This window comes from Callorhinus ursinus, unplaced genomic scaffold, assembly GCF_003265705.2.
Source record: "Callorhinus ursinus isolate GAN/ISIS: 27379988/994484 unplaced genomic scaffold, GSC_fseal_2.0 scaffold1, whole genome shotgun sequence".
NCBI lineage: Eukaryota > Metazoa > Chordata > Mammalia > Carnivora > Otariidae > Callorhinus > Callorhinus ursinus.
The window spans coordinates 63,948,483-64,019,048 of NW_027397063.1; the positions used below are offsets into that span (position 1 = coordinate 63,948,483).

The 70,566-nt window shown below is 49.8% G+C and overlaps 1 protein-coding gene across 16 annotated transcripts; it reads left to right on the forward strand.

The window, feature by feature from the left end:
• Positions 1–6,179: 6,179 nt before the first annotated feature.
• Positions 6,180–40,200, forward strand: TMEM44 (transmembrane protein 44). Of its 16 annotated transcripts, XM_073895303.1 has the most exons (13): positions 6,182–6,395; positions 8,818–8,944; positions 11,116–11,209; positions 12,034–12,200; positions 12,393–12,479; positions 16,360–16,530; positions 18,046–18,255; positions 19,882–19,986; positions 24,944–25,102; positions 33,990–34,022; positions 36,563–36,625; positions 39,470–39,529; positions 40,103–40,200. In XM_073895303.1, exons 1-13 carry the CDS (start codon positions 6,247–6,249, stop codon positions 40,109–40,111), a joined length of 1,434 nt encoding a protein of 477 aa, XP_073751404.1. In that variant the 5' UTR covers positions 6,182–6,246; the 3' UTR covers positions 40,112–40,200. The 16 variants fall into 16 exon arrangements, 14 of the variants coding, with proteins under 14 accessions (XP_073751444.1, XP_073751404.1, XP_073751393.1 ...); XM_073895292.1 differs by lacking the exon at positions 40,103–40,200 and having other exon boundaries at positions 39,470–39,806; XR_012379013.1 differs by lacking the exon at positions 40,103–40,200 and having other exon boundaries at positions 6,183–6,395; positions 18,046–18,259; positions 39,470–39,551.
• The last annotated feature ends 30,366 nt before the right edge of the window (positions 40,201–70,566 follow it).

Sequence of the window (70,566 nt, forward strand, 5' to 3'; positions counted from 1 at the left end):
GTCCCGCGTCAGGCTCCCTGCTCCGCCGGGAGCCTGCTTCTCCCTCTCTCACGCCCCCTGCTTGTGTTCCCTCTCTCACTGCGTCTCTCTCTGTCAAATAAATAAAATCTTTAGGAAAATAAATAAATAAAAGGTGAGTAACCCGGGGCCCCTGGCTGGCTCAGTCAGTAGAGCATGCGACTTGATTCTCAGTGTGTGAGTTTGAGCCCTACACTGAGGGTAGAGATTACTTAAAAAATTTCCTTAATGTAATGTTTCAACATCTATGAGTTCCATTAGCCCTTGCCTAGCTTCTGAGCATCGTGAAGTAAGTGACTTTCAGCAATAGGGTGTTACTAATGAAGAACTTGAGGGGGAACCAAAAGTAGAATTTTCACAAGACCAAACAGTGACTTGATGGTGGAGGTTAAAGAAGAACCCAGGACCCCGACAGTTCTACCACCTGCTTCTTTCATGACAGTCCAGCATGTCCACAGTGGGCCTGATTCAGATTCGGAAATGCCATTATTTCAAAATGCATCCTCTGAGAATTGATTTCTATATTGCTAGCAGGTAAATCCAACTGGCAGAGAGCCTTTTTTAATGTTGCTGTTTGAGTAGTAGCCACAAGCCCTTCCCCTAAATAAAACATCCTACAGGGACACTGGCAGGGGGCAGCATGTCCTCAGAAGGGAAGCAGCTGAGCTGCCGGCCTGTCCCCCCCAAGGAGACTGGCACTTCCAGCCGCGCTGGCCGCCGGCTCCTGCAGGACAGTCCCGGCTGCCGCAGCCCTTCCTTGTCCAGGACAAAGCCTGTGGGCTCGGTGCCCTTACCAACGGGAAATGCCACAGAGGGAGGACCTGTGTGACGGTCCTCTTGTTAGCTTTTCTTTTCGGCAAACTCTGGACCGTGGCCAAAGGAACATTAGCTTTAGCTTCTGGGTGCGGCAGCTGCCAGGCCTCCAGGAGCCTGGTGAAGGAACTGATTCACTTCCTGAGGGCCGACTGTGTGAAAGGCCCTTTGGAAGGTCCTGGCAGAATTTGGGAGGGGTCCTCCCAGCAGGGAGGGTGTAGGTTCACCTATATAACCCTGTGTTCCCGACCGGATGAAGTCCTGCTTCCCTGATGACTGGGTGGCCTGGCCGCTCTCCTGCCTGTCTCCTCCCTTGCTGCAGGACCTCTCCTGCAGGGCTTCAGCTTTTGCTCGTGCCACACTTAATGCCAAAAGCAAGCTTACCCTCCCAAGCCCTGCTTGTGGGTTTCTTAAAAGCCCTTCCAACACACCCGCATGCACGATGGTGGGGGCACCGGAGCATCGTAAACATGCTCTTACTACAGTACATATCATGTCAGTTCGGGGCGCCTGGGTGGCTCAGTCAGTCAAGCGTCTGCCTTGGGCTCAGGTCATGATCCCAGGGTCCTGGGATCGAGTCCCGCATCGGGCTCCCTGCTCGGCAGGAAGTCTGCTGCTCCCTCTCCTGCTGCTGCTCCCCCTACCCTACTTGTGCTCTCTCTCCCTTTCTCTTGCTCTGTCAAATAAAATCTTTAATAAATACCAACTGACTGGATGGTGCAGTCAGTTGAGCATCCAACTCTTGGTTTCAGCTCAGGTCATGATCTTAGGGTCCTGGGATTGAGCCCCAAACTGGGCTATGCACTCATTGGGGAGTCTGCTTGAGATGCTCCCTCTCTCTCTGCCCCTCTCACTCGTGTTTCTCTCTCTCTAAAAAGATAAATCTTTTTTTAAAAAAATCAATTCGGGCACCTGGGTGGCTCAGTCGTTGGGCGTCTGCCTTCGGCTCCGGTCATGATCTCAGGGTCCTGGGATCGAGTCCCACATCGGGCTCCCTGCTATGCGGGAGGCCTGCTTCTCCCTCTCCCACTCCCCCTGCTTGTGTTCCTGCTCTCGCTATCTCTGTCTCTGTCAAATAAATAAATACAATCTTCAAAAAATAAAAAAATTAAAAAAATCCATTCATGGGGCGCCTGAGTGGCTCAGTCGGTTAAGCGCCTGCCTTTGGCTCAGGTCATGATCCCAGGGTCCTGGGATCGAGCCCTGCATCGGGCTCCCTGCTCGGCGGAGAGCCTGCTTCTCCCTCTGCCTGCCACTCTGCCTATTGTGCTATCTCTCCGTCAAATAAATAAATAAAATCTTTAAAAAAAAAATCCATTCGTTCAGTAACTATTTTCCTTATTATGGGCTAGGCACTGAATCAGGTGTTGGGGATACAGATATGAACTAGAAAGCCCTGGCTGAAGATGTTCCCAAGCCCGGCAGAAAGACAGCACTCATCCCACTCTGAGGGGTGCGCTAGCTGAGGAGGAGTATAGGCCCAGGGGCTTGTGCCCCTCCAGGACCAGGACACAGAGCAGCCTGGGCGGGGGGACTGCTTCAGGAGGCTCCAAAGCCCACATTCTTCCCATTGCATTTTCCTGTGAGCCAACATGTCCAGGGACTGGCAAGAGCTCCCCACTGAGGGCCTGTCCACCCCCCTGTCCACCCCCCACTGAGGGCCATCTCCATAAGTCCGCATTTCTCATAAGAATCTCACAGGAAGCTTGTGGGAAGGCAGTGTCGTAGGTTGACTAATGGCCCCCCAAAATACCAGGTCATAATCCCTGGAACCTTATATGGGAAACGAGTCCACTGATGTGATTCAGTTAAGGATCTTGAGATGGGGGGTGTAACGTGGATGATGTGAGCAGGTCACAAATGCAATCTTTATAGGAAAGAGACGGAGATCTGACACAAGACGAGGCCAATGCGAGCGCAGAGGCAGAGACAGAGTTAAGTGATGAGGCCTCAAGCAAGGAGCCCTGGCAGCCACCAGACACAGGATGAAGCGAGACAATGAATGGATTCCCCTTCTAGAGTCCCCTTGATTGTGGTCCAGGGAACTTGCTTTCAGAACTGGGAGGGAATATATTTCTGTTATTTTAAGCCACTAAGTTTATGCTCATCTGTTAGAGCAGCCACAGGAAATGATGAATCGGTGCAGATTCCAAGCACACGTGCCCAGAGAGCCGGATTCAGCAGGGGTGTTTTCTGACAGGCCGGCTGAGTGATCCCCACACCTCCATCTATGCACCACACCGCCCCCAGGGCTTTGGGAGGGGACTCAGGGCTTAACCCCTTAAATGAGGGGGTTTTACTTTTTTTTTTTAAGATTTTATTTATTTGGGATAGAGCGAGAGTAGAGAGAGAGAGCACAAGCAGGGGGAAGCAGGCTTTCCACTGAGCAGGGAGTCCAATACCTGATCCCAGGACCCTAGGATCATGACCTGAGCCGAAGGCAGATGCTTAACCGAATGAGCCACCCAGGTGCCCCTGAAATGAGGGGTTTTTAGTCTGGGGTCTTGTCTTCCACAAAATCTATAGTTGCATTTCAGGACTTCCAGAAATTCCTTAAGATTATATGAACAACTGTGTGGGTGTGGACACATGTTCCTATTTTTTAGGATGGAGGTTTTCTCCAAATTCTCAAAGAGTTCACTGAAAATCAGGCTGAGAACTAACCACTCTAAGGAAAAACTGCTGAGGTGTGTAAACCTGGTCTAGGGTGGGGTGGGGAGGAATGAAGCAATTTGTTCAACTGGGCCCAGCCTCCAAGGGCTTATACTGAGCCTGAGGGACAGGGAAGTTCTAATAAGAAGCAAATCAAATTAAATTCTGGCGTCCTCAAGCCTCAACAAAGCAGAGCATAAGGTAGCTGTGCCCTACGGGAACCTTGTGAGAGGACACAGGCAGGGTCTGTCCTCGTTTTAGCGACATAGTTCATGGAATGGATTCTCTTTTGGGAACAGTAGGTAGGCCATGTCACCAGCGTAACCCAGGATCCAAGCAATCACAGGTCAGTATCCACAGGTGCGCCCGAAGAACCCACAAAGAACCAGCAGGCAGGGCCATCAGACTGTGGGTATTTGTTTATAGTCTCTGAGAAACTTGGCTACTATATTTTTTCCTTTTATTTTATTTTTTTAAGATTTTATGTATTTAAGAAAAAGCGAGAGAGATTTTTTTCCTTTTAATTTAACCTTTTAATCTTGCCTTAGTTGGTATTCATTTTATATCACTTAATCATTTCCATATTTTAATTTTGGCCCCTTCTTTTGAATAACATATTATCATTTTACTTTTGCTTGTTCTATTGCTTGCTTGATGTCTCTCTCTCTCCTACTGGACTGTAAGCTCCATGAATGTAGAGACTTGTCTGTTTTTCTCAAAAACATGTCCTCAGAGGCACCTGGGTGGCCAGTTAATTAAGCACCTGCCTTCGGCACAGGTCATGATCTCAGTGTCCTGGGACGGAGCCTGGTGTCGGCTCCCTGCTCAGGGGGGAGTCTGCTTCTCCCTCTGGCCCTCCCCACTACCCCCCTCACCCCGCTCATGCCCTCTCTCGCACTCTTTCTCTCTAAAATAAATAAAGTAAAATCTTTTAAAACAACAACAAAAAAAAACCCGTCCTCAGCTCCTAGCCTGACAATATCTGACAAACAGTGTTTTCATTTCTCCTGTGAGTGGTCATAACTTTAAATATAAATGAATCTGTAAAATAATGTAGCCACTTTGGAAAACAGTCTGGCAGTTCCTCAAAACCTCAAACACAGTTACCAGGAGCCCCAGCAATTCCACTCCTAGGGACATGCCCAAGAGAACTGAAAACCTCTGTCCACACAAAACCTTTTACACAAATGTTCACAGCAGCACTATTCATAAGAACCAAAACGTGCAAACAACCCAAGTGTCCGCCAACTGATGAATGGATAAATAAAATGTGATATATCCACACAATGGAATATTATTCAGCCATAAAAAGAAAGGAAGTTCTGACACACTCTAAAGCATGGATGAACCTTAAAAACACTATGCTGAGTGAAAGAAGTCACAAAAAGCGCACTTATTGGATGGGACTGCCTTTAGATAGAATTTCCAGAACAGCAATGCCTGGGTGGCTCAGTTGGTTAAGCGTCTGCCTTCCACTCAGGTCACGATCCCAGACTCCTGGGATCGAGCCCCGCATGGGGCTCCCTGCTCAGCAGGGAGCCTGCTTCTCCCTCTGCCTGCCCCTCCCCCGGCTTGTGTGCTCTCTCGCTCACAAATAAATAAATAAAATCTTTAAATAAATAAATAATAGAATTTCCAGAACAGACAAACCCGTAGAGGCAGCAGGTAGATTTGAGGTTGCCTAAGGCTGCCAGTGTGGAGGGGAAAGTAATTGCTGATGAGTACCGCTTTACCGGCTTCCTGGCAAGTGAAGAAAACGTTGTTAAATGAGATAGTGGCGGTGGTTGCACAACTATGTGGATACATTAACAACCACTGAATTGTACACTTTAGCCGGTGAATTTTATGGTATAGGAATGAGATCTCCATAAAGCTGCTATTTTTAAAAAAGAAAAAACCAAAGTGATACGGTCACCTCTTCTTTATGCAAACTTACTAAAATCAACAAGGAAATTTTAAAATGATAATAGCTTGTTTTCAAGAGGAGCTCTGTGTACCAGCCTTGTGTGGCAATGTGGCAGGATGGGACAGCAGGATGGCCAAGACCACCGGCCTCCTCGGCTCGCTGGGCACCTTCTAGAGTGACTTCTGGAAGTCTGGCTTGGGCGACTGCGTGGGGGGGGGGGGGGGGGGGGCGGTCGCTGACGGCTTTCCGACAATGGAGTGAGACGAGATGCGGGGGTGCGGGGGGGTTGTGTCCTCCTGCCCGGCCTCCCACCGCACCCTTTCTTTTGTACCCTCAGAAGGCTCAGACCGCCCGCTCATCCCCGGGATCCCCGGCACCCAAGAGCTGCGCCAGGCGCGAAGTATTGCTCGGTTCAGAAAATGGGGTGCATTAATGAGCGAAGTGCCTTGTACCGTACCCCCCCGGTTCACGGTATTCGGCTCTGGCCGCCAGGTCGCGGGGTGGGGGACCGCAAGGGGTCCGGGAGCGGCGCCGCCGCGGCAGTCGGGGGGCGGGGGCCGCAGCCTTTGTGCGGAGGCCGCTGCCCGCTCCCGCCGCTGGGGGGCGGCCTCCGGCCCGCCGACCCCCGACAATAGCGCGCCGGGTGGGGAGCCGCGCGGTGCCGGAAACTTTTCTCTCGCGCCGCCGCCGCTGCCAGCGCCCATCTCCGGGCCGCGGCCGTGCGCTCTGCCGGGGCCGCCGCCGCCGCGGGGCAACCGGGCCGGGCGAAGGGGGCGCGGGGCGGCAGCGCGGGCGGGCGGCGCCCGGGCCCCGCCACGCGGGAGGCTGGGGCCCGGGCCGGGCGGAGCCGGAGAGCCATGGGGGAGGCTGCCAGCCCCGCGCCCGCGCCCGCGCCCGCGCTCTGGGACTGGGACTACCTGGACCGCTGCTTCGCCCGCCACCGCGTCTGCATCTCCTTCGGCCTGTGGATCTGCGCCTCCTCCTGCTGGATCGCCGCCCACACGCTGTAATGGGGTCGGGACCGGGCGGCGCGGGGGTGGGGGCCGGATCGGCCGCGGGGGGCGGGGGGCGCGGGGCGCTAACCCCACATCCCCGCCGCCAAATCCCTCCTAGAAACCTGGGAGGAAGGGGGCAGAGAGGGAGGAGGCAGGAGGCAGGAGGCAGCTCAGCTCCGGGATCGAAAGGAGCCTTCGGCTGCGGACTGAAGTCGGGACTTCTTTCCGGATTCCGCGCACGGGAGGCTGGCTGGGGGCGGCAGGAGGAGGCCGGGTGGGGCAGTGCGTGGGGCCGGGGACGGCAGCAGCAAGTCCTGCCTGGGTTCTATTGTCAGCCTTTCCCCGCCGACTGGCGGTGTGAGCTGGGCAAGCTTAAAACCTCTGAGCCTCATTTTCCTCACCTAGATGGGGATGGAAACACATGGCAAGATTAAATGAGTTAGTCCCTGTAAAGCTCTTAGTATGTGCTCATTAAACATCCTTATCATTGTTCCCGCGCTGCTACCAACCTTTGGCAGAGGGCGAGGACCTAGGACAAGGCTCTCGGTGTTTCTGGTCTCCCTTTACCCAAGGCCCTCTGATCAGCCATGGGGACTGGCAATGATCTGACTCTGGCCACAGTGGTCACCGTCACCTGGGTCCTAAGCTGGCTGAAGTCTGATTAAAGATGGCCTCCAGGTCTTCGGCCACCCTGTCCCAAGCTGGTGCAACGCAAGTATTCCCCGGCAGAGGAGAAAGGACCAGCAACCCAGAGGGGGCTGGCACCGGCTCATCGTAGGCACCTCGTGGACATTGCCCTCCCTCGTGTGATATCGCTGCAGAGATTTGGCAGCCCCTGTACTCAGTCACTGGAATGCAAATAAAAAGACCCTTAGAACATTTACTGTGGGCCCAGTGTTGCATTTATTAACTCATTTCATCCCTGCCACAGCCCCATGAGGGAGGGACTGTTATTACTCCCATGTACTCATGAGGAAGCTGGAGATTCTGACAGGTTAACTAACTTGCCTGAGTGAATGGAAAGAACTGAACCCCCAGACCCGTATAGAAAGGGGCAGACTTGTGAGGATTAAATTGTCCAGTGGACACTAACGAGGCCCTCTATGTGCATTATTAGGCATTTCCTGACCTGGAAACTCGAGTTGGGAGAGGTTAGGTAAGTCCCCCGAGAATGCCCAGCAGGTCACTCTGAGGGCAGAGGCTCTGCTTTTTCAGCCCACCTCAGGTCTGCTCACCCATTGTTTTCAGGACTTCCCCCTCCCTGAGCCACCCCCCGCTTCAGGCAATGTATGTCTTCCAAGCTGTGTGTGGCCTGGGGTAAGGTCAGCCCAGGATTCCCCTCCCCTGAGAGCTGGGGAGCAAAGCCTCCACATGCAAAGCCAGAGGGTCTGCCGTGAACTCACCTAGTCACCATAGGCCTCACTTTTCCCGGCTCTCCAGTGTGAGGGTTGAAATCAACTATTTCTAATCTGAGTCCAGAGAGTCTCTAGAGTCTTCGCTCTTAGGCTTTGAATTGGTGTCAGGAGCCCAGGGTCCAAATGAAAGGTTTCTGTTCTCACTGTGAGCTTGGGGCTTCATCTGGCAGATCAGGAAATGTGGGAACCCAGCAGCCTTCCCTCCTCCTCCATTGTGCCCCAGGGCGGGCCCTCAGAACCAGCCAAACAGTCCTAAAGACGTGGAGTGAGTACCACCTTGTGGTTGAAGAAAATGAAACAAGAGCTGCAATGGTGCCTCAGTTTCTCCATAAAATGTAGCACGGAAACATCTAGAACAAAGTGTTTCTAAGAGATCTCTGAGCCCTTCCAGGCTGTTGGGCCTTTCTGTGCTTGTTCCAGGGGAGTGGGGCAGGGCAGGAAAAGGGGAATGAGGGAGGGAAGTCAGGCCCCTCCCTAGGGGCCTGTAGGGAGAGGTCAGCCCAAAGTGCCCTGGCATCTTTGAGAGGTCTTGCTCGCTGTATGTGTGTAAAGAACATGCTTGATCTGGGCAAGGGCTGGTAGAAGCCAGGCCACCCCCCTTGCACGTACGGCTTTGCAGGATTTCACGCGAATTTGAAAGAATCAAGTTCCCTTTTTCATTTAGGCAATTTTTTTTATAACCCACATGTTTCTTTCAATAATCAAACCTAACAGCTAGTTTGTCAGCACTGAGTAGTAGGTCATGAACTTGAGTTGGCCTGATTTGTGGGAGGAAAGAAATTCCTCTTCATTAGAGAGGCAGGTCTGGCTCGTGCCGTCGGCTCGTGCTGCAGTCTTTGATCCTTGATTTTCCCATCTGTAAACCAAGTTCAAAAATACCCGTCGAATCCCTGGGGGAGAGAGTGCTTCACAGGGACACAAAGTCACAATTGCCCTTTTCAGACCACCTGCTTTGGGAACCCACTCATGGCTCTGGTGTTCCGTCCATACCCACCCACACCCCTGTCTGTCACCACAGGCTTCTCTATCTGAGATGTGCAAAGAGATCCAGACAGGACCAGTCAGCGCTGTGTGCTGCGTGCTGCCTCCTGACCAGCCTGTGTGACACCATCGGGGCCATTCTGGCCAGACAGCTCACGATCCAGGTGCGTCAGGCCTACAGGTGACAGTGGCTTCTGTCTGGTTCCATCACCATCAAGGTGCGGTTTCGCCTCATGCCTGTGCCCTTCTTGGTGTTTCCGCCCCCGTCCAGTGCTCCTGCCCTGAGAGCCACATGGCTCACTGCTCATCTCCTTCAAGGCTTTGCTCAGAGGTCAGCTTCTTGGTGAGGCCTCCCCTGAGCACTCCCGTGAAGCCGTGCCCTACCTCTACAGCAGGGGCTCCAGACCCCTTCACCCTGCTCTGTTTTTTGCCATAGCTGACCGCCCCCCATACACCGTCTGTTTTCCTTACTTCTTATTGCTTATTGCTTCTGGTCTGTTAACCCCTACCAGAGGGTCAGCTCCCCAGGGGCAAGAATTTGTATTCACTGCCTTATCCCCATGACTTCAAACAGCAGCTGGGACAGAGTAGATGCTCAGTAAATAGTGATGGTTGTGGTGATTGTTTTTAGAGCCTGGAGCCCAGCCCCAGCTCAACAGGGCTGGCTGAATGCTTTCCCAAGTGGTGATGCAGGCTCTGGGGCAAGTGAGAAACAGTGTCAAGCTTTCCCAAGGTCTAGGCCCTCAAACCTGTGGAGAAGGGGCCTATCCCAAGGGCATATGCACTGCAGAGGCCCCTCATGGGCTGGTGCCCACCCAGGTAGATGTGACAGAAGGCAGCCTCGTGTCTGCAACACACACTGGGAGAGTTCGAGACCCTGCTTTGAATAATACTGTCTCACAAACAAACCGCCTTTCATTTTGGGTGCCCATTCTCATTAGCTGGTGGAATATAGTGACACCCAGCTCCATCCCGGTAATAATAGCTGATGTTTAGTAAATACTTCACTATGGGGGTGCCTGGGTGGCTCAGTCGTTAAGCATCTGCCTTCCGCTCAGGTCATGATCTCAGGGTCCTGGGACTGAGCCCTGCTCAGGCTCCCTGCTCAGTGGGGAGTCTGCTTCTCTCTCTGCCCCTCCCCCCAACTCATGTGCACCCTCTCTCTCAAATAAATAAATAAAAAATATTTTAAAAATAAATAAATACTTCACTATGTACTTGGCACTGAGGGCTTGTCTCATATGAGTTCATTTAATACTCGAATTATCTTATGACCTAGGCTCTCTCTTTATCCTTGTTTTACACATGTGGACACTCGGGCTTAGAGGTTGAGTAACTTTTTTTTTTTTTTTAAAGATTTCATTTATTTATTTATTTCACAAAGAGAGAGAGAGAGCACAAGCAGGGGGAGCATCAGGCAGAGGGAGAGGGAGAATAGGCTCCCTGCTGAGCAGGGAGCCCGATGCGAGACTCAATCCCAGGACCCTGGGATCATGACCTGAGCCGAAGGCAGACGCTTAACCAACTGAGCCACTGAGGCGCCTGAGGTTGAATAACTTTTATAAGGTCCAGTAAGCAGCAGTGCCAAGTATCAAACTGCTCTTTTTTTTTTTTTTTAAATTTTATTTATTTTGAGAGAGAACACGCTCATGAGCTGGCGGGGAGGGGGGGGGGAGGGGGGGGGGGGGGGGGGGACATGTGGGCAGGGCAAAGGGAGAGAAAGAGGGAAAGAATCCCAAGCAGACTCCACGCTGAGCATGGAGCCCCACTCAGGACTCGATCTCATGACCCTGAGATCAGGACCTGAGCCGAAATCGAGTCGGACACTTAACCGACTGAGCCACCCAGGTGCCCCTCCAGAGACTGCTGTTAGCCAGTGACTCGACTGGCATAGTGGCTGGTACCTTGGTAGGTAGGAGCCTTGTCCGTTCCTCCAGGTGCTGGTCTGAGCACTTTCCATGTATTGGTTCATGCAATCTGCTTAGCATGGAGGGAGGCACTGTTACCATCCCTGTTTTACAGAGGAGGAAAGTGAAGCCCAGAAAAGGTCAGTGGTTGGGCCAAAGTCACACAGAAGAGGCTGGCCGTGCGCTGGGAAGAGTGCGGAGTGAGAAGCGGAGGGCCGGTTCTGCTGGTGGGCCTCTGCCTAAGGGATCGGTTATTCACGCGCCCCGCCTCTTCGTCAGTCAAATAGAGTTGATAACCAGCCTTTCCTGGGGCCAGTAGGCGTCTTTGCCGGGAGCACCATATCAGTGGGAGAGGAGGCCCAGGATGAGAGGTGCTGTGGTCACTGGAGAACGTTCGAACACCAAGACTGTACCTCCTTTGCTCCCAGGTATTCACAGGTGCCTACCTAGCAGCTGTTGACTTGGTGAACTTTGTCTTCATCCTTTTCCCCATCTGTGGCTGCAGACTGAAGTCTCACCTGGGTGAGTGTGTGGCCTTCTGTTCCTGTGTGCAGCACCCACTGTTTCGTAGGCGTGCTCAGTGCCTCCTCCTTGTCGCGTCTGAGCTGGGCCCCTGCCGGGTGCAAACAAAGGAATGAGCTCCCTGACCCCAGCCAGAGAAGAGAGGCAGGGCCCTAAAGAGTCATCGGTTCTGCTAGTGAAGCGGTGCACGCACGCCATGCGCAACCGGAGGGAAGGATGTGACCGTGGAACGGGGACCGCAGGGAAGGGTACTCCAGGTGAAAAGAACAGTATGAGCAAAGGCCAGGAGGTGGGGTGGTACAGGCTGTGGGAAGGAACAGTGATATCTCAGTGTGCGAGCCCAGGATGGCCAAACAAAGCCCCGTAACTTCTGGAAATGGGTGCCAGAAGTGGGTGTGGGCCACCTCGGGCAGAGAGTCACTGAGCTGGGATGGGTCACCCTGACTCTGTGGGACTGGGCCTTCCTGAGAAGGGGCAGCAGTGTGCCCAGACCCTTGTCCAGAAAGGGAGTGCTTGCATCAGTGGGGTAAGGTAAGGTGCCCCCAGCTGCTCAGCACTGCCCAGAGGAGCCATGTTCTTACTAGAATTTTCAGAGGACTATCTGTCTTGTATTTCAAGGAGACTTCCAAGACCGTGCTCCTTTTTCGCTCACAGTTTCAGGCCCCAGCACAAACACATGGATGCATTCCCCAAGGTTGTGCCGGCTCTGCTCTGTGCCAGGCTCTGCGGAGCTTACAGAAGCTGGGTTGACAGCTGGTTTTCACAGGCTGCAGTCCGTCGAGTTCTAGATCCTAGAGCCTGTGGCATTGTGGTGTTTGTTGCAGGTCGGGGCTCCCGGGAGAGGAAGAGGGGGCGGCGGCTCAGGGCCAGTGTATTTGCTCTGGCCCTGCCGCTGAGCCTGGGGCCAGGCTGGGCGCTCTGGGCCGCCGTCCCAAAGGCTTCAGGCCCCATCCGAGGGCCCCAGCGGAGGCTGCTGGAAAGCCTGCTGCAGGTGAGGCTGAGCCCAGGAGGACGTGGGGGTGTGCGTGTCCCTTCCCTCCTCACGGTCCCAGCAAATGCCCTGGGTAGGGATAGGGTTTGGGCTTGCCGTGGTTGGGAGGAAACTACTAAAATTGGGAAAGGATGGGTCTGGGATGCCTGGGCTGTCTCCTCAGGGCACTGAGCGTGTCGCCTACTCCTGCAGGACAATACTGAGATCCTCGGCTACCTGCTGGGTGGCATCGCTGCCTTTGGCTCCTGGGCTTCCCGGATCCCCCCGCTCTCCAGAATCGTGAGGCTGGGTCGGGGCTGGGACTGTGGGTCACCATGGCAGGTCTTAGGGCACCTGGGAGCATCTTCCAAGCTCCAGGTCCTGGGGTGGAGGGTTGTGTCACATGTGTATCACGTGTGTGTGTGTGTGTGTGTGTGTGTGCGCGCGCGTGTGCGCGCGTGCAGGGGCTGGGCAGCCAATCACGGGAGCTCATGGGGCCTGCTAGAGCCTTTCCCGGGACAGCCCGTTGTGTTCCCTCCATAGCAAAGAAAAGCAGGCTCTCAGGAAAAAGGCCCTGGGGTTCGGTAAACGAACATCCCATTAGGAAGTGAGACGGTTTCAGAGGAGAGCATCACACGGCTGCCGGGCTTCTGTGTATTCGGGAGCACCTCCCCCCAGAAACTGCCCGGGCATCCAGGCTGAGGGAAGCCCTGTGTTGGCCGGTTCCGGAGGGGACGCAGCCGTGACTTGAGATGCTGTGCTTGCCCTTGGGAAACTCACAGTCTCCTGGAAAGACGCAGAAATGCAAAGCAGGATATTTTAATGCTCTGACAAGGATGGAATCAGATGTTTGGGGTTTCGGAGGAGGGAGAAGAGGCTCTCACGCTATTCAAATGAGTGAGGGTGAGATGGTCACACCGCCAGGCGCGGGGGAGGCCGCCTCAGCTTGGCCCCAAAGGGAGGGTGGGCCTGGAGGAGGCAGAGGTGAGGGGAAGCGGGGAGCCCCCGGGAAAAGCCACCGAGGCCAGAGAGCTGCTGCGGAGGAGCAGGATATCGTGGGTGTGCAAACCTGCTCTGCTGTGCCTGGCGGGCCTCACTGACAGGAATAACGGCCAGACCTAACACTGGAAACGTAACGGGCTCCTCGCTGGGGCTAAAAAAAAAAACATCACTTGCCCCAGAGCATCATTTCATAGCAGTTCCAGGAGAACAGGAATCGGGGGTGGCAGTGCTTCGTTGGTCATTTGTGGGAAGCGGAAGCCTGTGTCGCGCTGGCCGGGAACCCCCCGGGGCATGCCGCCCCCAGATCGAGGGAGGGGAGCGTGGGGAGCCCCTGGGACGTGGGGCTCGAAGACCTTCAGAGGGACTGGTGCGTGCCTGGCTGTATTAGTTCCCTGGGGCTGCCGTAAGAAAGGTTCACAAACTTGGGACAACAGAAACGGATTGTCTCAAAGTACTAGAGGCCGGCAGACCAGTACCAAGGTGTCAGCAGGGCCATGCTCCCCGTGAAGGCGCTAGGGAAGGAGCTCTTTCAGGCCTCTTTCCAAGTTCCTGGAAGATCCTTGGCCGATGGCTACGTAACTCCAGGGTCCACACGGCATTCCTTCTCCCGCTGTGTGTCCTCATGTGGCCATCCTTCTGTACGTGTCCAGGCCTAACTTTCCCTTTTATAAAGACACGGTCATATTGGGTGAGGGTCCACCCTAATGACCTCATCTTAACGAGGTCATTTGGAAGGACCCTGTTTCCAGAGAAGGCCACGTTCACAGGCTCTGGAGGCTGGGACCTCAGCATCTTTTGTGAGAGGGGAAAACAAGTCAGCCCCTAACGCCACGCACCTAACATAGCCCCACGACTGTGTCCTTCCTTCCGCTTCGTTTTATTCACAGTGTTTGTCACAGGCTGAAACTAGCTCCTTCAGTTATTGACCAAGTTGTTGGTCCCCAGTAGAACGTGAGCGCCCTGAGGGCAGTGGTCTCGTCTGTTCTGTTCCCCTCTGTATTGCATGTGCTTGGAGCCTGCCCGTGGTAGGTGCCAGCAGACACTTTAAAGACTTAATCTGGTCTGGGACAAAGGAAGCTCATGGATGCAGGAATCAGAAGGGCTTTCTCGGGGCAGAAAGAGCAGCCCTGTTCTCTGTGGTCTAGGGGAAGAGAACCGAAACCAAGACTGGGAAGAGGTTATGGGGGGGGCCACATCCCATTTATAGGTTAGATGCTTTGCATAGTTTCTGGAATGTTGAAAGCGATCAGTATTGTTATTCCTGTCTTAGGAGGCAGTGGGCTCCCCATCGCTAAAGGCATTCAAGCCTGATGGCCCCCTGGCAGGCAGATAGAGTTAGATCATGTTAGGCATTAGATTGGGCAATCTCTGAGGTACTGTCTCTGGTCCCACGAAGAAGAGCCCAGAGCTAGGATCCCCTTACTAGGGAGAAACTCAGCAGGGCTTGGGGTGTTCTGGGAAGCCTAGCCAGCATGGCTGTGAAGCCTAGATTCCCCTCCAGAAGCTGCTTCTAATTTACCCCTGGTGGGGGCGCTGAGAAGCAGAATGGTTGCGTGGCTTTGGTGGAAGAAGGCCCCCTTCTTCCAGGAGGGACGCGCCCGCTGACCAGTACAGCCTATGCTGGCAGCACTGGGACGGGTCGCCGTTGCAGGAGTTGAGGCACGGCTTGCTTCCAGCCGCCAGCGCAGATTTGCCAGGCAGCCCTCTGGCTGAACATCCCCGCCCTGGGTTCTGTGTGACCAGCCAGACGAAGCCCGCATGTGCTGGACCTGCCTTATCTCGAGTCACCGAGCCAACCCCAGGCTATAGCGGTTGCTCAGCACCTACGGCGTGTCCAGTGTGCAGGCAAATAGAGCCCGATAGGCCCTAGTACTGACCACGAAGGGAGATTGAGTTTAAAGTCAGTGCGCACCAGGAATGGGTTGGCACGTGAGTGACAGCAGAGAGCTCACCCAGCTTGAGCTGATCCAGAGGAGCTGCAGGTGCAAATTCAAGAGGCAGAAGGCAGGTCCCAGCCCTGGCCCTGCAAGTCACCTCCCCTCTCGGGCCATCAGTGCCCACAGGAAATGGGGGTGGGCAGGCGGGGGGATCCCGAGGATTTCCCATCACAGCAGTGCTGACTGGGACAGAGCTGCTTCCTGGGCTGAGTCAGGTGCAGCCGGCAGGTCAGGGACCACCCTCCCCAGCCTGGGTGCTGGCTGTCTTTATGAACCATTCTTCAGGGCGTGGCCAAAAACAAAACAGGGAGCCCCGGGAACAAAACTTGAACAAATGCAGAGGGAAACAAAACTCCCAAGGAATCTTTTTGAGAGTTAAAATAAAAATGGGGAAAATCAGCCAAACCTTACTTTTTCCTCTGAATTTTTTTCACTCTCTAGCCAAGGCCTGTATCTCTAAATATAATTATTTAATAAATAAAATGAATTGTATATAATTTATATGTTTAAATATGCCATGTGATTATATATAATTGAAAATATATAGTATTTGTGTATATACATATAAATGTATACACAAAGTGACTTCATACCTGTAAAGGGTACTTAACATATAAATATTGAAAGTGGCTTTTTTGGCTTTTGTTTTGTTTTGGTTTTGGTTTTTTTAACCAATATTGTCATTATTCATTCTCCAAAAATATCCCCTGGCTTCAAAACTTCCAGAATGTTATCTCTAATGTTCTTGACCTTTTCCCGGCTGACCAGATTCAGCACTGGTGGTCCCAGGAAGAGAAGTCAGCCCTTGGCTGTTCATAATTTGTCCTAATTCCTTCCCATTCTCCCAGCTGACATTCATGATCCCCTACCCAGTGCCCGGTGTCAGGAATGCTGAGGTGGGGAGGACACTCTCAGGAGCTCTCTGTCTGCTGGAATGTGTCATGTGTCATGGGGCCTGGAAGTGGGCGTGACTCGCCCCTGTTAGGGTGGAGATGGTATGGGAGGTTTCTCAGAGCTGAGTTTAAGCCAGGTTCTGAGGCATGAATAGGAGTGTACCAGGCAAAAGAAGCAGCTTAAGCAAAAGCCGAAGCAGCACCTTTGGGGACTGGCCATGGGCAAAGAGAGGGCTTGCCCTCCAACCTGCATGCCACCAAGAGTCTAGGTCTTAGAATCCAGCTCTGAGGAAGGTGGAGGAAGGCAGTGCTCCTCCCTGCCCAGCTCCCTCCTCTCTCTCTGTCCAGTGCCAGGGTAAGGCGTTTCCCTCCATCCACCTGTGGACCCGGCTCCTGTCAGCTCTGGCTGGCCTCCTCTATGCCTCGGCCATTGTGGCCCATGACCGGCGGCCTGAGTACCTGCTTCGGGCCACGCCCTGGTTCCTGACTTCCCTGGGCCGAGCTGCACTGGACCTGTCTGTATCCACCTGGGACCTAGGGGGCTTGACTGCTTGTGTCTCATCTCCTCCCTGCCCCTGTGGTGCCCTCCCTCCCTCTTGCTAGATGGAGCTCTCTCCCAGGGGCCAGGGCCAAGATTTGAGGCCTGGGGCCCACAGATGCAATTGCAGTTATTTGCAATTTTGTATTTTGTTTCCTTTATGTACATATAAAAGAAAGAATGATCTCTTGGCTGGAGCTCTGTGGAGCAGCAAGGGGGAGTATGCAGGTTCCTGGCCCTGGAAGCAGGAGACCCGGACACCAGTCTCACTGCTGCTTCTCCCCTGGGCCAGCCCCCACCCTCCCGGGAACCTGTTCTCCTCATCTTTGCCCTTTCTCACAAGGCTAGGAACGGGCTTTGCAAGCCGACCTGCCGTGCAGGGCTAAGCATCCCTGTTCTCTTGTCTTTGGCACTGGAGCCTGGGCTGGGGACACAGATAAAAACTGACGAGGGCTGCCCTTTGTCAGTGACTGCTGAGCACCATTCTGGTTCCCCAAGGGGTGTTGCCTGATGCGCAGGCACCCCAGTGACCTTGACATGAGAGCCTCAAGGGCAAGCAAAGCTCAGACAGTGCGTAATTTGTGTATGAAAAACCTGTGGATTTATCAAACATAGTTTAGAAATAGTTAAAAACCATGATTTTTCTCATTAGCTGCCATATTAAGTTACCAGAAGTTGGTGGCTTGAGACAAAAGAAGTGTATTCCCACAGTTCCAAGGGCTACAAGTCCAAAGTCCACGCAGGGCCACGCTCTCCTGGAGGCTCTGGGGGAGAACCTTCCCTTGCCTCGTCCAGCTTCTGATGGCCCCTGGTGCTCCTTGGCTCTGGTAGCGTAATTTTATCTCCTGCCTCAGTCTTCACAAAACCTCTTCCCTTCGTGTATCTCTGCCTGTCCTCTGATCTTATAAGGACTCCAGTCATGGGACTAAGGGTCCAACCTAATCCACATGACCTCATCTTAACTATATCAGCAAAGACCCTTTAGAGAAAAAAAGAAAAGATTTTATGTTTAAGTCATCTCTACACCCAGCGTGGGGCTTGAACTCACAATCCCCAGATCGAGTTGCTTGCTCCATCGCCTGAGCCAGCCAGAGGCTCCAAGCCCCTATTTTTAAATAAAGTCACTTTCTGAGCTTCCAGATAGATATGAATTTGGGTGGGGGTGGAGGGGCACTAGTCAACCCACTCTGTGTACTGTCCCTGTAAGCCAAGCCCTTCAAGGAAGATGTTTTTCAAAATGCTTTTGTTGAACAAGTATTTACTAAGTATTTACTAGATTCTTAGAGGCAGGGTCTTGCTGGCTGCTGGGCCCTGGTGGGGGAAATGTCAGACCCGGTTCCATTCTTAAATGAACATGTCTGTTCTGGGGCCAACCCAGGCAGGATCATCCCCGGGAGGGAGAGAGCCCAGTCGGGGGGCCCTCGGGGTGTAGAGGTGAAGGTAGCTGTGGGTGGCCGAAATGCTCTGCTTCCTTGGACCTTAACTCTCCCTCTCAGATCATATTCCTCTCCTGGGTGATGAAGAGCAAGATGAGACGGACCTTGGGATTTGCCCCTGAAGCCAGAGAGAGCCCTGACACCCAAGCCCTCTTGACCTGCGTGGAGAAAGAGGAAGAAAGCCAGGAGGCAAGGTCTCACCAGCTGGAAAACTGCTGGTCCCACGGGGGTGCTGTGTGCGGAACCCGGAGGCTCCCTCGAACTAGGACAGTTGGTGACTTTATTTATTTTTTTTTTTAAGATTTTATTTATTTATTTGAGAGAGAGAGAGAGACAGCGAGAGAGGGAACACCAGCAGGGGGAGTGGGAGAGGGAGAAGCAGGCTTCCCGCCGAGCAGGGAGCCCGAGTGGGGCTCGATCCCAGGACCCTGGGATCACGACCCGAGCCGCAGGCAGACGCTTAACCGAACGAGCCACCCAGGCGCCCCTATTTTTTTTTAAAGATTTTATTTATATATTTAAGAAAGAGAGAGAGAGAGAGAGAGAGCATGAGCAGGGGGAGGGGCAGAGGGAGAAGCAGACTCCCCGCCAAGCAGGGAGCCCAATGCGGGGCTCGATCCCAGGACCCTGGGATCACGACCTGAGCCAGAGGCAGATGCTTCACCGACTGAGTCACCCAGGCGCCCCTCTTCCGTAGTTCTTTACAGCGATGGTTCTCAGCGTGTGGTCCCTGGACCAACTTCGGCCGTGAACTTATTGGGGATGCAATTCTAGGGTTCCACCAGCCCCACCAACTCTGAAGCTGAGGGTGTTCTAATAAGTCCATTGGGTGCTTCTGATGCACACTTAACATCTGAGAACGATTGCTTTACAAAAGCATTTATTTAGTGCCTACTGCAGTGGTTCCCAGACTTTGCCACACTTTAGAATCATCTGGGGGGCTTTGAAACTCCAGGTCACATCCCTACCAGTGAATCAGAATGTCTGCTGGGGGGTGGTGGGCAAAGCTCAGCATCAGGGGTTTTTTTGTTTTGTTTTGTTTTGTTTTTAACATGCCGGGTGACTCCACTATGCAGCAAAATTTGGGAACCACTGGCCTACTGTGACCTCAAAGAAAGAGTTAAGAGGGGCACCTGGGGGCGCCTGGGTGGCTCAGATGGTTGAGCGTCTGCCTTCGGCTCGGGTCATGATCCTGGAGTCCCGGGATCGAGTCCCGCATCGTGCTCCCTGCTCGGCGGGGAGTCTGCTTCTCCCTCTGACCCTCTTCCCTCTCGTGCTCTCTCTCATTCTCTCTCTCTCAAATAAATAAATAAAATCTTAAAAAAAAAAAAAAAAAGGAGGGGCACCTGGGTGGCTCAGTCAGTTAAGCATCTGCTTTCAGCTCAGGTCATGATCCTGGAGTCCCGGGATCGGGTCCCGCATCGGGCTCCCTGCTCAGTGGGGAGTCTGCTTCTCCCTCTGACCCTCTCCCCTGTTGTGCTCTTTCCTCCTTCACTCTCTCTCTCAAATAAAATCTTTTTTTTTTTAAGATTTTATTTATTTATTTGACAGAGAGAGACACAGTGAGAGAGGGAACACAAGCAGGGGGATTGGGAGAGGCAGAAGCAGGCTTCCCGCTGAGCAGGGAGCCCGATGCGGGGCTCGGTCCCAGGACCCTGGGATCATGACCTGAGCCAAAGGCAGACGCTTAATGACTGAGCCACCCAGGCGCCCCTCAAACAAATAAAATCTTAAAAAAAAGAGAGAGAGAGAGATAACATAGGAAGCAGAAAGTGAAATGTACCATGAAAGAACAGAAAAAAATATTTTAGGGATTCTTTTGAAGAAAATGGGACTTTGTTTTTGGAAAATATCTCCTAAGAATTCTGTTTTTGTCTCCCCGTCTCTGCTTGAAAGAATTCGGATTGGGTGCCTCTCACTACACTACCACCCTGCAAATCACTCAGGACAATGGCAGCCATCAGTCGCTACTTGGAGCTGACCATCGAGCCGGTGCAGCAGGTAAGTGGCAGTGGGCCACAGCCAAGGGTCCAGAAGGGTGGGAAGTAGTCATGGAGGGCTTCCTGGAGGAGGTGACACTTGAGCTGCAGGTGGGCAAGATGAGGCAAGAAAGCATGTAAAAGGAGGAAGGAGCTCTCCAAGGCCTCAGTGGGGGACGGGTGAAAGGCTGGAGAGGAGGCAAAAGAGAGATCGTCCCACTGTGGAGCCTGTCTTCCTGAGGGGCAGGAGTCCAGGAGGCATCAGGCCTAGAGACTCAGGGGCAGAGGTGCCTTTCAGAGGTGTCACTCAGGCAGCATTGGGGGGCAGACGAGGCGAGAGGAGATAGAAGCAAGGCCGTCAGTGAGGGACAGCTATAAGTCCAGGAGAGCGGTGGTGTGGCCTGAACCAAGGCTGGGGCAGGGGGAGAGGCGGAGACTGAGTGGAGGCTTGCGAGGCCGAGGGAGGCTGAGCGCTCCCGATGACTCCCGAGGTCCTAAGCCTGTGCGCGGAGGGTCCTCGGGAGGAAGAAGTTTAGAAAAGAGATGGGAAGAGGTGACAGGAAGCCCACCCCCTCGTCCCACACCCACTAAGACTTCCAGCCCCCTCCAAGTCCGTAAATCCTGGGTCGGCTCTGTCCTGGTTAGGATTGAACACACTTGGCCACTGGCTGCTTCGGATTTATGGAGCCCCGGTGCTCCCAGCTTCTCTGCCACCTTGTGCAGGCCCCTGAGGGCGGGCTGGCCCCCGAGGCTGCAGCACCCTGGCTCTGTCCCCGCAGGGCTCCCTCCTCCCGGCCTGCTTGCCTGCCCAGGCCCGCAGTCCCAGAGCTCTTGGGGCCAGCTCTCGCTGCTGTCCCCAGCGTGCGTGCCCACACTGTCCCCTCCCAGCGGGGTCACCACATGGCACCCCACCCTTGCCGTGTCCGAACGGAACTTGGGATTGCCATGCCCTCCCCCTCCCCCATCCTCTTCCATGCAGTTGGCCAAGCCCCAGATTCTTCTCTCCCCCTCACTGCACGTGCACTCCAGCTGTGAGTATCCTACATACTGCTTTCACAATAGAGCCAGCAGCCTCCTACCTCATTCCCTCATCCCCTTCTCGGGAGTTCACCTTGCCCCCCCTCCACTTGCAGCCAGCAGCCAGAAGGGGCAACTACATCGTGTTCCTCCTTGGTCTGAAGCCCCCTGGCTTCCCATCTCATACAGAAAAAAATCTAAAGTTCCACAGACTTGCGAGACCCCGGAGCCCAGCCCTCGCTCCCTCCCCAACTCTCTCCTATTCTCTTCCCTCTTCACTCACTCTTCCCAGCTGCCTAGGATTTCTCTCTCCATTCCTGTGCCTAGAATGCTCTTCCTCCTAATTGCTTTTATATGGCTGCCTCCTTCTGGTCTTCCGGACTTCCGTTTAAACGTCACCTTCTCTGGGTGGCTCAGTCGGTTAAGCATCTGCCTTCGGCTCAGGTCATGATCCCAGAGTCCTTGGATCAAACCACGCCATGAACTCCCTGCTCAGCAGGGAGTCTGCTTCTCCCTCTACACCTCCCCCCTGCTCTTGATCTTTCTCTCCCTCTCCCCAAAAAAACAAATAAAATCTTTAAAATAAAATAAATGTCACCTTCTCAAAGACCATCCCCGACTACACACTCAAAAGTAGCCTCTACCCTTCTATCATATTTCTCCGTTTTACTGCTTTTAAGTACTCTACAAAGCACTTCTCACTATCTTTTACTTCGGTTGTCTGTCTCCTGCTGGGATGTAAACTTTGCCTCCTTCTCTCCTGTTTGCCTAGACCCTGGTGCGTGAGGCCCTCGGTAAAGGCTGTTTGGATGTTTGGAGCGTGGCACGGAGCTCATTAGTAGCGGCCCCGTTCAGCTGCCCGAGGGACGGGCTGGTGCTCAGGATTTGGGCCTGAAAGATAGGTTTTATTACTCTTTGTTGTGGTTCCTTGGAAAGGGGGCACAAGTAACCCCAGGACGTCAGTGGCGTTCAGAGAGATTGAGAGCACACTCTCACAGTTAAGAGCCCACTTGGGCCATAAAACCCTTCTTAGGATGGGAAGTCTGGGGAGAGAGCACAGGGAACCCCAGCAGCATCTGGGAACGTTTTACGCTAGAAATTTTTAAATCATCGAACTTCTGAAAAATAATAGTGCAAAACTTGCATTCACTCTAACCCTCCCAGTACCTGAATCTTGAGTGGATTCATGCCGCGGAACAGACTCCGGGAAAAGAAAAGTGTGTCCCTCCTTCATTCTCTTCCATTGAGGCCACCTGCAGCACATTTTTGAGCAAATAGTCCCATTTGGCTTCTTCGTTCTGTGTCCACCAGAGGGCAGTGATGTCGCTGAGACAGCTCCCAGCAGCCAGCCTGCAGGCCCCGTTCCCCGTGGCACGGGAAGCAGCTTCTCTGGGCTCCAGGGCCACCACTCCCACAGTAGTGTGTTTATTGAGGGCTAACTACTTGCCAGTCTTTGAGACAGTCATAACAGCCATCGCTTCCGTGATGCTTCTTACGCTGGTCATAGATGGTGCTTAGAGTACTGGACTAAGTGCTCTGTAACCAACCATAGAAATGCTCCCTCTGGGCTAAGTGCTTTGTGTACATGAACTCATGTAAACCTCACAGCCGACCCCCCACCTCATTTTACAGATAAGGAAAACGGGGCACAGAGAGGTTAAACAACTTGCTCAAGGTCACACAATCTGTCAGTGGCAGAACCAGGATTCAGACCTATCTCTACCCGAGTCTGTGCACTTGACCATTAGGCAACACTACCTCTTACTTGGCATAATGTCTGACACCAAGTAAGCACTTGATAAATGGTTGGTTTTTAAATTATTATTAATGCAAATTCTCATAACTATTATTTCTATTGTTATTATTGAATGATTAACCATTGTATTATGATTTTAAATTGAGGTGCAGGGAGGGTTAAGTAACTTGCCCAAGATCTCATACTTAAAAAAGCACAGGAATGGGTTTCAAATGAAGCCTGTCTGATCCTGGGACCTGAGCTTTTTTTTATTTTTTATTTATTTTTTTATTTTTTTAGATTTATTTATTTATTTATTTAACAGAGAGAGACAGTGAGAGGGGGATCTCAAGCAGGGGGAGTTGGAGAGAGAGAAGCAGGCTCTCCGCTAAGCAGGGAACCCAGTTCGGGACTCGATCCCAGGACCCTGGGATCATGACCCGAGCTGAAGGCAGACGCTTAATGACTGAGCCACCCAGGCGCCCCCGAGCTTTTTTTTTAAGGAGAACATGTTCTCTGTGTTCATTTCATGCCTGCTCAGTTAGCCAATTTTTTGTTTTTCATGGCAATGTCCCAGGGGACAAGGTTGTGGTGAAATAGGTCCCCTGGTGCCATGTGCATCGCTGTGTGTCCTGTCTGCCCAGCCATCTGGAAGTGGACAACAAGGCCACAGGGATGCTCACTTGTCTTCCCAGCAGTCTCTCCCGGGCGCTCGCTGGTCCTAAGGAGAGGTTTTCCAGGAGATGCACCTGGGTTCAGGCTGAGCTCAGAGGCTGAGGGCCATGGGGTCATGGGGATCATGGCTTGGAGCATTTGAAAACTCATTTTCTAAAAAAAAGAAAGAAAGAAAAGAAAAGAAAACTCATTTTCTCTCTTGATTCAGGTGTGGTCGTGCCCTGAGGAATTCACAGACTCTATTGTTGTTGCCTGGGGGACCTGTGCCCCCTACCCCCCCAGCCTATCTAGCCAGCTCTCGCGTGAAACCCTGCGCCTGATGCATCCAGGCCTGGAGTCTGCGTCATTTGGGGTCCAGTACAAGTAGCCATTCTCATGTGTCTGGGGCATTTACACCTGAGCCCTCTGACCCCCCCCCTTCAAAGGAGGCAAGGCAGGGACTACTACCCCCTTTGCTAGATTAGGAAACTGAGACTCAAGGAGGAGGCATTTCTTGCCAAGGTGTGCGGTTTGTTGTGGAAGATGTGGCTCTAGAAGGCAGGTTGTTCCCCTGTGGTGTGTCAGTGGAAGGACCCAAATCCTGCCTGGTTCTGAAGCCCCAGCCAGCAGGGCTTTGAGGATCTCCGACCGAGCCCCCTGAGCCCTGTGGGGGGAAGTTCTCTTCTGAGATGGATGGATGGATGGATGGATGGATGGATGGATGGATGGGTGGATGGACTGACGGAAGGACGGAAATCTTGCAAGTTTCTTCCTCCCTTTACCTTCCCGAGCTGCTGGTGGGTATGAGGCCATGCAGTACATTTTGGCAGAAGCTCTCCAAATTACAAATGTACATACCCTCTGATCCAGGAATTCCGCTTCTAGAAATGTATCCTTTAAGTACCCTGAAACCTTGAATGTACAGTAGAATTTCCTGCAGCCAGTGTTGTAAAAGCAAGAGACTGGGAACGCCCTCAATGTCCGTCAGTAGAGGACAGGTTTTGCAGATTGGGAACACCTACACGATGCCACGAAAGGAACAGAAAGAGCAACAAAGCCTCTGCTATAGAACTATCTCCAGAACATATTGTGAAGTGAGAAAAAGCAAGGTGCCTAGGAGAGTGTAGATGTGCTGCCACTGTGTGTGGAACTAGGGGAGCTGTATATTTGCATTTGACTGGTATGGATGGACTATCGGGATGGATGCACAGGACCCCGAGTCCTGGCTGCCCCTGGGAAGACCTGGGTGGCTGCGGGATTAGGGTGGGGGCTGACTTTGCATTCTACACCCTTTTGTACCTTTTTTAAAAAAGATTTTATTTATTTGAGAGAGAGAGAGCATGAGTGGGGGGAAGGGCAGAGGGAGAAGCCGACTCCCGGCTGAGCAGGGAGCCCCATGTGGGGCTAACCCCAGGACCCTGAGATCATGACCTGAGCTGAAGGCAGATCTTAACCAACTGAGCCACCCAGCGCCCCTTGTACCCTTTCAATACTGGAGTATTTGAATGCTTTGACAATTCAAAAATAAAGCAAGCTAAGTCTCCCTGCCTGCCTTTTCCCACACACCTTGCAGGCAAGCTGCAGCACCACCAGGCTGCCCGGCGATGGACAGATGAGCCCTGGAGACACCACACTGCAGGAGCCCCCCTCGTACCCTCCCGTTCAGGTCATCCGGGCCCGTGTGTCTTCCAGCAGCTCCTGCGAGGTCTCCTCCATCAACTCGGACCTCGAGGTACACGCTGCCGCCCTCCAGGTGCATGGCTATCACTCACTGCCGCCTGCCCGTGCCCCCGCGGCGCTTGCACTGCTGTGCTCGAGGCTGCCCACGCTAAGCTCACGCCCGCTAGGCGGTGAACGAGCATGCACGGCCCTCCCGCCTCGGGAGGCGCGCACGCCCGCTGGGCGGTGAACGAGCCTGCATGGTGCTCCCGCCCCCGGAGGCGCGCACGCCCGCTGGGCGGTGAACGAGCCTGCATGGTGCTCCCGCCCCCGGAGGCGCGCAGCGGTGAACGAGCCTGCATGGTGCTCCCGCCCCCGAAGGCGCGCACGCGGGGCGGGGCTGAGAAGAGCTTCCTTGGTCAAATGAGTCAGGGCCACAGGGCGTGTTGCAGTGCCGTCTTAGAGTCACTTGCATGTTCAAGTCTTACAGAATTAAACGCATGAGTGATTAACTTTCACAGTCGGAGTGTTCCCTGAACCCATTTGACCATGGAGCATCTCTTCCCCCGGAGGAGCACCAGCTACCGGCCTGGAGCTCTCAGGGTCTCGTACTCAGGAGCCCTGTGCTGGGCACCGTGCACGGCACTTCAGCAAACTCCACCTCAGATCTGTGAAGAAAACACAGGTCATATTTTGGATGCCACAACTGGCTCTAACTCTCGGGTCAAGCTGTTAGGTCACTGTCCGTCCCCCCGCTGTGGCTCCCGGCCCGGTTCTAGGAGAAAGTTTCCCTTTGCCTGTGGAAAATGAGAACAAAGACGGTGTCGTGGGTGTGTGGAGGCAACAGGAGAGTGTCCGCTGTCTTTGGCAGGGCTTGGGTGGGGAAAGGAGGACTGTCCTTCCCCCTGGGTTTGTCTTCTACACTCTTGGAGTTAAAATGCCCTTTTATAAAATGATGATAATAGCAAGTGGTAGTTGGTGTTGAGTTTTTGGTTTTGGCTTTTGTAATGGCCTTATCTGGCAAAATAGTCAGTTAGCCATCTTGGATGAGTCCAACTTGTTGTGAACTCCAAAATCGGAACGACTCAGAGCCAATGATCTGTGGGATACAGTCCAGATTCTTTTTTTTTTTTTAGATTTTTTTTAAATTTATTTTATTTGAGACAGAGAGAATGAGAGAGAGAGAGAGCACATGAGAGGGGGGAGGGTCAGAGGGAGAAGCAGACTCCCCGCCAAGCAGGGAGCCCGATGCGGGACTGGATCCCGGGACTCCTGGATCATGACCTGAGCTGAAGGCAGTCGCTTAACCAACTGAGCCACCCAGGTGCCCCAGATTCTTTAATGTGAGGTTCTAGACCTTTCACCGCTACCTTAGCCTCATGGGATCACCCCCCACCCTTATCACCTCGATGTCCACCTTGGCAGTAGACTGTTCCCTGTACCTAGGCCTCTGGGCCTTTCTCCCTGGGGTTCTCCCTGGCCCATGTGTCAGAATCCTACCCAGATGCCACCTGCTGGGTGATGTTACTTTCACGACGACAACACACACACATATGAGATTAATGGCTCCTTCCCTTGGGTGCCAGAACATACACCTCTCTTACACAACTTCCATTGTTCGCCGTGTCATCTGATGAGCTGTAGGGGCGTATCTCCCCACCAGGCTGGGCATGAACTTTTTAGGAGTAGGGCCTGAGCCACTTTTACCTTTCTCTGCCCCTCGATTCCAGAACACAGCGGGCCATTGAAAGCTGGGTTTTGAGTGAAGAATTCTGCACCAGACTGAGGACCGTTTGGGGCCCATGTATCCCCATGTCTTTTGGTGATGTTTATTTCCTGGATCCAGTCTCAGAATTTGTAGGACACCCACAGCACATGGCTTGGCAGCCTGCATCCCTCAGTCTTGGCAGAAATCTAAGGCTAGGGGGGATGGATGCAGAATGAGCCTGACGGCCAAGTGTGTTCAGTGAGGAGGAAAGCCAGATAAGTCAATGAGTCAGGGAGGGCCTGAGGAGACCCAGGATCAGTATTTGCTCTGTGGAAACAGGGGCAGCCAAAGTTGAGGTAAGGATTGGACAGTGACCTTGAAAAATTGAGAACTTTGTCTCCGTGGCAGGTTTGGGCCATTCAGTGATTTGTGGTCCTTGGCCTTCCCCCGTTCTTTACAACCTGTGGTTTTCTAGCCATTGATTTTTTAAAACTATCTAAGTACCAAGGGGACAGGGTTACACTTTTAAATTAGGCAAATGGAAGGCTTTGCCCATGTTGAAAAGAATACAGTTTTTGAAGCTCACCTGCCCCAGCCCACGACACAGTCCTCCGGCTTCACTCCCAAAAGCACACACACCACAAATGACAAAGCTACTGAGACCTGCAAAGAAATAACTTAGAATTCCACTAGATATATACACTAACAGATTCAACGGAATTGGAAAACTCCCAACACAGACGGTTCAGTAGATGAGCAGGAGACAGTGGAGCTTTTGTCCGCTGTGGGTTCCACTGGGCCTGCTGGTTGTCTGCCTGTTCTGTTCTTAAAAGTAATACATGTTTGTTGTGGAACATTTGGAAAATGCAAAGAACAAAATTGAAATTACCCCACAAGTCTACCAACCAACGGCTGCCTCTGGGTGGTGGGACTGTCCAGGCTTGACAGGGTCCCCTGGTTTTTGAAGCAATATTCCTTAAAGATCCCAGTTCATTGATGGCAGAATATGAGCAAGAAGGTGTCTCTTGGCAGGTGAGTGACCTAGCACTTCACCTGCCCGTTTGGTCACTTACTTGGCACATATTTTCTGAGCATGGGAATTGGAAAGAAAAATGCCTGAAGGCTGGCCTGAGCCCACCTCACAGGGTGGCAGGCATGGGGTAACTTGGTCACAGATGAGAGTGTTACTCCCCCAGACCACACTCCTGAGGGACTGAAGCCTGGGGACCGATGCCAGAGCCTCAGTCCAGCACTGCCTCTGGCTTATGACTTCTTGCTCTCAGGCTTGCACAGTTCAAATCTTTGCTGGCGTTAGGCCGAGACAGCCATGGCATCTGACCCCACTCTCGGGCTGCGCCACCCTGCCCATCTCCCCTGGACTCCCCTGAGGTGGCCTTGTCTGTCTGTCTTGATGGCTTCTGCTTGTCCCCTCAGACCCCTAAGTGAATGCATTCCAGCTCCCCACCGTGGAGGCCTGGGAGCCCCTCTGTGTCATTGAGGTGATGTGTTTATCTCTCCTGTGGTCCTTTATGATGTTGTAACTCTCAGATGGTGGCTTTATGTCCGTGTGCCAGGCACACACTGACTGGGGTGAATACTACTTCCTGCGGTGCTGGGGAGGCGGGGGGGCTGGGGCGGGGGGTCCCCACAGCACCTAGTTCACTCTGTGCCTGCACATCCATCAGTCAGGATGATGGTTGTCATCGCTGACACTGACGACGTGTGGGTCACATGCCAGACACTGCGTGCTCTGTACTTTACAAGCGGCAGGCACTCCAACAGCCCCGAGGCAGGTACCTTTGTTATTCTTTTTTTTTTTTTTAAGATTTTATTTCTTTATTTGAGAGAGAAAACACATGAGAGAGAGCTTGTGGAGGAGGGGCAGAGGCAGAGGGAGAAGCAGGCTCCCCGCTGAGCAGGGAGCCCTATGCGGGGCTCAGTGCGGGACTCAATCCCAGGACCCTGGGATCATGACCTGAACCGAAGGCAGATACTTAACTGACTGAGCCACCCAGGTGCCCCTACCTTTGTTATTCTTGTTTTCCAGAAGAGGGGACTAGAACTCAGTGAGTTTAAGTAAGTTGCCCAAGAAAACGTTAATAGTAATAATAATAATAATAATAGGGGGCAGGCGTGGGGTTTGACCCCAGCTCTGTCTGGCTCTGAAACCCCTGTTGTTAACTGCTACACCGCACTGCCTTGGCAGGGACTCCTACCCAGGGAGGTATGCAGGACCAGGCTTATCCTGCATTCCCATTTTACAGATGAGAAACCCGACTCTCTGTCCAGGACTCTTCCTGCCCCCCCTGTACTCCCCTGGGTGTTCAGGGAATGCCCTAATAGGAGAAAACACTGGGGGTTGCAAGTAAATGCACTGGTGGCAGAACAGGAGAAGGGCCGAGACAGAGACCGATAAGCCGGGTGAGCTCACATGGAGGGAGACTTTGGATTATTTTCACCTTTCCTCAAGTGTGCAGGGCTGGGTTGGTCAGGCCAGATGAATGATGCCAGAGCCGTCAGTGTGACCTGTGACCCTGCAGGGAGGCCATGTGTTTGGACTGTGTGGGATTCTGGACGTCTGCCCAAGAGATGGCATGCTCCACAGAGACAGGATCCACTCGTTCATTTGCTCACTCATTCACCCACTCAGCACAAGGCAGCCCTGCCCCTGCAGAGCCATCCGAGGGCCGACTGAACAGACGCTGCGTGTCTACAGTGGGGGCCGCAGCCCAGAAGGACAGGGCTTTCGGGAGTGGCCTTTTCCCTTTCTGGGGCAGCCAGCCCCTGACTTGCCTCCAGTGTTGAAACTGTTCCTGTGCCTTTTGAAGCCCTTCCCTTCCTTTCTCTCCCTTCCCCTCCCCTCCCCTTTCCTCTTTTCTTTTCCTTTTTCTTTTCTTTTTCCTTTCCTTTCCTCCACACCCCCCCCCACTGGGATGCAAGAAAAGATTTAAGTCCAGCTTTGTGATGAAAGAGTATTTAGTCTTTTTTCCCTCTGTACTCCCTCAAAATGCCATAGACCTGGTGGAAGAAGCTTTGTAGAAATTTTGCAAAGAGGCTGTTTCTGTCTTTGGAACAAAGTCTGTTGTGTGTACGTGTGTGGGGCATAAGAACGGGCCCGAACACCAGAGTGCTCTATTTGAAGAGGGTCAGGTCCCTGTATGTCCCTGCTAATTCTGTGCCCAAACCTGTTGACAACCAAGACTGCTTGTTCCCTCTCTAAACCCTGCTTCCAGCACCAGCAGACCAGGACAGATTCCTTTGGATGTTTGCCATTCTTAAGGCCAAATCATTCTTTTAAGGAAAAAAATGATATGTATGTGTGTATATATATGTACACACATGTACATATAATGAAACATTTAACTTTTTATAAAATGTATATTATATATAAATTTATATTTGTGTATAAATTTATTACCTATATTTTTTAAATATATATATTAATAGGCTATAAAAGTGCTAATTTTAGAAGAAAATCATGTTAGTATGAAGAAGGAGGCCAGAACATTCCAGTAAGTCCAAAGTTCAAAATCAAGTTCAGGACATGGATTCTGCCCTCCACGGATCTGTGTCCTTCCCAGAGAGCTGGCGCCACTTGCAGCGAGACCATGAGAAAGAATACTTCCTGGAATGTGTGTTCAGTCAGCTGGTTCCCCCCGGGTGAGCAGGGAGGCTCCCCTGGGCCCCAGAGGGAAATGGGCTGTGCAGGACACAGCACAGACTCGGGCTTCTCTGGGCTCTCACTGACCTGCCAGGCAGCCTTGGGCCCCCACTGGACTTCTTGAGTTTTAGTTTCTCCTTCTGTACATAGGAATCTTGAGACTTGTGCTGCCTATATTACAGGGTGACTGGGAGGATCAGGTAGGGGCAGCTGGTGTGCTACACATAGGAAAGCAGGCTGGAGGTGGGCTTGGATACGCACTCTGGGCCTTCTGGCCATGGTATCAGTGGGACTGCACTCATCCTTTCTCTGGACCTACTCTGAAAGTGGAGACAATGATTTCAGGGAGGGCGGTGAGTCTCTGCCAAGGTCGGGATGTGAAGAGCACTGTTCCCACAGATGCTCACTCTGAAACCCCAGCTTTGGACTGGGCTGCCTAACACCATGACCTTAAGTGTAAAAGTGTATTCTGGAGTTTGGGCAGGTGGAGAGGAGGAAGGAATGCGTGGGGAAGTGAAACCCTGCTCCGTCTATGGTAAGTGCTATAGAATAGCTTAATGAACTAGAGAAATAGAAAGGGTGCCATTTGGAAGCATATGGCGTAATTTTTTAAAGTCTGTAAGGCTCCAGGTCAAAAGGAAATCTACTTAATGAATTCTGGGAGAGAATTATAGCTGGCATGTACCTGGCCAGTGTTTAACACTTTATAATTAGAAGAAACAAAAAAACTCTGTAATCGGTCCTGAGTCCAATACCACGTCACCTCCCCAGTTTTGGGAAAAGTCACTTCTCCCTAAATGCAAGAGGACGAAGTCTAAAATGTAAGCCTGGAAAGTGACCCTGTTTCCTCAACGGCTAGGACATACCTCAAAAGCCTTCAGAAAAAAGGAAAAGTTACCCCATGCTTTGTAGATGGGAAGCTACATGTTGCTTCTTTGATTTCAGAAGCACAAAGAAGTGTGCTTTTAGAAAGGAGCTGAACTGACATATTACATGCTGTGGTTCATGTCGGTGATAGAATCATGGTCCTAAAGACAATTTCAAGACACGAGGTAATGGGGCGCCTGGGTGGCTCAGTTGTTAAGCATCTGCCTTCGGCTCAGGTCATGATCCCAGGGTGCTGGGATCGAGCCCCGCATCGGGCTCCCTGCTCAGCGAGGAGCCTGCTTCTCCCTCTCCCACTCCCCCTGCTTGTGTCCCCTCTCTTGCTGTGTCTCTCTCTAATAAATAAAATCTCAAAAAAAAAAAAGACATGAGGTAATGCTCACAGATGTTAAGGGAGAAAAGCCATTTGCACATTTTGGTTTGTGTGTGTGTGTTTATGTGTATTTCAGAGGGCTATTCAGTAACTGTTCATGGAGGCTCTTTTTTGGAGGAGAATTATGGGGTAGAATTTATTTTTTGAAAAAATTTCTGCACAGAAATTAACACATTTTGCTCTTGAAATGGGGAAAGCACCAGAAAATGTTATTTATTTTCACTTTTGGGGACGTGGAGAGAGATCTCTCAGACATTTGGGTTCATTGCCCTCCTTGGGCACATTGTCGTTTTTGGCTCAAGACGTTAACTTTAAAAAGAAATCCTCACTACTACTGCCGCTAGAGGGCACTCTTCTTAAATTTTAGACTGATGTTGAAGATTGGGAAAGGAAGTTTCAAGCTTTCTTATCAATCCAGTTGGAGGACTCTTGGGCCTGTTTGTTTGCTTGGTTTTAAATAACCTTTTTAAATTTTGTAATAATTTGAGATTTACAGAAAAGTTGCAAAAGTAGTACAGAAAGTTCCTGCGTGCCTTTGCCCAGTTTCCTGTAATGTTAACATCTTACACAAGAATGCTTTTGGCAAAACTGAGAAATTAACACTAGTACGTTACTATTAAGTACTACAGACTTTATTGGGATGTCACCAGTTTTTCCATTAATATTCTTTTTCTCTTCCAGTATGTCACACTGCATTTAATAATTTTTTTTTAACAAATACAGCCACTCACTGTGGTAACATCAGATTACAATTGCTATTTTGCATGAACATCTGTATTTTCTAAAGAAAGGTAAAAGCAACTTTTCTTTCATTTTTCTCTTTATTTCTGTTTCATTTGTAAAAGTTGTTTCACTTCTCAACCCCTACGTCCTCCCAACATTTCTGTCATTTGCAGTGTGTAGAATGATCATTTTAGTAATTTCATATCTTCTCCAATTAATCCTGTTTTTATTTTCAGTTCTGTGGGTTTCTTTTTTTCCAGTTTATGTCTCCCTCCCGCAGCAGGATGTCATTAAAAGATGAATACTATGGAATTATCACTAATTTTGTTGGGTCTAATAATGCACTGTTCTTAGGGGTTTTTTTTAATGCCCTTATTTATGAGAGGCGTGCTGAAATATTTACAGGTGAGATTATTTATTTTAAAATACTTAAACAAATAAAAAAAATTGGGGAGCTAGATCAAATAAAACAGGTGTGTCCATTAGATGTTCTTTTATTGGCGTATGGTTGAAAATCTACAATTAAAATGGAAATTTAAGGGGCGCCTGGCTGGCTCAGTCAATAGAGAATGCAACTCTTGATCTCAGAGTTGTGAGTTGGAGCCCCACATTGGGCATAGAGATTACTTTTTTAAAAAACACTGGACCTTTAATTTAAAAAATAATAATTTTTAAAATAATTTAAATTAAAAAAATTTTTTAAAGATTTTATATATTTGTCAGAGAGAGAGAGAGAGAGCACAAGCAGGGGGAGCGGCAGGCAGAGGGAGAAGCATGCTCCCCGCTGAGCAGGGAGCCCGATGCAGGGCTCGATCCCAGGACCCTGAGATCATGACCTGAGCTGAAGGCAGATGCTTAACGACTGAGCCACCCAGGCGCCCCTAAAATGTTTTTTTTTTTATGGAAATTTAAAAGAATTGAACAGTAGAGGCTTTGTTTTAATGTGACAACACCAAATCCTGTGGACTGTGTGGATCAGCAGCTATTCAACAGACGCTGAGAGATCAGTGTACCACACATCTGTAGATTCACAGCTGTATGTCAGAAACACACATCTCCAAACAACCGCGTGAGCTGCCAAACAAACAAGAGCAGCCCATCATGCACCCTTCAAGAACCTGAGTCAGACATATTTGAGCCTTGGGGTGGAACCACCCATGCAGTAAAGGCTAATTAAAAATGAATCTTGGCTGGTAGCAAATAACCTGTATTTTCAAGGGGATTTTATTTGCATCTCTCCTAGTTTTATGGGTTTGAGTTGACTCATCTCAGCCATGTGGTTAATAAATGGAAGATTTATTATTATGCCTGATAATAATAATAATTTCTGATAATAGTAATTTTAAAATATTGTATAGATTGTAATTTTTCCGAGGACCTGCAGCCTTTCCTAATTACCACAATTATCCTAGTGATCATTTAGCTAAATTGTAGCCACCAGTAGCTGCTGCCTTTCTGCTTGCTGAAGTCAGCTTCTCCTCTGGCCCCAGATCACTGAAGGGCCCTACCACCTCGCTCACTGGGCTGGCGCTGAGCTCTGCTCCGCTCTGCTCTGTGATGCCGGCAAAATCTAGCCAACACTTGTTTCCATCTCTCTTTTTATTCTGCAGCAGAAGTATTGGGAAGCCCTAAACTCGGAGCAGGTATGGACAATCATACTCTCTCTATTCCAGAAGGAACGTCCCTGTGGCTTGATTCCATTTGCTGTTTTTGTGAGCCCTCCTTGGATGGCCGGGCCCATGCTACGTTCCTTTCGGTAAAAAAAAAAAAAAAAAAAAAAATGAAAACGAGAGGGGAGTCGGAGGCTCAGGGGATTTTCCAGCCTCTCTCAGTTCAGAGTTCTTTCTGCTCTGCCCAGCCATCTGGTAGGGACTCAGAAGATGTGTAACCCAAGGAGAAGCATGGTTTGGAACAAAAGCCCAGGGACAAGCCGAGTAGCTGCAGGTTAGCGGTCGTAGTGGTGCTGGGGGTGGCTGCATCCCCCCACACTGTCATTCTGGGACCCTAGGCCGCTGGCGCTGTCTCCATGCCTCCCTGGCCTGCAGGGGAGAGCTGAGCTTGCTTTATGCCAACCACCTGTGCCTGTCATCTCCCAGGATTCCTCCTGGTAAGAGTGGAGATCATCCTTTGCTCAGATTTTCTTTATGCCCGGATTCCAGCAATGTTTTTATTGCTTAAGATGAGGCTTCAAAACGCAGTACTCTGGGGATTCAGAAGGAAGACATTTAAAATGTTTTCATAAGCTTAACCCACTTCAAAGAGTGCACTCGATCGAAGAGGCTGGCTGTTTGGCGGCAGCTGAGTTGGTCAGGAGTAGCAAGAACCAACTCTTAAGCGCTTTCGGGAGCTGGAGCGGTGATTCTGAAATATTGCAGCGGCTAGAAATCACCCTAGGCGCTTGTTAAAATGTCAAACCTTAGGTCCCAAGCCAGAGAGGGTCGAGGGCGGGTGCCCGGCATCCGTCTTTTTTAACGAACACCTTGGGCACTTCAGGTGAGGTTGATCCACAGCCCACTCTGAGAGCTGTGATCTGGAACATGGGCCTCGGCCTGAAATCGGCATTCATCGAAAAGCATACTATCCATCCTCAAAAAATGGAACACGCCCCTACTTCCGCTACTGGGCACCTGGGCCATGGAGGCTGAAGGGCTGGGGAGCTCTTTGACTGGGGCTTTGCTTGTTATCTGCCCCCCCAAGTCTGCAACCACACGTAGATAAGTTAGTATTGGAAGGGGCTGCCACAGCCCCAGACAGGTGCGGGAGCCAAGCTGCACCAACCGGATCAGCTTAGTACCTGGCCTGCGGGGTTACTGGGGAGGGGGTGGCATTTTTAACATGACGCTCTTTTTAGTCACCAAGTAGTAAAACTCCGTTATGGGTAAATCACTAATTGAATTGGGCTCTTCCTTTCTATTCAAAACAAAGCCACATTTTGTATTTTATAACTGGCATGGTGTGGGCATTTCTCTCAGTGGCTCAGGGAGCCCTGCAGACCTCATCTGAGACCCCTAAGACTGGACTGTTGGATTGAGCTTAAGTCTGAGCTGCCGGCAGCGTGTTTTTGTTGGGAGTTCGTACCACGACTGCCTGTCTCCCTGCCCAGATAGGTCATCTGGCCCAGGTGGACACGTCTTTTCCTGTGCTTTTTCCTGGGTCTCTTGCTATTGTCAAATGTGACCTTGTCACCCGAGTTATCAGTCACAGAAACTCAGAATTTAAAGAGGTCATATTTAGTGTTGATCCAACACCCTAGCTTACCCCTGGAGAAACTGAGGCCCAAAGAAGAGAAAGCAAGTTAGCGGCAGAAGGAGGACTTGAGTCCAAGCCCCACTTGCCTCCGTGGCTGGACTCACCAAGAAGTCCCCGCTCTTGGCCATGTGCAAAGTTCTCTCTCTCATTGGTCACATGAAGAACAATAGGAGGGCTTCGCAAACCGTGTCATCAATGCATATGTGACTGCTTCTCTTTTTTCAACCTTTTACACCTAACCTTTCCCATACTTGTGTGAGTCAGAATAATAAAATATTCACCGCAGTGACCACCATTCTCAATTAAGTTTTAACTGCTTGTTTTGGACAAGCCTGCTGTGCCTCGAGTTTAGAGGAAATGGCATGGTGGGGAGGAGGGGCAGGCCGGTGCCCTGCTCTTAAGGAGCTCATCGTCTACCTGAAAGGACCAGGTGGTGCCCATGCTTAGCTACAAATGAACGGTATGGGCAGAACAAAGAAAGAGGGGTGTGAGAGCTCAGTGGGTGAAAGCAGTCAGAGTAGGCTTCCTGGAAGAGGAGGTACTTACCTGGGCCATAAAGAATGGGTTGAATTTGCCTGGTCTATTCCAGGAATGACTTAGGCATGGAAGTGGGCATTCTCGGGATAAAATGACTCGTTCTCACTAGAGTAAAGATGGAAAAGGGGGGTGGGAAGTGGGGCTGGTCCATTCCAGGTGGTTGTCCATTAACTCCTTGCTCTAAAGTTAAACGTGTCCCATGAGGTCCTAGAAATGCAGGCCTGATTAACCTGCCCTTACTGTTTCTCCTGGTCTGTGCCTGGGTCATGAGAACCAGGACTGGAAGCTGTTGTTAGCGGGGGGGGGGGGGGGGGGGGGCGGCGGCGGCGGCGGTGGCTTTGTAAGAGGTGAGAAGCATCTGTTCCATCCAGGTACCATTTGTGTCTTTTCTCCACAGTGGGACCCTGAAGACGTAAACCTTGAAGGGAACAAAGACAACATGGAGATGCTCAGATCCCAGGTGCATAGGAGCTCCATGGGCCCAGTGGCCCTGATATCTGATGAGGAACACCTCAGAGCCCCCAGTCAAGCGTTTGTCAGGAACTGAGCAGGGATCATCCTGCAGTGACACCCATGGCAGGAATCACAGCTTCCGCAGAGGCGGCGCATGAAAGTGAGGAACCAGGTGCTGTCACTGAGCTTGGCTGCTCTGCATCGTGGCTCAGAATGGAGCGAAGACTCAGTCCCGTAGACAGACCTGGACATGCACAGTTTGTTCTGATCAGAAGTTCCCAGACCACTCTCGCTTTGAAGTAGAAAACTTCATCTAAAGGACATTGGGCCCTCTCTTCCTTTTCCCTTCAGATTCAACCATACCCTGAATATCTGCTAGGTGCCAGGAAGGAGTTCATCTAACAAGTAGCTCATGTGTTTGGGTCTCCATAGAGCCCCATTCTGCAAGACCTGGCTAAGCCCAGGAGATGAGACCGGTGGGCCCATATGCCGGAGATATAGGACATGGCCACTGGTACTCATGGGACCTGGCTCCTGTCCTCCCAGTCAGCCACTTGAGTTTTCTGCTAGAAGTTGAAGGTGGGACTGCTTGGTCAACCAGAAGTTTGTGAGATCACAGGTGTGGAAAGGGCAAGAAAAGTTAATTGCTCTAGGTACCAGGACTTGCTCCAACCCGCCAGGGTATGTGCTGGGCAGGGTTTGCAGGTGAGGGGGACGGTCTGCTTCAGGAGCTAACATGAAAGCAGGCAGAGGGTAAGAGGCACCGTGGGAGGTGTTAAATTCAAGCACAGCCATCTCATTTTAGGATTATTTTGATACTGTGATCACGGGAAAGGGGAAGGGTGGAGGGACACTGGAGTGAATAAATCATGATCGAGTTGAAGCATCTCACTGTGGAGCACAGAGATGTCTGAATCCCAGCACAGCCACCAAAGCCAGCCATGAGGGCAACTGAGAGACAGGAAACATGGCTCTGCTCCTGGCTGGCCCCTTGGAGCCTATGTGACTCAGTTGCAATTGCCGTTTCTCCAAAGGGGTAGTGCAAATGCCAGCAGCATGAAGAAGGGGGTGCCTCAGGGAAGTAGATGGGTTCCACAGATCTCTGTGGAGATCTTAATCTTTTGAGTGGCCTCTGAGCTAGAAGGGACCTTAAAGCCACCCTATTTATCCGCTTTATCCAACTGCTTTGATCCCTGGGTGTCTTGTAATGGAGTTTGCTAAAGCCAGTTTTTTGTTTTTTGTTTTTTTAAGATTTTATTTATTTGACAGACAGAGACACAGTGGGAGAGGGAGAAGCAGGCTTTCCGTGGAGCACCTGATGCCGGGCTCGATCCCAGGACCCTGGGACCATGACCTGAGCCAAAGGGAGACACTTAATGACTGAGCCACCCAGGCGCCCCAAGCCAGTTTTGCTTGGTGATCTTAACCACGGAAGCTGTTCTTAGAAGATAAAGATTTGAGTGGGGGATGGGGTAGAGAGCACATTCCAGAAGAAATCATACAGAGGATTGGACACAGGGAAGGATGGAATCCAGTCCAGGAAGGAGGACTCTGATGTGGCCGGGATGGATGGTGCAGTCTGGGCTAGATGGTAAAGAGGCTGGCAAGGCATCAGACCGTGGAGGCAAGGGAGTTGGCACTTAGTACTTGGTAGCCATGACCGATACCAGAGTAGGAAGGTGACTGACATGCCTCTGGTAGGCCACGGCTTTTCAGGACGCAGAAATGTAGTCATGCGCACAGTATGAATATGGAGAACATATTTAATTGGAGTGATAACAGCAGAGCAGAAGGAGGGCTCATCTTTAGAAAGGCAAGGCGTGAGGATAGGATACCATCTCTGGAGTTTACCTTTTGCATATCCTCCCTTCCTCAAAGGGAAGCTGGCCCTCGGTCCCGGGGGCACCAGAAATTGGCTGGGTCTTGATGGAAATGGCCATTGACCCAAGAACATGGAACAGTCTCACTGATTTGAGCAGCACAAACTACTTGAGTCCCAGAGGTTGTCTGTCTCCCTAGTTCCCATTGTCCCAGCCTTCCTTCACAAACCAGTTCCCCATGTTGTGGTCCAGTCTTGTCCAAAGCTGAATCCCAAGTCTCTTCAGCCAGAGTGAACTATTAAACTGAAAATTTTGGAAGCCAACTCTGGCCTCCTTGTTCAATAAGAATCTGCCTGTTATGCAAAGCTCTGGAACCCTGGAGCCTTTGTAAAGAGGTGCCAATCAAAATGCCTTTTTCCTAGTTGGAGAGTCCCTGCCCTGGGCCTCCACTGCAGCTTCAGCCCTGTCAGACCAGGAGGATAATGGGAGTTACTTGCCCTGAAGACTCACAGTGAAGGGGGTTACCTATAAGGGGGAGAGGCTGGGAAACAAACTGTAATCATCTGCCCACTCATCTGGATGTGAGTGACGGTATACTAGGGCCTCAGTTGTGCGGCCTATTATCTCCATGGCTTGGAGCATGTTACCTAACCTTTGTGAACTGAGGTAAACAGAATCCCTATCTACAGAGCTTGTTGTGAAGACTAAGTAAATCAACATCCATGAACCGCGTAACACACAACGCCTGACTCAAAGTAGACCTTGAAAGGGATTTAGTTTCCTTTCTCCCTATACTTGCTGGCCACTTATGTGCTGAAAGGCTGTTAGTAACCAAAAATATCAGACCCACAAATAGAACGGTCTTCAGAGGTTTGAATCCCCTCGACAATCCTTATAAATGATTATCTAGCCCCCACTGAAGCTCCTCCAAAAAAAAAAAAAAAAAAAAGATTTCACTATTTTGTATTCCAAAGTCTGTATCCTTTAGGGAGAGTTCCGATCACTAAGACTTTCTTAAAATCCTGTCCTAGATCCAGAAGAACCACGATCTCCGCATCTCCTGCCAGCACTTCAGTATGCTGAAGAGATCTGTGAGCAACACCTGATGCCACACTCACATCATGTTTGTTACCATGGGGTATAAGCTCCAGCAGAGTAAGGAGAGGTACTCAGCCAAGGCACGTGGCTGGGCTCTAGCTCCCAGATCTGATTCAGTGTGATCCTTGTCAAGTCATTTTCCTTTCTGGGTCACAGTTTCCTCATCTGCAAAATGAAAGTTAGGCCAGATTTCTTTCTTCCCTTTTATGAATGTGCCACTGAATTTGTTTTCCAGAGAAGACGGACATCTTTACAAACCCTATTAAGACATTTCAGATTTACTTTGAAAGTAGGATTCAATGTGTACTATATACTTCTGTTTGGATTTTGCTATCCAATTAAGATAAAAATTTGTCTTTGTAACATGAAGGGATCATAGCATTTGACCTTTAAAAATTTTGCAGATTCCTTCCAGTACGGAAAAACCGAAAACTATACACCACCTTCTTTCCACACTTGGGCATTCTGGTGAATTCATTTAGTTTTTTTATTAAGAGGCTCTATTATTGATTGGCAGTTTATTTTGGTCAAGTCTCATTCTTGCTAAACCATCTCTTATATTGAAGGATACATGAAAAATGTTGTCCACACTGGGAAAAAAAGGATCTGTATCGACTGAGGAAATGATAGAGATGTCTTAGGAGTGTCTCAAGACTGACTTCAGAATACTTTCAAGATTGTCTCCACTTCTTTTTCTGCGCCTACTTGATCATTCTCCAACTATGCGGGCATGCTCTACTCTCTCCGACTTTACATTGCTTTTTTTCCCCCAACGTTCAGGTCGATGCTTTGGCAGAGAAGGCTCTGCCTTGAAATAAGCCAAGATACAGCACAATGCTGACAAAGATCTCTTCAAGTTTACACATCCTATCTGGTATTAATCCAAAGGTCACCATCAGGTGAGAGGGGCGTTCTTAAACAAGAAAGAAGTTCAAGAAATGGTGCTAAATCGAATGATTTGGAGAACATCTGCTTTGCTTTTTCCTTACCAAACTCAGAAAGCTAAACAAGGCACCAGGCATCCTGGACTGCTGCTTCTGGGTTGGACACTTCAACAGCGCGTTAACTTTTAAGTGCCTTCAGATTCACTTCAAACTAAGCTGTTGCTTGGAGCATGCATCATACTCTCCCGATTCCGCCGGAAATTTTCCACCAGCAGCCGGCACTGGCGGCAGAAGGCCCTGCTCTTCTCTCCCGGGGTCCTCAGGGTCTGCAGCTGCGATTGCAGCAGGGCCTAGTCCCTGTGGGGGTCAGGGGCTCTTGCCCCTCTTGAAGCCCTGCTGCTGGCCCGATCAGAACTGAATCCGGCCGACCTCGTTCCCGAGAAGCTGCCGAGCCCCGCAGTCCCGCGGTCCGCTCAAACCGCCGCTGGGGCACTTCCGGAAGGACGGCACCGCGCGGCTCGGCGCGTGCGCACTGCGCAACCCCCGCCTCCCGCGAGTCCCGCCGCGCGCGGGTTCCCGCCTCGCCGCGGCCGCGCCCGGGGATCGCCGGGTCGCCGGGGTCAGGAGAGCGGCCGAGCCGGGGCTGCCGGTGTGTCGCTCGCCCCGCTGGTGTGTTAAGGGGATCGTGCTGAGATGATGTTACCTTGCCTAATGTAGTTAGACCACTTGACGTCCTCTATGGTGTACTGTAAATCACTCTCGTCTTTGCTTTTAAATATTTTTTAAATAAAGATAGGGTAATGGTGGGCGCCTGGGTGGCTCAGTTGGTTAAGCGACTGCCTTCGGCTCAGGTCATGATCCTGGAGTCCCGGGATCGAGTCCCACATCGGGCTCCCTGCTCGGCAGGGAGTCTGCTTCTCCCTCTGACCCTCTTCCCTCTCGTGCTCTCTCTCTATCTCATTCTCTCTCTCAAATAAATAAATAAAATCTATTAAAAAAATTTTTTTTAAAAAGGGTAATGGTTTGTTTTTTTTTTTAAGAATCAGGTTGTAGCAAAACGTTTATGAAGAAAAACAACAGTGCCCTGCTCCTCCCCTCCGCCCTCAACAGCCCTGCTTCTCAAGCAACCATCATTTTTCTCTCTCTTCTTTTCCCTTACCTCCTCTCTCTCTCTCTCTCTCCCTCCCTCCCTCCCTCTCCCCCTCCCCCCTTCCTTCCTCTTTCTACCAGTCTTGCTTGTTCTAGTAGTTTTCTCACTAGGTTTGATTTCAAACATGCTTTTTGGCTCTCGAGTTCCAGGAGGATACTTTTTTCTCTTAGCTGGACTGTCTCCAGCTTCCCCGATGAGCGGGCTAATGAGGCGGAGCAGCTCCACCTGTGTGTTGAGAACTGTGTATTAAGAACTGTCTTCACATCCTGCAGGTTGCTGTGGGATCCTCCAGTGCCGGAGCCCCGTGGGTTCCTCGGTGACTCCTAAACTAGCTTCCAGCTTCTGAATCCAGCCTGGTCCAATTCACATATTCCTTCAAGGCAGCCTGGCAAGTTCCACTCCTCTACTCTGGACTTGACCTTACCCTTCATCCTGTTAACCTCTTTTTTTTTTTTTTAGTTTTTTTATTTATTTGTTTGACAGCACAAGCACAAGCAGGCAGAGCAGCAGGCAGAGGGAGAGGGAGAAGCAGACTCCCCGCCGAGCAGGGAGCTGATGTGGGGCTCGATCCCAGGGCCCTGGGGTCATGACCTGAGCTGAAGTCAGACGCTTAACTGAGTGAGCCACCCAGGCGCCCCTGTTAACCTTTCTTCCTGCAGGTGTCTTAGTACTTGGAGCATCTCCAGTGCAAGTTTGAGGGATTTGGGACACCCACAACGGGACAAAGGGCCCTCATCCACTGCAGCCATCTTAGCCTTTACCAGAGATAGCCTGGCCATAAAAGAGCTATTCCATAGGCCTTTCCTTCTGACTAGTAATTGCACTTTGTGAATATGTCTATCCCAAAGCTCTGATTTGTGTGATACCTGTTCAAATGTAGGCTCTTGGGCTCGACCCCTCGGTGATTTCCTAGATCTGGGCAAGGCCTTGCCATCTTTACCAAGCTCCTCAAGTGATTGATTCTGTTACAGATGATCCAGGACCACCCTTTGAGAAATACTGCCCTAAGGAAATTGCTTTAAAACTGATCTATCTGCATGAGTTGTTCTCATGAAACTATTTAGAACAGAAAAAAAAAAAAAATGTGGTCAAGTGCCCCTACCCCACTGTTGGGAAAGATTAGACATTGTACTTTAAGGAAGCAATGATATTTTACCATTAAATCTAAAAGATTAAAAAAAAAACAAACCCTAAAAGATTATAGAACCATAGCTGGAGTATTAGACCTGAATGACCTTGAAATCATCTAGTTCAGTGGCTTGCTCATTCTCACAACATGAATTCCCAGTTCTAACATGGTTTAAAAAAATCTACAAAAGACAATTTCAAGTAACAAAAGTAGAACACAAGGGAGTGTGCCTCTATTAGCAATTATTTTATTTTATTTTTTTAGCAATTATTTTAAGAACATTGTTTACAAATAGGATCAGGAGAGCCTTATCAGTCATTCTGTCTTTCCGTCGTAAAGGGATTATGTGGATTCAAGTAGTAGCTACTTGACTGTGGAAGCTGTTAAATACATGCCCCCAACTAAAAAATATCTCCTCCTAAATTCCCTTTCCTTTGAAGTTTGCAGCATAAACACCTTTGTTTCAAGAGAAACCCCATGGCTCAAGCAGATGATGCAGTTCCAGTTCATTGCCAAGCACGTCCTCCAAGACCAGATAAAGGTAATGGGAGACCAGATAATAACTACTCCCAAACGGGGAAAATAAGCAGGAGAGAGCCCCTGGGAAAATATGACAGCCACGTAGTTATTTAAAGGCCGGACAGGAAAATTAAAAGGACAGAACGTTTTTAGAGTTCTTAATATAAATAAGAAAAGAGGCATATGAAAAAAAAAAAATGTAGGGATGCCTGGGTGGCTCAGTCTGTTAAGCGTCTGCCTTTGGCTCAGGTCACGATCCCAGGGTCCTGGGATGGAGTCCCCGCATCAGGCTCCTTGCTCAGCAGGGGGCCTGCTTCTCCTTCTGTCTGCCGCTCCCCTTGCTTGTGCTCTCTCTGACAAATGAATGAAATCTTAAAAAAAAAAATGTATAAGTAACCTTGTCATGGATATGTTTATGAATTTTATACTTTTAATGCCTTCTACACTTTTTCAATTAGTATATATCTATTATATAATTAGACAAAGTAAAGAAAGTTATACATATCTGCTCCCCCAAATAAATTCTGTATAAACATTAGAAAAGGGGGAAATTCATATGTAACTGCACTGTGTATTGTGCATGTGTTTTTATCTTGCTCTCTGTGTGTATGTAGAAATTCTATTTCCTTTTTACTTTTCAGTATTTTATGCCTTTTCTATAGTATGTTTTTTTTTTTTTTTTAATTTGGGTAAAAACAAAGTGATCCACCGTAATAATAATTGTTAGGCAAGGACTTCAATAGTTGCTAAAAGCACCGGGTTAAAGGTTATTGGGAATAGTCACAGGGTCTCAAATATCACCCCACAAATTACTTTGTTAATTACAAACGGAAACTGCCCGGCTAGCTCAGTCGGTAGAGCATGAGACTCTTAATTACAAACGGAAATGGGTTTCTTTAGTGAAATCTGGAGGATATCACCTTGACGGAGTAATCACATTCACATCACCAGAATGAGACAAACTGACATCACGTCCCTCCTGATGTAATATCCTGAGCAGGATACAACACCACCTATGAAATATTCTTGCCAAATATTGTGATTGGAATCTACTTTTGAGGAAACAATCGGACAAATCCCAATTGTGGGGCATGCTACAAAACAACTAGCTTGGATTTTTTTAAAATGTCAGTGTCATGAAAGACAAAAAAATAAACACTAGAGAACTGTTCTGGTATGAAGGAATCTAAAGGGAGGGATAGGCTGCGATGTGGCATTATCGGGATAATTGAGGAAATTTCAATGTGTACGGGATATTAACTAACATTGTTTCATTTTTTGAGAGGGATAATACTGTTATGGTTGTATAGGAGAATGCCCTAGTCTTAGGATACACATGCCAAACTCTTTAGGAGAGAAGCATCATGATTCAGCAACTTTTCAATGGCTTGAGGGGGCTGAGGAGTATTTATTTTTAAGGTGTATATGTATACGGAAAGAAAGAGCTAAAGTAAATGAGACAAAATGCACAACGAGTGAATAGAGGTGAACAGTATGTATGTTCGTTGTATGATTTTTTCAACTTTTCTGTAGGTTTGAAGTCTTCCTGCGTCAAAAGTTGGGCGGGTGTAGGGGAGGGCACAGGAGTAAAAGCCTCTCACAGTCACCCCCACCAAGAGACGGCTGTCCGGCTGTCCAGCTGTCCGGCTGTCCAGCTGTCCGGCCCACTTGCCAGTGGAGGATCCTGAAGCCTCAAGGCTTTTCGAAGCAACCAGTCGGATTCTTGGGGACTGCTTTTCAAGCAGCTTCCCGGTGTGGCTAGAGTCAGAGCCGGCCAATTGTGGGATGATGTCAGGACACAAAGGATGGACAGATTCCAGTTTGTCTGGTCCTGAGAAAAAAATAGGTCCTGTATCTTCGACAGCCCTGATAAGGCGCCTCCAGGGATATGAGTAATGGTCAGCCCCAGCGGATGAACCCGGGCTAAGAGAGCTGGACAATGGAAAGCCCTGAGCACCGTGACGAGGAAATTCTTCCCCTGAATTGCCTTTTCCTATTGAGATAAGATAGTACACAATAAAGGGCCAGGCTCAGAAGTGCTGCCACGGATCCCAGGGGGAGCAGCCTGCTTGAGGTCCTGAGTGCTCGACGCTGGCGGCACCTGGGAGGTCGCCAAGAGGGCTCACCCTGGCCTGCTACAGGGCAAAGTCATTGACCTTGAACGCAGAAGGCCCGCAGGCAAGCCCTGGTCCCGCCACTCCCCAGCTGTGAGACTGATTCCCGATTTTCTCCTTCCTAAGAAAGTTCACTCCTCTCCCACCTGCCTCAGGGGTGGGCTGTGCGAACACTGAAAACCAACTGTGAATGGCCTTTTCAGCCCCTCCGCGCCAGTGAAGTATCACTTATCATCATGACTTTGTAGGCATGAAGCAATTTGCTTTGTAGCTCTCCCCCCTTTTCAGGTCCAACTCACCTGGATGTCTTTTAAGCCTCGACTGCATTTTTATTGTGAGATTGTATGAGTAAAGCGCCTTTGAACTTCTGAGGAGGCTGGATTGAGATACTTTGAGATGCTCCCTCTCTCCTGAGCAAACCAAGAATGGCAGAAGATGTCACCCCCCCCCTTTTTTAAAGATTTTATTTATTCATGAGAGACAGAGGGAGAGAGAGAGAGAAGCAGAGGGAGAAGCAGGCTCCCAAGGAGCAGGGAGCCTGATGCGGGACTCGATCCCAGGAACCTGGGATCATGACCTGAGCCGAAGGCAGACGCTTAACCATCTGAGCCACCCAGGCACCCGATGTCACCCCTTTGATACACCTTCACCAGAAAATAGATCCCCACAGACAAGTGTTGTGCCAAGGGAGGAGCAAGTGGGACTCGGAGCTGACACTGGGTCGGTGTGCTGCCAGGGAGGGCAAATGGGGCCTCCTCTCAGTCCGAGATGTGGGCTTTGACTTCTCAGGTGCGGTAGGGCAGAACCGGGAGAGCGGAAGGGGAGCAGTGCCTCGGACTGGTCTTCAGGGGGAGAGGACTGAGCTGAGTGAGGAAGTATATGCGCCGAGCTCCCGGACACCGGAGTGATTCCAACCCAGCTCCACCCCCCTCTCGAAGAGGCTTTGGGCAAGAGATTTAGATCAGGTGATAAGCCAGGGTTCTTCCAAACTTAAGAATCTGAGCTACTCTTGTCTAGCAATGAATTTGTATTAACTTGTCCTCTGCTCACTAGCCATGTGACCTTGGACATGTTTCTTAGCTTTTCTCAGTTGTAAAGTGAGATTATTAACATTTACCCTACTTACCGCATAGAGTTGTTATAAGCATCCACAGACTTAGGATGAGATTCCTGGTGAAATCATAAATGTACTCCCCTCTGTCTGTGTGCTTTGTCCCCAGTTCTGGGGTGACCAGGTAAGTGCCTGGAGTGGCTGTCCCATGGGTCAGAGCAAAGGTCACATGTGCTCAAGGGATCAGCACTATATCAGATTTCACTAGCCGTCCTCCCTACGTGGTGACCCCTATGACCCTTTTGGTCTTCCCTACCTCCTGTCTTTACTCTGCCCTTCTTCCTTCCCTTGTGTTCCCTCAGCTAGCACGTTCTGAGAGGTTCTATGTCCCAGATAACCTGCTGGACTGGGGGCAGTGCACGAATCCCATGCACTGGAGACTGGGTGTCCTGCCTGGTGCTGGAGAACCCGGAGCCGGAACGGGACAAGGTGAGCAGTGGTCTCAGGGAGGCTTGTGCTGTGGGCTCACAGGGTGGCAGTCCTTGGGCCGGGGCAAGGCTGGAAGAGTGGAGGCCAGACAGAGGAAGTGTTCACCAAGAACCAGACGTTTGAGCCTGTGTTTGAAGGACACATAATGATTTTCCACACAGAGAAGACAAGGGGTAAGCAAGAACAAGCATGTGGATGCGTCTCGAGCACCATGGACTTTGCTTCCCTGCTCCCCAGGCCTTCACCAGCTCCTTCCCTCTGGTCTGCTTCTACAGGCAGCTTCTTTCTAAGCAAGATGATTTGAAAGCTGGCAACAGGTCTTGGGATCACTGGTGGCTGCTCCCGGGGGCTGTAAAATATTACTACGAAATCAAGGCAGGAATTCTCAACCCTGGCCATGCACCAGAATCACCTGGGGTTTGGTTTTGGTTTTTTTAATTCAGGTTTCCTGGCCCCACCTTTCATATCTTCTGATTCAGGCCCCCTGGGATTGGTACGGTCTGCTCTCACAAATCTGAGGTGGAAATACTGTCACACCCACTTTGTCTTTCCAGTCTCTCCCTGAAGACTGCACACGTTTTCTTGCGGGAAGCCCAGCAAACCCTAGGAAAGATTTCCACCGCGCTTGGTATTGCTGAGAACCCTGAAGCCTTTGCTGGTCCAAAAAGTGAAGGAGCTGTGATGGGGTTAGGGGGCACTCGTCCGGAGGGGAGAGGATGGGCGATGAACTGTCCACTACTTATCTGCCCTATGCCTCACTTTCGTCATCTGTGAAGTGGGAATACAAACAGTTCTTCCCTCTTGAGCTAGGCTGAAGGAGCTCAGAGAACGTAAGAGCACACGGTGAGTGCTCAGTGATGATCGCTGCCCTGCGGTTAGGGCAGTGGGCTCTGGAGCCAGATTCTCTGGGTGGCAGCCTGGCAGCTCTCTCCGTAGAACCTCCGGGCCTCAGTTTCCTGCTCTGTACAATAGGGGTGATCGTGACTCCCTCCCGGAACTGTTACTGGATATTATTAAATGAATGAATAAGCGCAAGGCTCTGAGATCAACGCGGGGCAAACACCACCAAAGCAACGTTAGCAGTTACCGTGACTTCTGCCGTGACCTCTCGCGGCCTCGTGGTGTCACTGTTGGACACTGAGCCTCTCACTTCTCAGCCGGTGCTCGCCCCAGGCTCCTGGCAGCCTTTCAGGCCCAGCTGTGGCCCTTCCAGGGGGGGACATCTGCCTCCCCCTCTGCTGCCCGTGGCCGAGGGTACCCTGACTTGGTCTCCCAGTGTACTAGTTCACCACACAGCCTCCTTCCAGGAGACCGGCTGGCGGCGCAGAGCTGAGTCAAACTCGGATCCAGCCCCTCCAGCTGGCAAAACAAGATTCCCCGTTCTCCCACCCTCTTCCCCTCAGGGACTCACCCTGCGCCCGCAGCTTTTCTGTGACCCACCTGGACTCTAAGGGTCTGAGCCTATCCCCTTCCCCCAAGAGGCTACTCTTTTTTTTTTTTTTTTTTTTAAGATTTATTTGGGGACGCCTGGGTGGCTCAGTTGGTTGGGCGTCTGCCTTCGGCTCAGGTCATGATCCCAGGGTTCTGGGATCGAGCCCCGCATCGGGCTCCCTGCTCAGCGGGGAGCCTGTTTCTCCCTCTGCCTGAGGCTCCCCCTGCTTGTGCTCTCTCTCCCTCTCTCTCTCTGACAAGTAAATAAATAAAATCTTAAAAAAAAATAAAGATTTATTTATTAGAGAGCACGAGCAGGAGGGGCAGAGGGAGAGAATCTCAAGCCGACTTCCTGCTGAGCGTGGAGCCCAACGTGGGGCTTGATCTCATCACCGTGAGATCATGACCTGAGCTGAAATCAAGAGTCTCTTGCTTAACTGACTGTGCCACCCAGGTGCCCCGAGGCTACTCTTTCAAAGGAAGTTACCGGGGGAGTCCTGGGGTCACCACACCCCATTTTGTTCAGAAGGCTGTCTGTTCTCTGTTGCACCAAGTGATTCACCCTCACTGGGGAGATTCCTCAAGAGATCACCAGGTGTCCAACAGGTACCTTTCTGCCGGAGATACTGCCAGGGAGCCTAAGACACATTTTTGCTCCTTAAAGAGGCAAAAATCTCTGCTTCGAAATCATGTCACGTTTAAAAAAGAAAAAAAGAAATCACATCGTGTGTAATTTTTTTAAAAACCCTACGTGTGATTCTAATATGCAGCCAAGGAGGTAGAGAATCACTGAAACAGGAAGACTGACACCTAATGGTTATTAAAACTCACCTATGCTCATGGCGGTGTGCTTATTCCCTGGAGGCTGCCATTCCTTAGAACACTTTGATCCTAAAATATTGCAGCTAAATCCGTCCCTGGAGATCAGCCTCACTGATCGCCAAACTCAGTACACAGCAGAATCATCTGGGGGTGGGGGTCCTGCTTACCATACACATTCTCACGGCCGGCTGCCTCAGTGGGTCTGGGAGTGGGGGATGGGGGGGAATCCCAAACCCTAGTGAGATGCCACTCACACCCGTGAGGAGGGTGTGGACAAAGTGGATGGAAGGCTGCCCCCCTCAGTTGTGCCTGAGCAGGAAGTTGTGCGGGGCCCGGGTGGCATCCCAGGGAGAATCCGACAGTGAGGGTGTGCGCATCAGAAGCTGGAAACAACAGTGCAATTCTCAAAGTTAAATTTTAAATCTCTTGCCAAATAATATATCCCGTATCTGGCTTTTGGAGCGTATTCTCAGATGGAAGATTTCACCAGCCGTTCCTGTCCAAAGCAGGAACCCCAGTATCAGAACCGTCCGTGGGAGCGGAGGTGAGCCCCTGGGAACGCAAGCCCGGAGGACAATTGCTGCCAACCGTCAGCGAGGAAAGCCTCAGGCTCCGATGACCTCATGGCTCTTTTCTGTCGCCGGTGACCGGACACTCCCTTCCCCTCTGCCCACCTCCACCCACAGGCATATCAAACAGATGACCACATGAGCACAGGGGAAAAGTGTTCCCCATCGATAACACACACCGTCACGTGCTACTGCCTCATCTCCTGAAAGTCCCATGATGTCAGGCTGAGCAAGCCCGAGTGAGGTCGGCGGGAACCCTCTCTCCCTGGACACACAGGAATTGTTTGGAAAGTCGTACAAGGGCAAATGCCTGGTCAGGCCTTGAACTCTCTGTGTGTGAAACCTTTAGCTCCGACAGCTCAAGTCACATTTGCTCCTTGCCTTGCTGGGCATGGTTTTGTTTTTCTGAGCAGGGTACATTGTGAGAGGTAAAAGAATCTACCTCGGAAGGGGTGTCCCCCACCCCACCTCTCTGCCTTCAGGCAGTGACCCTAAGTGACCTTCCAAAGAACTCAGGTAGTGAGAAGGAACTCAAGCTGTGGGAGCAGAGCCTCCTGGGTATCACCGTTCCCAACATAATGCCAGAGGATCACCAAAAGCAGTCCTTTCCCCACGTGATCACGCTCTCAAGCCTCTGACCGCTCCCCAACCTTCCCGGGCTCCTGTTTGGCTAAATATTTGGGAGCTGAGACAATGCCTCACTGAAGCAGTGGTGGGCAATTGCTGGAAAGTCACGTGATTGTCCACATCGAACCAATTTGTCAAAGACCATTTTCCTCCCACTCATCACCTCCCCCACACCCCACGATAAGATAGGGTCCCCAGAGCACAATAATCCTTTCCTGAGATACAATGTAAGGCCCCTGAGAAAAGAAACAAAAGTGAGGCTAATTTTGGCTTTTCTGGGACTAAAGAAAAGGAGGCAGGCAGGCCCCATCCAGCTCAAGGAAGCCGGGGTGGGCCTGGTTTCATTGCTCCAGGGTATCTGCTCAGATCACCAGGGGATTTGGAGAACAATGCAAGGGGGGGTGGGGACGATGGGAACAGTCTTGGCCCGGGCCATGGAGCCGGAAGTCTGGTCCAGGCTCCGAAGAGGCCTCCAAAATGACAATCCATGACTTCAGACTTGAATTTTTTTAACTGCAAACTCCTCACCATGGCTCCCCAACTAAATTATTAATGAATTAAGATTCAGGGATTCCTTACAGACCAGCAGCGGTCCTCTTGCTCTTCGGGGCTCTGCAACGCCCCTAAAGTTGTAGGCGACTGTTGGTATGCATCAGCACTTTTTTCAGGGGTGAGGGTCCTTGACTTTCCTCTCATACTCAAAGGATGGATCTACCCTCCAAAAAAGATGTGCACCTCTAGGAGGAGTGTGACGGCCAGGCAGAGCTCCTGTCCTTTATGGCAGTGCTGGTCAGATTTCATTGTGTGTTAGAACTGGCTGGGTATCAGGTTAAAACATAGACTCTGATTCAGGAGGTCTGGGCGGGGCTCAGAGTGTGCGTTTCCGACCATCTCTACGTGACTCAGAGTCGGCTGGCCCCCGACCACATGATTAAGTAGCAAGGCCTGAGGGCCAGCACTGAGTCTCTCACTCCAAGCCTGGATCATGGCCACAGCCTCCTAACTGATCTCTTGTCCACCCTCCCGATGGCCACCAGAGTGACACAGTTCTAATCTCATTCTACCTCCTCTGTTTCCCCCACCCGAGCTTCTATGTTAAATAATGGCACCTCAGAATCCATAAACAAAATGTTCCATGATTTGTCTTCATCCTATCTTTGGAGCAATTCATTCCATTCGTGCTGGATTATAGAAGGGCAAGGACTGGGGGTGGGGGGTGGGGGGGGAGTCAGACCAGTCTGAATCCTGTTCCTGCCATTTACTAGCTTTGGGACCACCTGAATTCCAGTTCCTTCACATGTGCAATGGGAATAAAAATATCTTCCTCGTGGAGTAACCGGGAGGAGCAAATGAGGTAGTGTATGCAGAGCATTTAGCCCAGCACTTAGACATTGCAAATGCTCGCTAAGCAGGAGCCCTTGTGGCCTAATCATATGTGCCCTAGAGTTTCCATTTGTCACGTGATTCCCTGCTTGGATTATTCTCCCAGTTCCCCTTGTCTGCCTGCATCAAATGCCACCTCCTCCTCCAATCCTTTCTGATCCTCCAGGTACCATCCTGTCTTTCACCCCAATTGTCATACTGTGGGTGATTTCTTTCTCTGTCCTGCCTGCGGCCGGCGCCAGCATGGTTGGAGGCACATATCAATAATTGTCACTAGTGGGACACCTGGGTGGCCCAGTCGGTTAAGCGTCTGCCTTCGGCTATGATCCCAGGGTCCTAAGATCGAGTCCCACATCGGGCTCCTTGCTCAGCAGGGAGCCGGCTTCTCCCTCTGCCTGCTCCCTACTTGTGCTCTCTCTCTCTTTCTCTCTGACAAATAAATAAAATCTTAAAAAAAAAATAATTGTCACTAGTAAAGTCTTATGCAATTGAATTATGTTCCTATTTCTTTTGGTTGTGTATGTGTAATACATGCCTGTAATGCCTACTCCTTAGCCACGATAGATATATATGTATTATCCTATAATTGGAGAGGTTTGCTTAGTTATTTCTTTTTTCCCCCAATTAATTTAATCCTCAGTAATATCTATTACTTCTGCCCTGACAAGCTGCAGATCTCAAGAGAGTATTGGATTAGCATGGGCATTACCTTATATTGGAATCAGTTCACTCAATGAACATGTATGGGCATCTTCCACGTACCAGGCACAATAAATGATAGTAGTGAAGATCATCACAATTTTTTTAAAGGAAGTTGAGGATTTTTTTAAATTTTATTTATTTATGTATTTGAGAGAGAGAGCACATGAGAGGGGGAAGGGTCAGAGGGAGAAGCAGACTCCCCGCTGAGCAGGGAGCCCGATGCGGGACTCGATCCTGAGACTCCAGGATCATGACCTGAGCCGAAAGCAGTCGCTTAACCAACTGAGCCACCCAGGCGCCCGAAGATCATCGCATTTGCTTAGCAACAACACAGGTGCGTGTAGTCCGCCTTTTGGAGGCATGGGCCCTAGGACCGCTTCGGCCACTGGGGAGAGAACAGGGCCTGTGCTGGGGCTTCCCTCTGTCAGTCCCATGGTGTGCCCTCAGGGAGCCCATAAATACCAGGGATGATCCGCCCTAGACCTAAACAAGGATCCCTTGAAGCCATTTTCCAACTGCAGAGTTGTTTGGGCAGATTAGCCTAATTCTCTGCAAAATCAGTCCTTCTGAGTATTTGTACTCCCATCCAAGCCTCAATTCCCCCAAAATAAAGGCTACCGCCCAAGCAGTCTTTACAGCTTAAAGATGTTGCTGATCTTTGTCTTGATTCGGAAAGGTAAGCAGGACAGGGTTCTAGATCCCCATTTTTTTTTAAAGATTATTTATTTACTTATCTATTTATTTGAGAGAGAGAGAGAGAGAGGGCATGCACAGTGGGGAAGAGCAGAGGGGAGGACCAGAGAGAGAGGGAGAAGCGGACTCCCCGCTGAGCAGGAAGCCAGCCGTGGGGCTCGATCCCAGGACCCCAGGATCATGACCTGAGCCCCTGAGCCAAAGGCAGACGCTTAACCAACTGAGCCACCTAGGCGTCCCTAGATCCCTATTTTTAAGTTGCGGTGCCAAAAGCTCAGAGGAATGAAGGGGTCAACCCAAGGTCTTGTAGCAAGTAAAGCAAACGCTCAAAACCCAAAACCAGACCTGCTGACTGTAGGTCCAGCAGTTCTTTCTGTTGTGACAGGATCCTGGGCCTCTTAGCTAGGAAAAGTTGAAGCGGGTTATCAAAACCACCCCTCTGCCGGCCTTTCTCTCTGATTCTGAGCTCCACCAGCTGCCCATGGGCCTCAGGAACTTGTTGGTCCTCCACCTGCACCTAAAGCAGGGAGGCAAGCAACCTCCCTCTCAGAAGTCAAGTGCACAGAGGCAGGAGCAGATTTTCTTAATAGATGTCACTTCTCGTGGCTGATTCCTATCAGTTGTCCCTCAGATTTTAGCCAGGCTGTATTTAGCTGGGAATCAGGGGTCCTCTGTCCAGTGTGATAGTAGCACCTGTGATTAGTGAGATCACCAAAGGTAAGGTGACTCTCAGAAAATCAGTCCAGCTGCCCTCCCCCTGGGAAGATGTCCCTCCATCACTACCTTTAGGATTAGGGGTGATTTTTATTGAGCAAACCCAAGTTTCCACAGATGGGGAATATAAAAATTTCCATCAAGCACTTCTCGGTACTTTTCAAGGATTGGGGTTAACAAGCTTCGAGCTCCAGTCCCAGCTCAGTTGCCAACTAACAGGCCAGTGCCAGGAACTGGGCCTCGCTGCTGAGGGTTGTTGTCATGAAGGGTTAAGTGATTTCAGGCTCCAGTGCACATTCAAATCACCTGGGGAGCTTTTTTAAACAATACCTAAGCAGGGACCTCACCCTCGGATTCTTTTTTCCTTTTTTTACGATTTTATTTATTTGACAGAGAGAGACACAGCGAGAGAGGGAACACAAGCAGGGGGAGTGGGAGAAGGAGAAGCAGGCTTCCTGCTGAGCAGAGAGCCCGATGCAGGGCTCGATCCCAGGACCCTGGGATTATCACCTGGGCTGAAGGCAGACACTTAATGACTGAGCCACCCAGGCGCCCCTCACCTTGGGATTCTTAATCAGTTGGGCCACATGAGGCTGAGGAGTGGTATGGTTTACAAGGTCCCCCAGGAGATCTGGGGTAGAGTCAAGAAACAGGATGGGTTCATCTCTGAGTCCTTCTGAAGAGCTGGGTAAAAACTCAGGGGCCCATCTGGTCCACACTCTGCAGTGCAGCCTGTGGCCACTCCAGCCTTTATTTATTTTTTTTTTTTAAAGATTTTATTTATTTATTTGAGAGAGAGAGAATGAGAGATAGAGAGCATGAGAGGGAAGAGGGTCAGAGGGAGAAGCAGACTCCCTGCTGAGCAGGGAGCCCGATGCGGGACTCGATCCCGGGACTCCAGGATCATGACCTGAGCCGAAGGCAGTCGCTTAACCAACTGAGCCACCCAGGCGCCCCCACTCCAGCCTTTAGAGCAGACAGCACTGCACAGGGGCCACTGGTCAAGTCCCTTATTTTAAAGGGCAGAGGCCCCGGGGAACAATGGGTCCAGGCACACAGCCAGGCAGAGCAAGCAGTCCCCAAGCCAGTGGCCCTGTCTTAATGCCACACGATGCTGGAGGAAGCCGGGGCATCACTTTCAAAGTAACACTTTTGCCCACAGACTTAATCTGCACTTAATAAGTGTGTTTCCAAGCCCCAGAGAAGCTGGTTGTTACCATCACAAAGGAAGAAGCTGTAAGGGGAAAGCCGACTTGGTCACACGGCACCATGATAACAAAGGCCGTGTAAACGAAACTGAAGCCCTTGCTTCCCTTCCTTTTCACCTTGACTTAGCTGTTGAGAAGCAGCAGGGCTCAGGTGCAGCGAGCTTCACTGAGAACAGGGGCATGCCTGTGTGGGGTGCTCCTGCCCCCTGGATGTCCCAGGAAGAAGAGAGAGCGCCCCCTAGGCGCATCCCCCACCGCATCTCTGGTGGGGCAGCTCTGCGGCTGTGCTTTTGGTACCTCAGTATCACTCAACATGTTACCAAACCCTTTCCCGTGTTCGCTGGCTTCCCCTGCCCTGTGTTCAGACCCGAGCTATCTCGGCTGCCCCCAACTACATCATTCCATCTGGAAAGGCAAGATGGCAGGCAAGCTCCCACTGGGGGGGTTGGCTGCGTAGGAGGGGATGAGAAGGAAAACTGTAAGGCTTTCTGTTGTCCTCTGGGTCAGCAGAACAGCTGCGAGGTGCCCTGGCATTAAACTAGCCTGCCAACGTACAAAGTCTTGCTGGCTCCTGCGGAGTGTTGCGCATCACCACACATGCATATTTATGGCTGTGTACAAAGAGGGAGAAGACTATTTCCGTCCCAATCCACAAAGTCATGTAGATTTCCTTTCAGCTTTGCTCAGTGGAGAGTCATTTTTGAAGCCCTGCTGTTATTTCACTACCCCTTCCCACTCAGCTCAAAATCCATTTAAAGTCACAGAGTACATCCGGCAACTGTGCATCCCATAGACATGTAGCAAGCAAAGAGTTTGGCCAACCCAGCGAAGGGGCTTTGTGTGGTTTTGCTTTGAAGCTTTCAGCTGATGCTTCCCTTTTAGGAAATGATAAAATCTCCACCAGGGCAAGGTTATTTGGGCTGATGAAAAATCTGATAGAGCAAGAACACTATCTATAGACGCTTTGGCTGCAAGAGCCAGGACACTGAAACACCTGTCAGTTTGGGTCCCTGTCAGCTGTCTTCCCTCTAGCATTCTGCCATACTACTCTGGTCTGGCTTTGACTGACCTCTGCCATACCATGCATGGCAGCCAGTCTCCAAGATGGCCCCTAATGATCCTCATCTCTTGGTATTGACTCCCTCAGTGGTCCCCTTGAATAATGAAGAGGGCCGATCCATGTCACCAATAGGATATTGCACACCTGATGGTGTATCGCCTCCCAGGCGAGATCATTAACAAAAATTGCAGCTTCCACCTTGGGCCATTGAATTTCTCACTTGGGGAAGACAGCCGCCACATTGTGAGGATGTTCAAACAACACTGTGGAGAGACCATGTCAGGAGGAATCAACTTCCGTCATGAGTTTGCCGGGTGCATGAATGAGCTGTGTCAGGAAGTGGACCCTCCCGTCTCAGTGAGGTCTTCAGACAATGCTCGCTCCTCAGTGTTTGAGTCTTCAGCTGAGTCTCCAGACAGCATGGAACAGAATTCAGCTGATCACATTTTGCCCTGTCTGAACTCCTGACCCACAAAAATAATGGGATGATAAGTTTGTTGTTTTCTGCCATTAATTTGCAGGGATGATTTGTAAGGCAAGAGGAGATGACTCCAGCCTAATTGTGTATGGATACGGGTCATCACAAAACTGTATCTGTAAAACCCAGCCCACTTTATAAAGGAATCATTTAAAGTTGGATTCTTAAAAACCTACCTTCTAAATCATATTATATAGTCTTACATATTCCTAATAGAGGTGGGTCCTCCACCTACAAGTACCAAGGAAGGCTCAAATGCACTTTGCTGATGGAGGGACAATATGAGTCCGCTAAAGGAACCGTCACTTGAATGAGCAATCAACACTCACAACTCCTCCCACTAAACCTGTCTTAGCCCCTGGGAGTCTGACCTTGGTCTCTACCACTCCCTTGGAGTCATCCTCTCCTCAGTCATCAAGGGCCTCCTCATCTACAACTCCAGGAGCCCATGTTCTAATTCTCCTGTACCTTCTTGGTCTACCCCCACTTTGACTTCCCTGATACCAACCTCCCTTTGTTCCTGTTTGGTCTACCTACTCCTTCCTCTATTTTACTGACAAATCTTCCCCCTCAAACCTTTTTCATCATGGACTTCTCTCAAGAATCAGCCTTTTTGGGGTGCCTGGGTGGCTCAGTCATTAAACATCTGCCTTCGGCTCAGGTCATGATCGCAGGGTCCTAGGACTGAGCCCCACGTCGGGCTCCCTGCTCTGCGGGAAGCCTGCTTCTCCCTCTCCCATTCCCCCTGCTGGTGTTCCCTCTCTCGCTGTGTCTCTCTCTGTTGAATAAATAAATAAAATCTTAAAAAAAAAAAAAAGAATCAGCCTTTTTCTCTTTCTGACTAAAGAGAAATGGGCTGCCTTGGGATGCAGTGAGCTTCCTGCCCCTGAAGTTGTTAGTAGATACAGGTGACCATCTAGCAGGGATGCTGTGGGAAGGATTCCAGCAGTGGTCTCTGAGGTGCTACTCGACAATATGTGTAATTACTGAAAGACTTAGATACCAAGATACCGTTAAAGATATTTGGAACCAGGACTATTATTCCCAGAATTCAACCTCATCCTAAAGAGTCAAAGCTAGACAGGCTCTTTGAAAGCATCTAAATGGTCTCATTCAATCTAAAATTTCAACTCTCCCTAAAGAGCTGAATCCCATTGTTTTTTCATGACTAGGACTATTTTCCAAGAGCTAGTTCCAAGTTTGCTCCAGGAAACTATATAGCTGCCCTTAGATATAGCCCAAGTCTCTCAAACTTAGGCTGGCTAAATCAAATACACTCTCATTTATTCCAAACCTACTCATCCTCCTGACTTCCTTATCTCAATTAAGCACACTACCCTCTGGTTGGGTCTCCAAGGTAAAACCTTAGAATCGTTCTTGTCTCTTTTCTCTGTCCTTCAAATTTATATTTTATCAGTTGCCAAGACTTATCTCTTCTTTCTACTTCATGTTCTTCCCTTTCTTCCCCTCTGTATTAGTTAGGGTTCTTGAGAGAAACAGAAATAAACAGAAATATATATATAGTTGACCTTTGAACAATGTGGGGCTTAGGGGCACCAACCTCCCACATAGCCAAAAATCACATATAATTTTTGACTCCCCCAAAACTTAACTGCTAATAGCCTACTGTTGACTGAAGTCTTTTTTTTTTTAAGATTTTATTTATTTATTTATTTATTTATTTATTTATTTATTTGACAGAGAGAGACAGTGAGAGCAGGAACACAAGCAGGGGGAATGGAAGAAGGAGAAGCCGGCTTCCCGCAGAGCAAGGACCCCAATGCGGGGCTCAATCCCAGGACCCTGGGATCATGACCTAAGCCGAAGGCAGATGCTTAACGACTGAGCCACCCAGGTGCCCCTGTTGACTGAAGTCTTATCAATAACATAAAACACTGATAAACACATATTTTGTATTTTATGTGTACTCTATACAGTATTCTTACAATAAACTAAGTCAGAGAACAGAAAATGTTATGAAGAAAATCCTGAAGAATACATTTACATTTACAGTACTGTAGTGTATTCATTGGAAAAGAATCCATATAGAAGTGAACCTGCACGGTTCAAATCTGTGTTTGTTCAAGAGTCAGTTATTGAGATATATAATTTGTTTTAAGGATTTGGTGCACACCATTTCTAAGGCTGCAAGTCCCAAGATCTGCAAGCTGGAGACCCAGGAGAGTCAATGGTGTAGTTCCAATCAGTCAGAACCCTGAGAGCCAATGGTGTAGCTCCCATTCAAAGGCTGGTAAGTTCAAGACCCAGGAAGAGCCAGCGTTTTAGTTTGAATCTAGAGGCAGGATAAAAGCCAATATGCCAGTTTGGAGGCAGTCGGACAGGTGGAATTCTCTTACTTGAGGGAGGTTCAGCCCTTATATTCTATTCAAGCCTTCAACTGATTGGACAAGGGCCCTCCCACATTAGAGAGGCCAATCTGTTTTACTTAGTCAATCAATTTAAATGCTTATCTCATCCAAAAACATCCTCGCAGAGACACCTTGAATAATGTGCACCTCATGACTTGGATAACACCTGAAATTAACCATCACACCCTCCTACCCATCCCAACAGGCTCTGCCCTAACTTGGGCCTGTATTAATTTTCTACCCCTGCCATCACTCTTAGCTTCTCAATCTGTAACTAATCTCAAGCAGGCCCCAAGTGAGGTACAAAGTGTGACCCAGGAGGAGATACATGACACTTTCCAAAAAAAATACATGATTTTTCCAATTTATACATATAGTAGTCTGGACAATATGTGTAGACTAGATCTTAGAAGTATAGTCATGGTGGACAGAATATAAAGTCGGATCAGGTAGAATTTTTTGATATGGGTCCACTCAGCAGAGAATCTGAATTCAGTGTTTTAGATTGAGGGGTTACAAAGGTCTCTACAGTTTGATTGGCTGGCCAAACCATGGACCTAAAATGAAGTTAAATGCCAGAACTGCTTTGGCATATTGTAGAGGAAGGAATCCAAAAGCTTAGGGAGACTGGTATGTTTGAGTACATTTATCATGGAAGACCTGCTCACCAACTCCAGCAGGGCCAAGAGGACACACCTTTCACTATGACTGTGAAAATAAGTTTGTGAGGGGAGTCTCAGCTTCCTTGAAGAGTTCTGTGGTCACTCTTATTTATAGGTCAAATATTACAATAAGAATCGCAGCTACTAAACCAGAATCCCTAACGCAATGGGGTTAATGGGATCTTGAAGTGGCAGGTACCAAATGACAACACTCAGTCACCAAAGACAAGATGGGTATGGTTACCATAATGGACAACTGAGTCAAAGCAATAGTCACACTAGCATGACTCATAGAGACCTCTGGCAGTTAGCCTGTAGATCATGGTGCCTTTGAAAGAAAGATGATCGGTGTTAGTAGAGTTCTTTCTCAAGAAGACCTGGACTCCACTTCATTCAAGAGGTTCTAGGTCTGTAAACCAGCTCAAGTGCAGGAATTGATTGAAGGGCCATCATGGCTCTCTGTTTTGGTGATCCAAGATATACTACTATTCACTCAACCTAGAACTCTTCTGCTTAAACATAGGCAAGATTCTATGCTGATTCATGCGCTGTGATCAATGGTTTGGCTGGATGGTCAGGGATTTGAAAGGAACAATATTGGAAAGTTGGTAACAAGGAGGTCTGGGGAAGAGGTAAATGTATAGACCTCTCTGAATGGGCAGCGGGTATGAAGATATTTGTGTTTCATGTGAATGCTCACCAAAGGGCAGGCTCAGCAGAGGGAAAACTTAATAATCAAATGGATGAGACAACCCATCTTGTGGATACCTATCACCTCGTTTCCTCAATTTGTCCTATCATGCCTATTGGGCTCATGAACAAAGAGGGAATGGTGGCAGAGATGAAGGTTATGCGTGGGCTCAGCCACATGGACTTCCACTCATCAGTGCTGACCTGGCTAAGGCCACTGCTGAGTATCCAGTCTGCCAGTAGTGGAGACCAACCCTGAAAACACTGTATGACTCTGGGGTGATCAGCTAGCTACCTGGTGGCAAATTGATTACATTGGACTGTTTCCATCATGGAAGGACCAGCACTTTGTTCTTACTAGAATAGCCACTTAGTCTGGCTATAGATTTGCCTTCCCTGCACACGATGATTCTGCCAAAACTACTATAAATGCACTTACAGAATACTTTATCCACAATCATATTATTCCATATAGCACTGCTTCTGCTCAAGGAACTTACCTTATAGTGAGTGAAATGCAACAATGGACCTACGCTCATGAAATTCACTAGTCTTACCATGTTCTCCATCATGTGAATCAGCTGACTTGATAGAAAGGTGGGATGGCCTTTTGAAGACTCACTTACAGCACCACCTAGGTGGCAATATCTCATGGGGCTGAGGCAGTATCCTCTAGAATGCTCATATTCTCTCTAAACCAGTGTCCGATATATAGTGCTGTTTCTCCCATAGCCGGGATTCATGGGTTCAGGAATCAAGGGATGGAAATGGGAGTTGCTCCACTCACTACTACTCATAATGATCCACTAGCAAAATTTCTGCTTTCTTTCCTTGTGGCTTCAGGCTCCGCTGGTCTAGACATTTTAGTTCCAAAAAGAGGAAGGAATGCTTTTACTAGAAAACACAATGATTCCATTGAACTGGATGTTGAGACTGCCACCCAGCCACTTCAGGCTCCTCATGCCTCTTTATTAACAGGAAAAAAAGGGGGTTACTGTCCTAGGCAAAGGATGTGAACACATCTAAAGAAACTTGATACATACAGGCACATTTTCTATCCATTCTTCTTATAAGAAATAGTAAAAGCAAAGAAGCACATATATGGAACGAGCCATTTCCGAAGTTGCAGTATAGGTATTGAGGATTGTGTCCACTTGGCTAGACTACAGTCCCCAGTTATTCAATCAAACACTAATCTAGATAGGGCACCTGGCTGGCTCAGTTGGTATCATGCGACTCTCAGTCTCAGGGTTGTGAGTTCAAGCCCCACAATGGGCATGGAGCCCACTTAAAAAAACAACAACAACAAAAAACAAAACCATTAATCTAGACGTTGTGTGTGAAGGTATTTTGTAGATATGATTAAAGTCTTTAATTAATTGACTTATGTAAGGGACATTATCCTAGATAATCAGTTGGTTTAATCAGTTGAAAGGTCTTAAGAGCAGAGCTGAGGCTTCCCTGGAGAAGAAATTCACCTGAGAGTTCCAGCCCACCTTTCCTGATGGTCCGCCCTATAATTTCAGGCTTACCTAGTCAACCCCCACAATTGCATAAACCAATTCCTTGCAATGAATGTCTTAATATATTCATATATATCTCTTACTTGTTCTTCTCTAGTTGAATCCTGACTGATACAGACATTAGAAACCCCTGTCTCCAAAGCCCCTCCCTTTTCCCACCTTTCCATCCAGCAGAGAAATCCACGAGTTAGGGAGCACGCAGGCACTATTTTCTGAAGTTAATGGAAAAGCACCTTGTATTGAAACTCTAGGATTTGAAAAGCGGAGGGACTTCTGTTCCTCTACAAAATGAAAGATTAAAATTATGTTGACAAAAGGAATATGAAGTATTCACAAAGACCCATTGAAAGTTCGCATTCATCACTGGAGCTCTGAGTAAAGAAGTGTCCACCCTGTTTTGGGTTCTGAGATCTAAAATGGGATGAGGGAGACTCTCCCCTCCAAGATCAGTGTCAAGAATTGGAAACACTTTCATTGAGGCTGCCAAAGGGCACTGAAGGGAACAAGAGAATAGTGCCTTTTGTACACCCTTTGCAAAGTGACTCAGTGTGGAACATGGGGTGGAAATTACAGGGTGACAGATTTACTTCTGCCAAGAAACGTCTTTTAAATGCTCTTTCTGACTAAAGGGAAAGGGGCTGCCTGGGGAGGAAGTGAGCTTCTTGTCTCTGTAGGTGTTAGTAGGTACGGGGTGCCACTGAGTAGGGGTGGTGCCAGAGGGATTCAAGTGTAGACTCTGAGGCACTATTCAACAACAGAATTTTCTAGTTACTGGGAGACTTAGGTACTGAGATAACTTTAAGAATATTTGGGGCCAGGACTATGAGATGCTCTATTATAAACTCAGTGTTAAAACTCATCGTAGAGAGCCAGAGTGGGATAGGATCTTTAAAATCATCTTGTCTAACTTCCCTCCTTCTCCCCTTTTGTATCAATGAAAAAGGGTTAGGCTCAGAGAGAAGTGACTAGCTCAAGGTCATACAGCTAAAAAGTGGAAGATCTGGGCTGGAACCTGGAACTTGGAGGCAGATTCCATCTCTCAACATCTTCGCTGGTCTCATCATCAGATCTGCTCAGCAATATCTGGAGTCTTACCAGGAAAAAAAAAATGGAAACAATTAAACCTTGACAAATGACAGCTTCTTCAGATATCCTTTAAACACAAAGAAATATAAGGAACTCAACTGCTGAAGCTCCTTGATAACATCAAGGAAAAGGAATCATTTGACATAAATCTCAGAGATGATGTCATCTAAACATACAAGCGGTTAGTGGAAGCTCCAGCTCATTATGAAGGAAATGATTCTTATAAATAGTTTCGATCTAGAGATACCATTTGGCGTCTTCAAATCATAGATTCCTGAAATAGGAAGACCTACCATAGGGGTCATCTGACCAGGGCACGCTGATCCTGCAAATATGGGGCAAATGCCACCCTCAACTCTGTTCCCAGGGTACCTCGTACCAGTTGCTGCCCCAGCACTTTGAACGTTACAGTATTCCAAATTGAACGGAAGCTTCTTCTTTCAAACTGAAAGTCCGTTTTTTTCCTATTTATAAAATAAACATGCTCATTGTGAAATTTTAAATAATACAGAGAAGAATAAAAAAAGACTTACCAGAAATCTCACCACCCAGAGATAACCATTGTTAGCATTTTGATGAGTATCATTCAGTTATTTCTCCATGCACGTCTCTTTACACTTGCACATCCATGGGTTTTTGTAAAATTGGGATGAGAGTCTAAGAATGTGCAGTTTTGTCACATTCTTTTTTCTCACAATCTGTATGGATCTATATTTTCACTTGAACGGTTTCATGATAAACCTTAATATGCTGTATGAATAAACCTTAATATGGTGAGCCAGACCCTGGCTGAGGGATTAGTTCGTTTTTGCTAACTTGGGGGTTACTTCCTACTTCAGGGAGAGAGGTCATCTTGGTCACCTTGGGAGGGTGAATCATCTCTGGAACCTAAAAGTAGCTTGCTTGCTCTCAAGTGGTGAGGGGAGTGAGTGTGGGGCTAAGGGTCCCTGGAGAGCGAGGGGGGTGCTGGGAGGTGCTGCTGTCTCCCCCGGGGAAGGGAGTAAAAGGGGCCTTTTGGTTTGCTGGAGAAGCTGCCCGTGCTCCAGGTGGAGGCCTCGAGGAGAGGGCAGTGCCTGAGCCCATCTGACCTTGCAAACCCGCCCCCCCATGCCCAGAGCCACAGGCAGAACCGAGGGCCAGGCCAGCACCGGGCCCAGGACTCAGCTCAGCCAGGCTAGCTGTTGCTGCATGATAGGGGCTCCGCTCCTGGCCCCAGCAGGGGAGGGGGCTAACTCGTTCCTTAATTCACTAAAGGAGGCCAAAGCTTCATTCACTTCCGGGCTTTGGGTACGGATTACGTAAACAACTGCCACTCTGTCACCAGCTATTCCCCTTGCAACTCTAGTACGAGATACCATCCTCTAAGTCCCACGGGTGCTCTGTGAGGCAGGCACTGGGGGGCTCTAGCACCCACCCACACTCTGGGGACAGCGTGGGATACAAAGTACCACCCCCACCACCTCTAGCTGAGGAAGAAGGCGGATGACAATGCAGTTTTTCTGCATATGCCTTTACATGCTTAGCCAGCTCTCTCCTCGGCACCAGCTCCTCTAGGTGGAGTTGCCAGGTCTGTGGAAAAATGCTAAACAAATCTTGCAGTAATAGTGGGTGGTGCCTGGGAAGGACCAGCTGGCCGACCGCTGAGCGCCTTCACAGGGTAGAGACCTGGTGTAGAAGTTGCCGCTGTCCAGGGTCTGGCCTTGAAGGTTCAGAAACTTGATCTCATCAGGGCCCCAAAGTTAATGGGACTCGGAAAGCTGACTCACTCAGAGGAGACTGGAGGGGATGAAGCAGAATGCCAAATGATTAATTTATAATGGGTTGTATAAATGCCAGGTGAAGTGGGCATTTGGGTCAGCCTGACCAGCCTGTTCTTCCTCGCTGTGGGAAGTCAGCTTGCAAAGCCAAGTCGTAATCGGGAGGCTAATGGTGGCCCTAGAACAGAGTAAGGAGAGTTAGTTTAGTCACCTGAATGGGGACCTGCTGCAGTCACTCCCTCACCAGGGTGATGAACCCCTCTCAACAGTGGTTGCAAAGGGAACTCAGGTGAGTCGTAAGTACAAAATTGCTCTGTGGCTAAGGTGAACCCCAAGCCATTCTCCTGACAGATGTCTGTCTTCTATCAGGCAGACTCGAGGGCCCTGGGGACTCACAGCTTTTCTTGCAAACAGAGAGGGTGCAGATGGATCAAATGACAGCATAGGGCCCTGTATTTTTTAAATAGCTTATCCATAGCTTTTAATAGCATATCCATCCTTTCTTTTCATCTATTCATTTACTTACTCGTTTAAAAGTGATTGTTGGTTGCTGCTCAGGTCCTGGGGGACAGCAGTGAGCAAAGTAGATAAAATTCCTGCTCTTATGGAGTTCACATTCCAGTAGGGGAGGGAAACAATAGACATATAGTCTAATAAATACACAAAAACCAAAGCAAATATGCCAATAAATAAATAAGACAATTACTAACTGCAAAACCTATATGCAAGATATTAGATGGCGATATTTGCTATGGACAAAAATTAAGTGAGGTAAGGAGTTACAGAATGATGGGTGGGGGGGAATAATTTTTATAGGGTGATCAGGAAGGTCTTTCTAATAAGGTGACATTTGAGCAAAGACCAAACCACACAGATATCTGCAGGAAATGTATTCCAGGTGGAGGGAATAGCACGTGCAAAGTCTCTGAGTCTAGAGCACACCTGGGACAGCAAAGAGGCCAGTGTGGCTGGAATATATATATATATATATAAACAAGGGGAAGATGTGGTAGGAAATGGGGTCAGAGAAGTCATGGAGTGGGGGATCAGATCATCTAGGGCTTTGTAGACTTACATGGCAAAAATTGGATTTTATTCTGAATTATATGGGAAGCAACCAAAGTGTCAAACAACCTTACCTTTTATAAGAAGTTTGGCTGCTGATTGGTGAACAAACAAACTGATTAATGTGTCAAAAACAGAGCCACTGAACATTAGGAAAGGGATTGAGATCTCTGCTGCTCAAAGTGTGGCCTGCAGGCCAGAAGAACTAGCGTCGTTTGGGGCTTGTTAGACACAGAGAAACCTGGACCTCACCCCAGATCTCCTGGGTCAGAATCCGCATTTAAAACAAGATCCTGGGGCGCCTGGTCGGCTCAGTCAGTTAAGCGTCTGCCTTCGGCTCGGGTCACGATCCCAGGGTCCTGGGATCGAGTCCCACATCGGGCTCCTTGCTCAGTGAGCGGGGAGTCTGCTTCTCCCTCTGCCCCTGCCCCCCCTCCCCGGCTTGTGTTCCCTCTCTTGCTGTCTCTCTCTTTCTGTCAAATAAATAAAATTTTAAAAAAACAAATAAAAAACAAATAAAACAAGATCCCCAGGCCATCTATGTCCATGCGGAAGGGTGAGAAGCACTGGTGTAGACCAACTTCCTCATTTTACAGGGTATGACATCAAGTGTCAGTCCGCAGAAGTGACTTGCCCACCATGGTCACAGGGCTGAGCTCATAGCAGGGCAGAGGTTCAGGCCCAGGTCTGCTGACTCTGGCGAGCCTGCTTTCTATGGCCCTCACATGACCATGAGGCCAGTAGATAATCGGTCAATAATTCATTCCCTCCCGCCCTCCCTCATCACTAAGGCACCATCCCATAATCATTAACAATCATCTCGCTAAGGATTTTTACCCTTTTAAGAACTCAAGGGCAAGAGAAACTGATAAAAGCCTAGGCTAATCTAAGGTAATTGACCGCCTACAATGATTGAAAAAAAACCCTATCATATTACAGGTTTCAGCTGCCCTATTTTTCCCCCCCGCCCCATCTCATCATCTGCTGAGATTTGCTGGAAATGCCCAGGATGTTTAGGTGGGGTGCCCCCTGAAATGTTTCTTCCTCCAGAAGGGTGGGAAAAAGCACAAATTTCATTGTCTTCTCAGCAGAAAATTCCCCTATGGCCTGAAGCAATTAAAAAAAAAAAATCTCTGTGCGGGTACCACCCTAGGATCTTGGAGATTAGACATAGAAACCCAGGTCATGTCCCAAAAGGGAAGAGTGGAGATAGGAAGGACTATTTTAGGGGATTGATAGGGTGAATGACTGGAAGTTTCTACAATGGAAAAAAAAAAGGCGGGGTTATCATCTCTGTCACTGCTATTATTGTTGTTGTTATCAAAAACTTGTAAATAGTGCTCTTAAATGATTGTCCCTTTAAAACAATAAAGGAGATAACGGAGCCTTCTGTGTGCATTTGCAAAGAGAATATTGCCATTCACCAGCAGCTTTGCTTTAAGAAAATTGGCCCGGAGGTGACCAACGGGATCCAGGCAATTCCCGGAACAAAACTAGGTGTGTTGTTTAAGGACCGAAGAAAGTAGAGGGCCCCCATAAAGAAATGGTTCTGGCAGAGTCAAGGGTGCTTCCAAGGGAAGCAAATCACCCTCTAGAAGGCCGTTTGAGCCGTCCAGGTGGTAGCAGCAGGGGAGAGGAGAAGCCGAGGAGAGGGCAGGTGGGAGGGAGACACTGCGAGCCAGGCTTCCACGAGGGGCAGACAGGAGGCCTTGAAGATGTCTCTCAGAGACCAAGCCTGAGGCCCTGAGGGGTTTGTGGGTTCCTGGGAAAGCCGTCAATTTCTGTATTAGCCTGGGCTGTTGCCACTAGCTGCTGCCCCCCTCCTCCAGCCCCTCCTCTCAATCTTAGGCGCGACAAAGGCTTATTTATTCCCCACTCCTAACAGTAAGATGTGGGTGGCGCTGGTGGGGCAGGGGCTCCCACACAGCTCTCTTCCAGAGACATCGGCATCCTGGCTGGACCCCTCTGCTCACTTCACCATCTTGGAATCCTTTGTTTCCAGCCAGATGGACAGAAGAGAAAGTGCAGCTTTGTCTCCACCACGGCGAATGGCGGTGAGCCATGGCTCGCACTTGCTTCTGTTGGTGAGGATGCGCGTTCCATGGCCCCAGCTGGCCCCCAGGGGCTGCGAAAGCTGGTGTAGGCGAAGACCCAGGAGGTGAGGCTGGGTGGGGAACAGAGCCCGTGCGCAGCCACAGGGCGGACCCAGCCGAAGCAGCGAAGGCTATGCTGCTCACACCGTGCCTGGTGCTCAGGAGGCCGGTCCGCGGGCGGGGCGCTTGCCCCGAGAGCAGCGGGGAGATGGTAGGTGTGTCCTCCCTCCAGCTCACACACTGGCGCAACGTCTGGACTGTCCTTGGTTAGGGACAGGCTGGGAGCCGCCGGGGCCACCGGGGCTCTGGCGATTCCCCTCTTGCAATTAGCAGAGCCCTGAACTGTGTCGTGTCTTGTGGCTAGGCAAAGTGTTCTGCCTGCTTGGACCTCGGTGAGAGAAGGGCTGGGAGGGAATAAGGGCTTCGTGAGGGAACTGTTCACCAAGGTATGGCTAGAGTGAAGGAACCAACACAGAATGGCAAGGCACCCAGAAACGAGGCCCGGACCCGAAGGACCAGGGGAGCAGATGGTGTGCCCGGAGGCCTTGAGAGCTTCAGCCATGAGAGCAGGGCCCCCCCCCCAGAAGCCAGCAGAGGACATGACCATTGCTGGAAGAGCAGTAAAGCGGGGAGCAAGGCAGTGTGGATGTGGAGAGACGGAGTGGGGAGGCAATGCGTCAACCTGGAATGTCTTGTCAGTGGCTCCCATTGGTTGAGCCCAACAGGAAGCCAGAGGACCAGGGAGCCCGGTGTGACCATTAGAGAAAGCAGAGGGCACAGAGCAGGGCAGGGAGCAGATGGGGAGACACGTGGAGAATAACCAGGACTCCCGCCTCGGGTCTCCCCCGGTCTTTCCCCCCAGCAATGAGAGGAGTCTGAATGGCCTGCACCGGGTGGCACACTCCCAAGGAAATTTCCAGCCATGTGGGTGACGTCAGCAATAAATATGAAGACGGTGACTTTATCTTGAGTTTATATAACCATGTTCTCCTGAAATAATATCCCCCAACAGGGAGCATCTTTCACAGCATGGGAAGGAACCAGGTCAAATCTTTTCCATCTTCCATTTGAGATTTCCTTTCGACACAGATTTGGACCCTGTTCTGCCTTTTTTCTGAGTGGTGACACTCGCTGCTGTCAGTCCCCTGAGAGCTGGAGGAGGAGAATAAATTTAGACCAGAGGGTTATTATGCTGGAGCCACTTATTTTAAATACTTGATTTTTAACATGACCTTGACCTCTATGCCCTGCATAACTGCATATTCCCCTGTCCTGGGCTTGACCAGCTTCTCAGTCTCTTGCCCCCACACTCCTGTGTACCTCCCACCCCCAGCAGCTATGAATAGTCGGTGTGTACAAGGCGACTGGGTGTCGGGCTGTATAATCAGTTCCCACTCTTGTCAGATACCATCACTGTCAAAACAAAGTCAGCTATGTGAAAACCCTCGCCATTCCGCCTGCCTCCTTTTGGAATGCACTGTTCTCACTGCAAGTACAAAGCAGCAATTTATAAGCATGAGCTGGTGCAGAAAACAAGACACAAAACCAAGAAAATGAATATGACACGGCATAGCATGACATTCAGAACTGTAAACAGACAGGGGTGGAATCGGGAATCAGATGACATTTTGAGATTAGTATACATGAGATCGGAGAGCCAAGACATTAGACCTTAGGTATTTTTCTTAGTGGCTTTGCATGGCCACATTCACTATGGAATTACCGTCAGTAGATAGTTTTCCTACGGCACTTTTAATTTAAAAGTTTTAAAACAAATGTGTTTGTGCATTGGCCATGTCTTTTAGTACTATAAAAACGGGGGAGGGTATAGAAAGGTTTTTGTTTTTTTTTTTTCACCCTGTAGTATAGAGTATTGTAATTTACAGACTCTGGGTCACAACCCAGGAATAGCTCATGGGGTTCATTTAATGGAGTATGGTCAGCATTATTCATAATGGAGTAAGAATGGAATATGAGCGTCAGAGTATATTACACAGTAAAGTTAACTGGTGGATAATACACACACACAAACATGTGTGGGCTATTCATGTAGGTATGCCTCTTGGCTGCGGGCCTTAGTTTACTAGAGTTGGCTCCGTGTCAGGGCCCTTGGGCCCTTGTTCCAACACAGCTATTAATCTCCTAAGCGGCCTCCTCTAGGCACTTGTCCCCTCTGGCCTTGTTATCTTCATGTGCAAAGTGATCTGTTTGGACCCAATGAACCCCAAGAGCCTTTCCATCCCCCTTCTAATACACATTTATTGAGCACCTACTAGGTGCCAAGCTCTGGGGATTTAGCAGCAAACAAAGACCTCACCCTCACTGAGTTTATATCCTGGGGCTGGGGGGGGGTTGGTTGACAGTCAACAAACAAAGGAATGGATAAAATGCTAAGGGATGAAGCTAGGATAAGGAGCAAGAAATGTCTGAAGGGCGTGGGTGCCATTTACAAGGAGGCCTCTCTGGTAAGGCGATAAATCAGTGGAGACACTGAGAGGGAGAATGAAGGGATCAAGCCCAGCAGCTACCTGCCAAGGCTCGAAAGTGCCTGCCTTGTTCGAGAAAGAGGCCAGAGTGGCTGGAGCAGAGCCAGGGTAGGGGCCAGCAGGCAGGGCAGAGGAAGAAGGCCCCGGGCCAGGGCAATGGAAGCCAGTGGAGCGCTCCCACCTGATCTGACTCATGTTGCAAAAGAATCCCCATAGACTTGAGGAGGTGAGCTCAGAGGCTCCTAGAATCCTCCAGGAGGGAGATAATGACGTCTT

Coding starts and splice junctions, on each gene's coding strand:
- TMEM44 (XM_073895280.1), top strand. CDS start 6,247: ATGGGGGAGGCTGCCAGCCCCGCGCCCGCGCCCGCGCCCGCGCTCTGG. Junction 6,396..8,817: donor TGGATCGCCGCCCACACGCT/GTAATGGGGTCG, acceptor CTGTCACCACAG/GCTTCTCTATCTGAGATGTG. Junction 25,103..34,052: donor CCATCAACTCGGACCTCGAG/GTACACGCTGCC, acceptor TCTCTATTCCAG/AAGGAACGTCCCTGTGGCTT.